This window comes from Salmo trutta, chromosome 35 (assembly GCF_901001165.1).
Source record: "Salmo trutta chromosome 35, fSalTru1.1, whole genome shotgun sequence".
Classification (NCBI taxonomy): domain Eukaryota; kingdom Metazoa; phylum Chordata; class Actinopteri; order Salmoniformes; family Salmonidae; genus Salmo; species Salmo trutta.
Window position 1 is genome coordinate 10,047,043 of NC_042991.1, and position 71,138 is coordinate 10,118,180.

A 71,138-nucleotide genomic window follows, 5' to 3' on the forward strand; every position below is an offset into this window, starting at 1 on the left:
ACATAAAGCAGAGGACATCCGAAACACCATTATATCAAAGAGGCTCTGTTCCAGCATGCAAACTAGCACACTAGCATGATGCATACTGAGAATAAAGGAATATATTGGGCATGCTTTTTAATTCTGCTGTAGTAGGCATGATGGTGAGGGATAATGTGAAGGTCCCGCACTACTATGGACATTGGAATGTTGCCCCTGTCTTGCATAGATCTCATTTAGTTATCATGCCTGAGTGTTCACTGTGCTTTATTGTTGTGAGGTGAGGGTTTACACTGTACAAATAAAACAATTAAATACAATTTCACATGGAATCGAACGTGTACAGTAGGAGAGAGAGGGGTAAATTGAGCCAAAGGGGTAGTTCAGCCACCCCTTGTTTCCAGGAAACCATACACAAAATGTATAATTTGACCAAATATTTAGGAAGAGGTCATCATTGCATGGAGTCTGTGAAGGAAGAAACCACCAAAAAGTTTCCCAAAAAACACATTTCACAAAATCAAATAAATGTATTGTGTTATATAGGTTTCATGATTCTTGTATCTAAACCAAAGTAGATCGTTTTAAGATTATTTTACGCAACAGTTCTGTAAGCTACAATATGAGGTCCTAAACTTAGCATCAAAGTGCATCCTTGTAGCTGTGTGGGCTAAAATAGTCAAAATGTTTGCCTTGTGGTAAGTTGAGCCAATGGCCACCACACCCCATACAAATGACAATTACAGTTAGTCAATTTTATGCATATTTTTGCTATGTGTCGTGTATATGAACTCAAGACGGTGCATTTGTATTGTTACAGAGCAGACATCATCATGCCCCGTGTAAAACAAACAGGGGTCTAGCCCACCTTGAGGTTCTAGAGAGAGCAGCCAAGGAAGAGAGTGAAGGGAGGAAGTCCATTTGAGCAGCAGCAAGGGATGAACAAATACACTGAATGAGCTAAGGAGCCTCAAAATGCAGAGAAATTGCCAACGGATTGGCACATCGAAACGACATCCCCGTCACAGACAACTGGTCAAGAAATGGAAGGATAAGTGATATTGAACAGAGAGATCTAGATCTTTATGGAGGCATACATTTAAGATATACTGTACGATATAGCACACACACCTCCATTCCACAAATTAAACTTTGACCTACCAGCAGCATCACCCACTTACCCCGTGGGGGCTCAACTTACCCTGTCTCTATGATCTATTTACCCCATACCCGGGGTAAGTTGTGCTAATAGACCACTTTTTTTGAACAAGCTATCTTTTCAAAACTGTTATGTTCACATGAATTCGGATTATTTCCCTAGAAACACAACATCCTAAAATCTATGTAGATATCTTTGTTAGAAAGATCACTAGATTTCCCTTGACGTAGTGATGCTAAATGTAAAAAACTAAAAATGGCCACACTCTCCCCCCCACACACCGAACACCCCACCTTTAAACCTAAAGCGTATAATGGTGTTTATCTGGACCATGGCCATCCCATAGAATTAGGAATTAAAATGATTTGTTAGGATCTCTATGGTCCATCCCTTATCCCGTCTCTGGCTGTGCAGGGTCAGTAGAGGGGCTTTATTCCTTCCCCTCCGCCCCTCCTATTCCCATCCGGTGTCAACGCTCCACGTAAAACCCAACATCTGTGGGCACCGACAGAAAAAAAACTGCACATCCCACGTGCGTATCGTCTTACCGACGAGGCGCAGTATTGCGCGGGCCATGGATCCGCATGCGATTCAGTGAAATGTAAGCTGTGTTGATTGAGCACATTGTAGCCTGTACTCATCCTTCTGGCGGTAACATTTCTGATCCCGCAGGTGGTGCATTAAACTGATAGACAATGTCCCCATCTGCCCAACGCCAGCTTTGGTACTACAGGCTGATTGATACCTGATCTCCTATACAGCTTCCTCATTCCTAACACAAGGCTATAATGTTGGACATGGACCAAGACAGTCAAAGACTCTCTGAGGGGTCTAGTTCTCTATAGTATCGGAATACACTCTGATACTATATAACTATAGTGCGCACACAATTGCCCTTATTATCAATGGATAATCTCTATTGAAAATGTATTTTTTTTAGTCCAGGACTAGGCTTAACCTGTGTCCAGGAAACTGCCCCTACGATGATTATTGCTCATCACAATTCACGTCGTCAACGCTTGGCTGTGGTTGACCATTCACCAGACTATCATGGAGGGAAGTCTGCCTGGGGCCTATTCATTATTCAATGAGCAGACTGGGGTATGTATGTGCGTTAGAGAGAAAGAGAGAGAGAAAGACAGAGAGAGAGAGAGAGAGAGAGAAAAAGAGAGAGTGAGAGAAAGTGAGAAAGTGAGAAAGAGAGAGAAAGAGAAAAAGAGAAAGAGAGAAAAAGTGAAAGAGATAGAGAGAGAAAGGGAGAAAAGTGAGAAAGTGAAAGAGAAAAAGTGAGAAAGTGAAAGAGAGAGAAAGAGAGCGATAGAGAGAGAAAAAGAGAAGTGAGAAAGTGAAAGAGAGAGAGAGATGGAGAGAAAGAGAGAAATAGAGAGAAAGTGACAGAAAGAGAGAAACCGAGAGAGAGAGAGATGGAGAGAAAGAAAGAAAGAAAAGGAGAGAAAGAGAAAAATAGAGAAATAGAGAGAAAGTGAGAGAAAGAGAGAAAGCGAGAGAGAGAGAGACCGGTAAACGAGGAAAATTATGACCACTAGCCAATACAAATCCTCCAGGGGTTTGATCAGATCAGAAACAGATCAGTTTTAGCCACAGTTCTACAGAGGAGCAGACACGGGATCCTTTCTTCCACTCAAATAACCTGTCTGATTCCCACTATAGGGTCAAATCGAATCGAGCTGGGTTGTACTGGGCTGACCATAAAGTAGCTGCTGGAAGGTTTGGGTCGGCCCTATAGTGTGAATCAGCCTCTACACTATCTACAGCAGAGGCTACTGTACCATATGCGTGTTGACTAGAACCTCAGATATGCCTTACAAAATCCCTCCATACAGTGGTTCCGCCAGCTATATTACATAAGTGGAATCAACACTAAGACTGTATCCTCATAAAGACATTACTAAGCCACTCTGGTTATTGTCATCTACGGTCACCTGGTTGATGGCCATTCCAAACAGATGTGAGTCACGTGACAAGAGGTCAGTGCCTATAATCACTTGGGCTGAGTCCCGAATGGCATCCAACTCCCTATGTAGAGAATAGGGTGACAATCGGGCCACAATCTTGGTCTACACAACAGCAGTCAACAGAGTGCTGTGGGCGTGGGTGGGTTGTCTGTAGTAGGCTATATAACAGATAACATGGCATGAGATTTAGAGTAACAACTACTGGATTATGACAGCTATAAATAGACTAGGAGGAAGCACAATGCATTATGACTACTGAACACATTCATACCGCATAGAACATTTTCTTGCTATATACAGCGGAATGCATGGAGGCGGGAAAAAAAACCATTCACTATCTCACAAATACATTCTTAAAAGGTACAATCACACTGAAACATACGGTCCAAGAAAATCTCTCTCTAACACGCGCACACGCACACGGAGCAATATACAAGGAGGACATGTAAGGTCAAAGCCATTATGCACAGAACAGAAAAGTCAACTGGTGCATTCTTGCTTAGTTATTATTAGTCCAGGTATTATTTGGGTAGAATAGGTCGGACAGAGGTATTTCACCTCAGAGCTTCTCTGTCTCCAGCCGGATTTATCCTCTGTAATCTGAACCCCTAACTGACCTCCAGTCATCCAATCACAGGGCACATAACCAGGAAATGATTCAAATATCCAATAACGCTGACCAATGGATCCGAGAGAGAGCGAGACGGAGCTTGGTGCCACTGTGTCAAATACAGGACTGCATTTGATATTTCTTTGGGTCATGGAGGCACTGTGCACGTGTACAAATGTAAGGACCTGTATTGGCACGTTGAAAGTACACATAGTACTGGCCAACGTGTGGATTAATCATGAATCAGCCAATCAGATTACAGTTTTAAACCCACCCAGTGGCTGTGGTCCAGGCTGGGCAGTCAGAGCAGGGAGGGGTGGAGAGTGGTGGTACTGGTGGTGGGTACTGATGGTGACTGGACCATGAAGCCCCATTGCGCTGCACGTGATTCGGACACAGCCAGAGGAGTTAGCCCTATCACTGTGTGGTGGTGGTGGGTAAGGCAGGGCAGGGCAGAGAGCCAGAGGCTGGTCCCTACTGCCCCTGCTCCCCCAGGAATGGCAAGCTCTACCGGGACTCTCTCTGGCGCTCCCCCAGGGGCCAACATAGATCACATATCCACAGGATCTCCATTTAAACTGCATTGCAATTAAAAATGTGTCAGCTAGCTATGGGCATCTGGCTTTCATATGAGGCAAAGGGGTGTTGAGGGATTTGTCGTTTCAGGGTGTGATATGCAACACGCTGCATATCAATGAGTGTGCGGTGAGCCTTGATGCTGGCACTTTCAAAGCTTTCTCTCGACCCCCATCTCTTCCCCTTCACCATCCCCCATCTCTCTCCTTCTCTCACTCTCTCTGAAGTAAAAATGCTCCTCTGCTTGACGCTCAGGTTTTTCTTTGGTGCAGCGTTGGAGTGGGGAAAAGTCGATCATGACAACACCAGCTTAAATTCTGTGATGTTACCAAACATCTGCTCAAAGCGGAGCGCCAAGCCTGACCCACGCCTGCCCAGCTCCAGTGTTGGGGGAGATGAGAGAGCTGGATTGTGTTCACTGCGGCGCACTGTAGCAAAATGTTTTGCAACGGAAAACAAAAACGAGCGTTTCCTATTGGACCAGTTCAGGTAGTCCCTCCCTGTTTCAGTAAAAAAAAATCCCCATTTGGTGCCTAATGAATACGACCTGGCTTGGTTGATGGAACTAGATTCAAGCTGTTTTTGGGTTGTAGATCCCCTGTTAGTCGCTTCCATAGCCAGGACTGTGGCTTTTTATAGCATTGGGTGACAGAGAGGTCACGTAAAACTCCTACTGTAGATTGAATGAAAGTCACTCTAAAAGGCTTTGAGGTGGTATTTAGTTATTAGAGCAGTCCATATTCTCACAAGGACCCGGGTCCTGCCCATGACTCTCACACACACACACATGCAAACACAAACAGATACGTGCGCGCAAAAACACACAAGGTCACGCACGCACGTACACATACATGCACCGTCATACTACTGCTTCGCAAATCAACGGCTCGTAGATTAAGGATGTTCTCTTTAAAGCGGCTTAACACTTGATATCATTGACCCGAGCTGTCCTGCTGCCCGACACCTGGACACAATGGAGGAAGGCTGGGATGTTTTTACCTAGAGAGAGAAGGAAGGACAGACTGGCTCAGGAACTAGAGGAAACTACGGAAAAGAGAGAGAGAAAGACAGAGAGAGCAAGAAAAGGAGAGTGAGAGAAAGAAAAAAGATGGAAGGAGAGAGAGAGAGAGAAATAGAAAAAAAGGAGACAGAAAGAGAGAGGGGGGGATAGAGAAAGGTTGCGTGAGATGGAGAGAGAAATATCGAGAAAGACGGAGAGAGAAAGGTTGGGAGTAAAGGATAGAGAGAGGTGTACAAGGAGAACAGGAGAGATGAGTAACCCAGACAGTGACCTCTCTGGGAGTGCAGGCTGCCAGGGCTCAGAGGGAGGGCCGGGGGAGGAGGCTGAAGGTGACCAGAGGTGCGGTTGCCTGGCTGGATGGGAAATGGAGAAGGCCATATGGCCCCACTGTGAGAGGCCTGAAGCAGCCAGGGCTGCTGCTGCAGGATAAAACACACCCATACTACCGCAGTACAGCACCGCCGCATTCTCTTAAAGTCACATATCCATTACAGGAGGTGGACCAACCGTATGGTTTTAGCTTACTGTAGTCTGTATGACCCACTACGTGTCCTCTGTGACGGTATTGGGAGATGTCACCCCATTCATCACCTCATGGTGTGATCAATGTGATAATCACAGGCACAATGTTTACAGTAATGTGTTCTAATGGATAGATTTAAGCCCAGCTTAAACTCTAGCTAACGTTAGCAACTCTAGCTAACGTTAGCAATCATGGCTACTTAGCTTCTTTGTTTCCACATACAGAATGGTTTTTAAATGACAAATCAAAATTGTTGTTCGAGGACAGCCCTTGTTAATTCTCAACAGTTTCAAATGAAATGTGCTTTCGAGGACAATTCTATAACAACGATTGTAAGTACCAATCAATCAAACCCCTTTCCCACCAATCCTATGATAGTCAGACAAGGTAAACCTTTAGAGCACGGGTCACCTGTTTAATCAAGACTTATCAACAACCTGCTAATCCTTAACATGGGCATGACCCCTCCATGTCGTCGCTATATCACCTGTGTCTTCAACATGTCCATGTCAACAAGGCTGTTTAGGTAATCATACATTTGACGAGGCACAATATAATATGAATAATAATAACATGCCATTTAGCAGACGCTTTTATCCAGAGCGACTTACTAAACAATGCGTGCATATATTTTGCATGCGGGTGGTCCGGTCACAGGAATCAAACCCACTAACCTGGCATTGCAAGCGCCATGCCCTGGAACTGACCCACAGAGGACCTTGTTTGGGATGTTACATGACGGTGCATATAGTCAGTTGTGAGGAACGACAGGGGTGGGTAAGCCTGGGTCGATGTGCCCTTGAGCAAGGCACTTAATGCTAACTGCTCCCGTAAGTCACTCTGGATAAGACCCTCTGCTAAATAACTAAACATGATATATAGATATATAAGATGTGAATACGGCATCCTGTACAGGGGTACTGTGCTGCTGAGACAGGATAAAGAACCCCAGACACAGATGGATAAACACACAGCTACACGCACGCACACACCTGTCCCACTTTGCTGTGTGCTCCCTGTGTGTGTGGCCCAGCAGCTGTCCATAATCCCATCCCCAGACGACAGTGCCACTAGGACAAGGGCCTGGACTTGTGTTTTCTCTTCACAACAAATTGGATCCCCACTCCCCCCCACCTCCCACCCAGGTCCTCTAATCTCTCTTTCTAGGTTAAGTTTTTCTGCTTTGATGTCACAAAGGATAACATCAGAAATCTTTGGAGTAAATCTGAGAAAAGTCTAACTGTTAAACTATTGGATTTTGTGACGCAGAGATTATCTACAGATTTCGACCTGTAAACCATGGCATCATTGGAAATCAAAAAATGCTTGGAGCCCAAAATCAGATTGAGGGCATTGATGTATGTGAGAGATTAAGAGTTTGTTACCTATTTCAACCAACACAGAGAGACTTCTTCAAATGTTGTTTAGCCAGACGGCCTTCATAGAAAGCAGGTGGATGGACCATCTCAGCCAAAAGAGATTATAAGGATTCAACTTCAATTCTCTGGTGCTGGGATTAAGTCTCCAGTAAGGAAAATGCTCTGCTATTAAGATTTTTACTTTGGCTTCAGGAGACAATTGAGTTGACGTTCTTCTGCCCGGAAGGGACAAGTCCAGGGCGAGTTTGGCAAACTACCTACGGAGGTGGTGTAGGAGATGTGAGAAATGTGCGGCTTTACACTACACTAATATGTGGAACTGAAGGTGTTTTATTTTACTTTGAACGTTTCGTAGTGTAAACACCGTTAAAACATCGACTACACCTTCACCACGGCAACTGCACCATCGGCAAGGAGTTGGTGCGGTCATCCCAACGCATCACCGGGAGCACACTGCCTGCCCTCCAGGACATCTACAGCAGCCGGTGTCACAGGAAGGCCAAGAAGATCATCAAGGACCTCAGCCTCCCGAGCAACAGCCTGTTCATCCCGCTATCATCCAGAGGGCGAGGTCAGTACAGGTGCATCAAAGCTGGGACCGAGAGATTGAAAAACAGCTTTTATCTCAAGGCCATCAGACTGTTAAATAGCCATCGCTAGCCGGCCTCCACCCAGCGCTGAGCTTAGTCACTAGCCGGTTACTCATCCCTGCACCGTAGCGGCTTCTGCCCTATGTACATATTCATGGAACATTGTAAACATTATTAAAGTGGCCATACTGTTTTACCCACTTCATATGTATATACTGTATTATAGTCAAGGCCATCCAATTCAACTACTGCTGTACATATCCTATTCTTTCCACGTATTCTTCAGATATACAGTGCATTCCGAAAGTATTCAGACCCCTTAACTTTTTGATACGTTACAGCCTTATTCTAAAATGGATTAAATTGTTTTATCTTCCTCAATCTACACACAATACCCCATAATGACAAAGCAAAAACAATTTTTGCGAATGTATAATAATTATTTTTTTAAATGAAATATCACATTTACGTAAGTATACAGACCCTTCACTCAGTACTTTGTTGAAGCACCTTTGGCAGCAATTACAGCCTCAAATCTTCTTGGGTACGACGCAACAAGCTTGGCACACCTGTATTTGGGGAGTTTCTCACATTCTTCTCTGCAGATCCTCTCAAGCTCTGTCAGGTTGGATGGGAAGCGTCGCTGCAGAGCTATTTCCAGATCTCTCCGGAGATGTTTGATTGGGTTCAAGTCCGGGCTCTGGCTGGGCCACTCAAGGACATTCAGAGACTTGTCTCGAAGCCACTCCTGCATTGTCTTGGCTGTGTGCTTAGGGTCATTGTCCTGTTGGAAGGTGAACCTTCGCCCCAGTCTGAGGTCCTGAGCAGGTTATCAAGGATCTCTCTGTACTTTGCTCCGTTCATCTTCCCCTGAATCCTGACTAGTCTCCCAGTCCCTGCCGCTGAAAAATATCCCCACAGCATGATGCTGCCACCACCATGCTTTATGTAGGGATGGTGCCAGGTTTCCTCCAGACGTGACGCTTGGCATTCAGGCCAAAGACTTCGATCTTGGTTTCATCAGACCAAATAATCTTGTTTCTCATGGTCTGAGAGTCTTTAGATGCCTTTTGGCAAACTCCAAGCGGGCTGTCATGTGCCTTTTACTGAGGAGTGGCTTCCATCTGGTCACTCTACCGTAAAGGACTGATTGGTGGAATCCTGCAGAGACGGTTGACCTTCTGGAAGGTTCTCCCTTCTCCACAGAGGAATCATCGGGTTCTTGGTTACCTCCCTGACCAACGCCCTTCTCCCTCGATTCCTCAGTTTGGCTGAGTCTTGGTTGTTCAACAATTCTTCCATTTAAGAACGATGGAGACCACTGTGTTAATGGGGGCCTTCACTCCTGCAGAAATGATTTGGTACTCTTCCCCAAATCTGTGCCTCGACACAATCCTATCTCTAAGCTCTATGGACAATTCCTTTGACCTCATGGCTTGGTTTTTACTCTGTCATGCACTGTCAATTGTGGGACCTTTTATAGACAGGTGTGTGCCTTTCCAAATCATGTCCATTCAATTGAATTAAACACAGTTGGACTCCAATCAAGTTGTAGAAACACCTCAAGGATAATCAATGGAAACAGGATGCACCTGAGCTCAATTTTGAGTCTCATAGCAAAGGGTCTGAATACTTATGTAAATAAGGTTTTTCTCTTTTGGAATTGTTATACATTTGCAAACATTTCTAAAAACCTTTATGCTTTGTCATAGATTCCAGATTTTAATTTAATCAATTTTATAATAAGGCTGTAACGTAACAAAATGTGGAAAACGTCGAGGGGTCTGAATACTTACGAATACACTTTACTATATATTCTATCCACATGCTGTCCATAGTGTCTGTACAACACATACATTATATACACACAAACTCCAGACTGACATTGCTCATCCTAATATTTATTTATTAATTCCATTTACTTTTAGATGTGTTTGTTAGATATTACTGCACTGTTGGAGCTAGGAACACAAGCATTTCACTATATCCGCAATAACACCTGCTATACATGTGTATGCAACCAATACAATTTGATTGTGCACAGTAGCGCCCCACTGTGGTACACTGGATAAGGACATCCAGTTCTTCTGACTAACAATATATGATTATTAATGTAATAAATTAATTACTGTAGCAGTCGAATAGTGATGACTATATCCCCAAAAGCTATTAACTTAATTGGTCTCCCAGGTCGGCTTTATTAAGCATCCAACGGAAGAAAGACAGAAACAGGGACTACCAAAACGTATTCGATTAGAGCTGCTTATTTTGGCTTTCCATTGAAAAACATTTTGCCACAGCTTACCCAAATGAATATAACCCCTGTGTGCCTGGCCAATAGTCATGAGTCATGACAGCGGTCTGAGTCAGAGTTAAGGCACACTTAAGTCAGACTTAAACTGAGGGTCAGTGCCATGTTAACATCCAAGGAGGAAAAGACAAGTAGGATCAATATGAGATTGACACGTCACTGCGGCGCCAAGGCCACGACCGGCCCTTCTTGCTGATACATCTACTTTAGGCATCAGGAAATATATATTTGTCGATACGACACACTACTGACACTTCCTGTTGTGACCATGAATGTTAAACATATTAGCCACAATGTAATACTGACGTGTACATCAGAATATACCTAATGGTACTAAATGAGTCAATTATAAATGACATCTGGTACTTAATATTGCAACTATGGTAATGGTACTAAATGAGTAAATCGTAAAATACATCTATGGTACAAAAGTGGGAGCTAAGTAGTTCATTTAAATTTTGTAAATACAGTACCACAAACACAAGTCCTATCACACCACATACAATGAATTAAATTATTTTCAATTTTATATCCCAGTCATCTCAGTGTCTGTTTTGCCCTGCATGACCGTAGGTGACAAAAGCAATGTTGGCATTTATAAAACCACTTAAAAGAAAAAAAACAAAGTAAACCTTGTCGTCATGCATTATATTTTAGTTGCATCGTAACAGTTGCGTCAATGTTAAGTACTGTATTCTCCAGACAGACCAGAGATGGTTTTCCTCAGATCCATAGATGCACACCAAGCTGACTGGATATACAATATATCAAAACACAGACATATTGCATAAGCAATATTTTCCAAATGATTAGAGAATAGTTTTTATTGGTTTGGAGAGTGGTTTGACACAGAGTTATGACTGGATTGAACACGTGGGCAGTAAAGCTTATGATCCCAAAACAATGATCCAAGTTCTTTTAAGCTTAATTTCCTTCTACTGAACAATCATTGGTGACTGAAATTTGACAGATCTAAAATATTCCTAACAATCCTAACCATAGGTTATCACCTACATTATGTTAGAACATTCAAATGTGTTGTCTACGCAAAAATAATTACATGTTCAAAGAATACCTTTAAGTAATGACATAATTTGTGATGGCCGGTGGATCAGATTTGACTGCTGTTTGAGCACCCTCTACTGTCGGGAAAAAGGGCAAACAGAAGTAACGTCCTACACCTCTGTCCAGGGACACACGAGACACTATCACAATGAAAACAGAGATCAGATGGGTCCCATTTCATTTATTGGGTCAAAAAAGGAGTGTTAAGGTCATTGCTCTTCTTCTCATTAAAAGGCAGTACAAGAAATCTCATTTACACTTAGAACAGTACTTGAAGCTCTGTAGTATAAGTATAAGGCAATGTTAAATACTCTGCATTTCTAGGAACAATAAAACAGATGTCAGTACAGGGTTTAACTCCACGATCAGGCTATAAAAAAAAATTAAAAGTAGTGAGGTGCTCTTCTTGGGCAATTAATTTAGATTCTAACCCATCTTTTGCCACAGCAGTAATACAGCAACAGAAAACATGCAGTCAGGACAAGCGCCCTCTTTGGATTCCACTCCTGACAGTTCGGTGCCACAGAACAAGCTTCCTTCTAATACGAGTACTCTGAAGGCAGAGGTAAGACTACGCTCTCACTTTCTATGAGACGCTCAACATAAAAAGGGACACACTGCCCCAGCTGCTAAAGCATATCAATTAAAGGAAAACTCCACCCCAAAACTGTGTGATTCATTGGTCCATCGTTGACAGTCTCAAAATGTTTTGCTTGTCAGCAATCAAGTTCAAGATATGTAACTTTCAAAATGCATCATAGGGGGATGATTCCTGTATCATGTTGCTGCATCTTGCATCATATGACACAAAAAGCATCATTCAGGGATGATTTCTGCATTTTGAAAGTTACATATCTTGAAAACTTGATTGCTGACAAGCATTGAAACCATGTCAACAATGGACTAATGAAAAAAATACCGAAAGATAAGAGTTTAAAGGAAAACGCCATCCCAAAACTGTCTGTACTGTGTAGAATAAAAAAAACATTATCACTGGGCATCAAAACAGCATTGAGCTAGACCTTCAGCAAATACACCTTCATTCTAACCAACCCTCATCACTAACCATCTCATCTCTACCAGTCTCCTCATCACTAACCATCTCATCTCTACCAGTCTCCTCATCACTATCCAACTGAACCATCTCATCATCACTATCCAACTCCCCGGTATCATCTATACAGTGTTAATCAGAAACTTCACACCAACGTCGTCCCCAGGATCAATTTGCTACCACATAGAGCCGGATGGGTGGACGCCAACATTAAATACCTTCCTTATGACCTCACCTAGAAGAGCACTGGTCTACATACATGAACCCACCATTCCAACTGCTACACTCAACTTTTTTCACATGGAACTAGCATTTGAAGGACATGCATACATGTAGATATGGCACAAGAGACAAACAGACAAGACAGGGACAATTCAGGGGATCAATTAATCAAAACACGATTAGACAAAGACAAGAGACAGAATCAAATAGGAACATATTAACTTGAATTTGGAACAGTGATTGGTGACTAATCAATGGTTTTGATACAAGCAGGGAAAGGGCACTGGAGGAATTGAGCATGGAAAAACAGTGAAAGCAAATGAGTGCATATTCCACTTTAGAAAGAGCAAAGAAATCAAGACTATTACACAATCACGAAAAGAAAAAAAATGATTTCACCAGGTGTTCCTTGTTCCCCTGCACCTGCTCTGACAACCATGAAGGCAATAACCTTAAGAGCCACACTTATGCATTCAATGCCATTCAAACAGTCAATGAATGTGCAATTTGTAAAAAAAAAAAAAAAATCTAATCTATAAAATGGGTTTGTCACAGTCTACACCTGTTGTTAACGAACTAACAGTGAAATGCTTACTTATGGGCACTTCCCAACAATGCAAAGAGGAAAATAACTCCAGGAATTAATTTACAATCCGAGTTGCATCGGTTCGTGCCAATATTCACAAGCTGCTCTTTGTGTGTGGCTATTCAATCATAAATGATCAATGATTTATGCAATGAGCAAAATAAAAAAAATATAAAAAAAAAAAAACTGAAATAATATATTCATGGTGGCGACACGTAGGTTCTCAACTTCACTTGTCAGCTGTTCACTGTGTGAATTCATGAATCCATATTAACATATCTAAAACCGAACAAAACAAAAGTTCATCAATAAAATCTAAAATCCTCGTTATCAGAGAAGAGGCTACCGAAGCAGGGAAGACATGTACACTCAAACAGTTGGAGCATTGTGACATTACATTGCCATCCAGTATACCAGCTATCTATCCCATGAAAGGACACCATGTAATCCACAGGACCCGTTCTAGAGGTGAAAGGTCATTCTTTAATGCTGGGGGTCCATAACTGGGCCGTCCTCCCCACTGCCCATCTGTAAACATTTTAATGTCCTTCTGACAAGTGACAGTTGCTTGTCCACAGTCTAAGTCCTAATAGCAAGCGCAATAACCCAGTACTAGACAGGATTCTTCACAGAGGATTTGCAGTGTGACCACTGGGTTTCAACTCAGTCCAAACATTAGTCCATTAGTTTCAACTCAGTCCAAGATGAGTATAAATGTTATTACATAGAATTAACAAGTAAATTAGGGCCAACGACTCCAGGAGCGCTTCCACAGGAAGATATGCCTCTAGTTTGAATGCTTCAGAGCCAGCTAGAGGAGAAAGAAAATCAGAATTTACACATTCTAGATCATTTCCTATGAAATAAAAACGTTTTTTTCCCCCCTCACTTCAATGGGCCACTTGGGAGGGCATTCCAGGGCCTGATAAATGTTTGTTTAGATGAGGCCAACTGTAGCTCTCCTGGCTTTCTCAGTGGGTAAACGTTCTGAACAAAGTCAATGTACACAGCAGGATATCCCGTAGTGTGGAATGATGCACACTTCATAATAAAAGTGGGACCAAAGTGGACCAAACTCAGGGGGTGAAGTCAAACTTTCACCCACATGCTGAATCTGTGTGTGTGTGTGAGCGTGTATACTATTTACATTCAACAATGCTATGTCACACCTTGTGAGCAGTGTCTGCAAACTGCTGGGCTTTGTGCATTAGGTCTACCGTCTTGTCCTCGGCCCGGCCCAGTCTCTCCCCACGCTCCTGCAGGGCCTGGCTGGCCCTCTGGACTACACTACCCATACTGCCCCCTGGAGGGCGCTGCCCACTGGGACCTGCTCTAGGACCTGCTGCACAACACAGAGACAGAGCAGTGCATCAGAGATGGGATACTCAGAAGACTGCAAACAAATCCTGTTCATTGATAATTACCAATTATAAAACAGCCTAGGCATGAGTTCAGTATGTTCATGGGTGAATGTATCACAGAGAAGATGTGCTGATCTAGGATCTGCCCATATAATAATATTCATTATGATCCAAAAGGCACTCCTACACTGAGACGCTTTGTGGATACAAGCCCTGGACTGGTCAGCTTAGGACAAAGACTCTGCAACATTTGCTGTTGCTCTGTGTCTCTAGGCCCTGCAACTGCCTGGCACCTCTCCCAGTGCTACACATGACAACCCCCCTGTCAGCGGGTTCAATGGGGAGCCGCGTTCCTTCTCAGTCTCCCTGCCCCGGAGACTCAAGGCCAGCCTTTGTTTTTTAGCAGGAGGTTTGGACACAAAGTCACCACTCATCTAGGCACAACCTCATAGAAGAGGCATTCTCTACTGCAGTGGAGAGGTGTAACAGAAGACAATAGACCAAACCCATCCATCTCCTTAGAGAGGATTAGGAATCCATGAGAATAGAACAGATACAGGCCTACTAAGGTCATCACCACGCGCCTTTTGTCATCTCTGCAGAGATCGTGTTGCTACTCAGTGAGTATTAGAGGTTATTTGGGCTTTTTTTTTACTCACTTACCTCCAGCCTGAGAACGGCTTTGGTTTGAAACGATCACCTTCTTCATGCGGTTGAAAAATACCTTGCAACGGTACACGACCAGATTCATTTTGCAGGCATCTGTTAGAATGACAACAATGACACAAATAGTGGAATCTGATAATAGCCGTATTATAACCGTGATCAAAATAGGCAAGTAGAAACTACAGAACCAAACATGAATTGGAGTCCCTGCCATATTATATGAGATAAGACAAGCCACTCCTAGGGTTGACCCAGTGGTCCCAGAAAAATTCACACATGACCCAAATTCGCTCCCTAACCCTTCCCCTAGCACTTTGATTTGAAAACATGGAAGGGTTAGGACCAAGGAGAAGGGAGTGAATTGGGACCGACTGTTGATAGACTGCTTTTCCTTCAACACTCCCTTACCTCCCGTGAGTTTGGACTGACAGTTGACAAACTCAGTATGACGGGGCCTGGGACCCACGGTGCTCTTCCGTCTAGCCTGGGGCCCTGGTCCTCCCATCTGGCCCCCTTGGGCCCCTGGGCTACTCTGGCCCCCTGGGGCCTTCTGCTGATCCCCAGCTGGGCTACCAGGGACCGCCTCCTTGCCATCCCAATAGGTCTGACAGGCATGGTACATGATCTGGATGAAGATGCACTTCTCTGGCGCTGAGCTGGCCACCCATTGGTCAAAGGCGTTGTCGAACACCAGGTCAAACTCTGGGCAGTCCTGAGGGAGACACACAGGAGGGATACAGTATAGGTCACAGGACAGTAGGGGGAATAGTGGTCTAAACAAACAGACATGGGTCAGAAGGTCCTCCAATCCCAGCCAATAGGCATGTATACTGGTGGTGATGTCACCTTGTTGGGGTTGATGCCGTTGACCTGGCGGAGCTGCTCCACGGCCCACTGTGACCTTCTGGTGAAGGGGGCGGAGCCTCCAAACCGCTTGACTTTGGTGATGAGGAGCTGAGCTGGCTTCTTATTGGTCACTGGGGGATTGGGAGGGGTTAAGGGCTTACAAATATGCCAATACTGAAAGGTAAGCAAGCACACTTCATAACATCCACAATAGAGGAAGGAAATGTAAATGTACTCCCTACTGGAGTCAAGATAGAAGATTAAAAGACACTTGATAAAAGACTGGCTATCCAGTAATGATATGTTTCATTGTGAACAAATTAACCCAACACAGAAGCCATTAGCGATCAGTCACCATCACTGATCAAACAGACCGCCAATGCCTATTCTAAATATGTGAATGATCCTTCCTGTTCAATTTTAGGATCCATGTCCTCTGACAGTGTCAGACGCAAAGATCTTTGATTAACAGCAGCACAATGTCGTTATTGCAACACGATGAATACCTCTGCATCCTTCTGCTCAGACAATGCCACTATGAGACGGTTAAACAACGCAGATTTTCAATAACCTACTGAAGAGAGTTGTACGTAGCAGGACTACAGAGCAGCAACAGGATAGTGAATTGTATAAGTCACACTGATCTATCTACTGGTCATCTCAGTATACCTGGGCCCGTATTCACAGCGAGTCTCAATGTAGGAATGCTCATCTGGATCAGGTCTCTCCCCTCTTATTCATTATGATTTAAAGTTGCAATATGTAACTTTTTGGGATACCTGACCAAATTCACATAGAAAGGTGAGTTATAGATCTGTCATTCTTACTGAAAGCCAGTCTAAGAAGCTGTAGATCTGTTCTATGTGCATCATTTCTATGCTTCCTGTTCTTAAGTTGAATTTGAGAGACTTTTACTTTGGTACACCAGTTTCAAAACAGCAGAAAATACTGTTTTTGGCTATGGAAAATATATTTCACAGCCGTTTAGACGGTAGCGATTCTCTACACTTGCTTGTTGTCATATCAACTGAAATTAGGCAAACTATTAGAATTTTTGCAACCAGGAAATGTTGGAGTGATTTCTGCATAGTGCATCCTTAAAAATGCAAAACTGATCCTAGATCACCACCTACTCCGAGACACTTTTTTAGGTTGAAAAAAAAAAAAATGTAGAATGTAGATGTAGTCATGATGTTGGATGCATAAAAAAATATATAGGTGTTACCTGACAAACAGATGTATGTCATGTATTCTCCCTTGCCTCCAGTGGGCAGAAAGGGGACCCTTTTCCTTTTTCTCCTCTTCACCTCCACAGCCACTAGCATCCTCTCATCCCGGGGAGCAAACACCTCCCTGTTGATAGCTGACTGGATATTCATGGTGGAACTGGGTGTAGGATATTTGATGAGTGATCTATGAAGATAGTAGACAGAGAGACTGATGATTAGATGAGTTTATTAGTCACACGCACAGGGTCACAGATGTAGTCGCAGGGTACAGTGAAATTCTTATGCTCCAAGCTCCAACTGTGCAGGTCAAAAAAAGAGAAGTGAATGAGACCACACACACACACACACACACACACACACACACACACACACACACACACACACAGCATTGATAAAGCTCCATTGGTGGGTGGGGGCAGGGTAAGTGTCCGTGTCCGTTGGGGGTGGAATGTCCATAGGGTGAGTAAGTGAGAAGTGAATGAAACATTAATATATACATATTCATTAATGTAATCTTGATTTCCTGTGTGTCATATATAGACCATCATTAAACATCAAGGACCCTTAGAGGGTTATTTCTAACTAGTAAAGTGGTGAACGTTACACCTCTAAAAGTGGCAGATCATTTAAATCAGTTGTGGATCTAACTTATTTAACCGGAGTGAATTAAATGAATCGTCGCAAAAGTATTTGCAATAAAAATTCTCCATGGTGGCCTTCAGAACAATTTGCAAGGGAGCAGAAATAATCGTTTACAATACCTGTTTTGTTGTTTTACCCCCTCACTCCTTCGAGACGCAGAAACAGAGAAGCTGCAGTAATGCTCACCAAACTATTCCAACGCCTTATAATGGTGTTGTTTTGTCACACAACAACAGCACGCCTTGCGGAGAAGGCGAATCTGTCTGGGACGCCGTCCCATTTGAGCAAGTTAGAAGTCACGTGGGAAATTGTACTGTTGAGTTGAATCTCATTAGAATACATTTTAATAAATACAAATATTATTCTTGGTTTAACATAATTATCTTTATTATTTGCAGGTTGCAAATATCTGGAACATATTGATTTAAAAAATGTATGTACTCTTTCAGTACTGTAAAAACTTCCTTGGACATGAAACTACTTTCAAAGCGTAGATATTGGGATTGATCCACGAAATGAGAGCCTTTTGCATCACTTTAATATTTTAAGTAGAAATTGTGCACATTTATTTGATTTTAAAATCCTGTTATATTACATTGAGCGACCACATGGAAAATACAATAAATCCGATTTTTTTACATGAATAAAGACTAACGTGACAAAATGTCCCTCTGTGCATCCTCCAAAATGTCTCCGAAGTTTTCAGCATCATTACAAAGCTCTAGTTATTTTGTTGTTTTGACAAAGTAATTTCTGAAGATAATTATGTATTTCATGTGACTGTGATTAGTTTTAAGGTAAAAATTAAATAAAAAATCAACTGTCCCTCATTTTAAGGTCAATCCTGTCATGTGACCTGAACTCTCGTTTTAATATGGTGAAACTACTCCTTAAAAAAAGATCTGAAGACACATTGAACATCTAATAGTCAAATCATAGTGAGCTGGTTCTATTCTTTTTGCCCATTTTCTGGTGTTTTGTGGTTGAAAACTTAAAAGGGGCGAGCATAACACGTCAACCCTGTTACCCATAGACAAGCTAGAAATGTTTTCACAATAAATATAAAAATTGTCAAGCTTGCATTCAATTCCCCTCCCTGTTGCACACAACAAGCTTCCATTCCCCGTCACAGGAGATTTATGGCTGATTTAAGATGAAGTCGTCAACACTGTTACGGTCAACCTTGTTACTTTATTTGGCACTTACTGAAGTATTTTTTTAATGAACCTCTTCAGATGGGAAAGCCATCTGTTTTTTGTTAGGTTTGAACATGTGCTCTTTTTGACAGAATGTTAAAATTAGGTGACGTTACACTACTCAAAAGGCACCTAATTGGTGGAATGACGGATGGGCTGTCTTGTCCTTGTTCATGAGTACATTTCAATAAACAGACTACAGACAGATAGCTGTAGAGATACATTTTAATGTATAACAAAAGGTTTACCAAGGTTAAGCATTACGTCATTAATTTGAACAAAACACAGGTTTAAAAAGAGTGAGCAATGAGCATGACAGTGGATTGGGCAGTAAGAGGAAACATGACAGAAAAGCAGTGTCCTCTGGTGCAAGGCAAATGGGAGTATAGCTGAAGAATGGACTACCCACAACACAACCAATCACAATTCAATGCCCTTAGGGTACAGTACATTTTGTCTCGAACGACAACTCTATGCACAATTAAGAGAAGACATCTATGTCAGTTACACATTATGGCACATGAATGGGTAAGTTGTATCATAAGGAAGAAGGAGGTATCAGCTTGCTATGTCTGAGTGTAACAGTGACAGTGTGACATGTAAACCGGGATATGCCAAACCAAGGAGAGAAGCACGAACAAAATTATCTAAATACTCTTTTCTCGCTACCGAGCCAAACTTAATCAAGCTGTATTGGACTGGCCTGGTTACGTATACACCTTAGTCGCTGGAACGATGCTAGAAAGGACAAAGTGAAAAGAAAATATCTGTGCCAGCACAGCAGTTGGGCTCGGCCACATAGTGTGAATCAGGCATTTGTAAGCGCAGATGCAATGGGATGACACAGTAGCATACCTAGGAATCTGACAGTATGACTTAACAAGGGATGCACTCAAACACATCCGAGGAGAACTTAAAACAGCAAACATTCACAAGAAAGTAAAAAGTCATACTTTGTACAAAATACATGACACCAAACATATATATAAAAAAAACTTCCTGATGGCAAGCTTGATTGATCCTTGATTATGGCAGAGATCCAATTTGAGTGATGTCATTGGGTGTTAGTGTAATACATATTATTCTTTTTTACTTAAAAAAAAAATCATGGAGGAACCCTCCAGGTGGCTTTCAATGAGCCTGCATGCTACAATCCCTCACTGCTAGCAAGACAATCTTAAGCAGGGCATATTCCTCCCTGTCTATGTACATACTCCATATCATGCTTCGTTTTCATTTTGGCCCGAATAGTTACTGATTTAAATAGAGTGTTAGAATAACGAGGAGTGAACTCTGTTTAGTTCCGTGGATGCGCATGAAACATTTTGGGTCCTTCGCGTGTGTGTGTGTGTTCCTCTTGTTTCACTGATATGTCGTATCTCTGTTTGTTGCCTGACTAGAAAGTGCAGAAAAATGTAAAGCTACCGTATATGTGCAACATGTCAGTGTTAGTTTTACAAACGGAGTGCTCTTTTCCATCAAGACGATTCACAATAGAACAAAGCGATTCGGTGGCCTTCCTAATGGACCGGCAGAACCGACCGAACCTGCCACTGTTATAAGAGAGAGCTAAACAAAAACTGTATTTGGCAACTTTGCTAAAGTTGTGTATCCAACATTAGTATCTTTCAGCTAGTCTTGCAGTTAGTCAGTTAGTGTAAACATCATTTGGCGACTCCACGCATCGTCGTAGCAGTACAGTTAGTATATAGGGCTGCACTTCATTTTGTCTTAAGTATGCTCCATCCAATGTCATCATCATTCATTTGGCTTTAACCCTAGCCAGGTTAAACCGGACTGAGCGGATAAAACAATGGTGAGTGCAGCGTTCCGTCTGGCTACTTCAACCCTTCCATAACAATCCACTTTGATCGACCAGACGGGTTGAAATCAAACGATGCAATTGAATGGGTTTCGGTGTGCTTCTCGGAGGCATTCAGACCATGAAAGGGTGGATTTGAATGTAACTCTCCCAACAGGCTAAACATCTGAATGAGTGTTGATGCTCAGAGTTGGGAGAGGTTAGGCTTGAGCCATGGCTACAGTTTCAGGAGTCACACAGGTCGAGTCAAAGCTGTGTCTGACACCAACACAGTCCAAGAGACACAGTCATCATTTACGGTCACAGGAAAGAGGAACAGTCTTAATTGGTGTTGGTGGGTGCTTTGGAGGGGAGACCGTATTCAATAAACCCACAGTGTGGATGAATTGACAGCATTGGGAATATTAGAGGAACAGTCACTATTAGAACCATAGGGTAAAGGGAACGGTCTCTGACGAGATGACCACCAGCTGAACACAGGCTGTGGAGTGGTCTCTGACACACAGATATGTCTCCTCGGTCTGGTTGCAAGATCAAGTGGGTGTGTTTGTGTGTGTTTGTGTGTGTGTTGGCTGTGGGTTACGATAACTCTGGGTTATCCTCAGAGAGCTGAGTGGGATACTCCTGTCTGTACATGAAAGTGAGAAGAAATAGTGCCACGTCGTGGGAACACCAATAGGCAGTGTGAGAGGTCACCGCCGACCAATAGCGGCTCTCCACCATGCCCTCTCGCAGCTCAAAGTCAATACGCCTCTCCAACTCCACTGTAACACACAGAAAGACAAAGAGTTTTAGAACAAACACACACACACACACACACACAAAACATGCACTTTAAATTCTAGCCATAGATACTGGGACAAAGCCGTTACAAAATGCAACAGGGAAACCTCTGTCAAAATGGCATAGTGCGTAGTAAAGTTCACTGCTGGTTTCCAAAAACAATGAGGGAGTAGGGTCCAATACATTTTTCATATACTTAAAAATAATTACGATGTGCTTGATTTAGCCTGCCTAGCATGAGTTTGCACATTTGGTTATGACACTGGTTTGGTTCTTTGGCTGTCCCCATAGGGTTCTTTGGCTGTCCCCCCCATAGGATAACCCTTTGAATAACCTATTTTGGTTCCAGGTAGAACCCCTTCCACAGAGGGTTCTACATGGAACCCAAAAGAGTTCCCCTATGGGGACAGCCAAAGAATACATGTTGGAACTGTACTACAGGGCAGAGTTTATAGATTTCTTCCTTCCAATTAGTTTTTCCTGGCCACTGTGCTCTTGCTTCTGCCTTTGCTTGGGTCTAGAGCCGGGTTACTGTAAAAGCACGTGACAACTGCGGATGTAAAAAGGGCTTTACAGACACATTTGACTGACTGATTGATTGTGCCTGACAAGCTAAATCAAGCACACCTCAACTGTTTAGTATAAAATATTTGCAATACACCATTGATCCAGGTCTGTGGGGAGGACTAAGGTAGATGCTTCGGTTGAATAGATCTGGTATAGGGATACGTACGTGTTGTGTTGTCCAGGATAGCCGAGTTGGAACGAGACATGGAGTGCTCTACTTCTCTCGTCTCCTCGACTACCGCTAACTTCTCCACTAACTCCGCAGCCACGCCCTCCTCCCCTGATACGGCATTATCCCCCTCCAAGACCCCGCCCTCTGAGTCGGAAGGCTCCTCCTCCACGCCGCCCACGTGACCACTTGAGCGCGAGAAGCGGGAGAAGAAGATCCCGCCGATGCCTTTGCCGAGACTTGCCGCGCCTGCCGAGGCGGAGAGCACACAGCGAAACTCAAAGACAGAGAAGCACACACACTCACGATCACATGGCACAGCACAGGACAACACATAAGTCTAACTTCTCACAGATGTAGGCAGGAAAACAAGGGAACATTTATACTGTACCTATCACACCCATTGATTTACATAATAATTGCATTAGACTTGGTCCTATAATGCAAAGTGTTCGGTAGAAATAATATCTAATCATGAATTAAGGAAATCCTTTATTCATAGGTTCTATAATGTCAATCCCTGTGACAAGACTTAATGGCTTTCCATTGATTTGTTGAGGCTGGGTTTTCTGGACAGTGGTTCTGTGCTTGGCTTGCTGCTACATCAGCTATGCAATCTACTTCTGTTTCAGCGAGCTAAAAGGAGGTATTTCCACAGAATTAAACGATTATTACACGCACACACACATATACACATATATATATATATATATATATATATATGCATGGGTCTGTCCTTGACTAAAGCCTAAAAGCCCACTCTCTCTCCTATAAAATAACAAAATAAGCCAATTTCAGGAAAGACCAAAGTAAAAAACAACAACAAGATAAACAAAGAGCAAAGTCTAAAAAGCAAGGAGATAAAAATGAAGAATCCATCACTGAAAGTCCCTATGTCTCTCCCTCCTCCCTCCCTCCCTCCCTCCCTCCCTCCCTCCCTCCCTCCCTCCCTCCCCCCGTCTCTCATTCTCTCTCTCACCCATAATGCTGGCTTTCCCCAGGTTCGTAATGGACTCTCCGTAGTGTCTTCGGGCCTGAGGGGGGGAGGTACAGGGGCTAGGGAGGCTCTCCGTGTCCGAGACGGATGCACTTTCCTTCAGTGCAGGGTTGAGAAGTGTGGGACGGATCTGGTCATACGGAGTCGGACTACTTGTGTTATACCTGTAGATCCCGGTCACAATACAATACATGTCATTCACAAACACTGATTCGTACAAAACTGCTCCAAGGGTGTTGCTCTTCTGCCGATTCTGTGCTGTCCCAATATGTGTGTGTGTGTGTGTGTGTGTGTGTACTGACTGTGATCTATTCTATTCTAAATAATATACTAAATCCACTACTCACCAGTGTATTTGGACAGGTGAAATGTTACTGTAGTTCTTTAAGATTAGGGGCTCCAATCGGTACGCCTGAAAATACAGCCATAGGCATCATTAAGCACTTCCATCATGCCATCAGCAATCTCGGGACCGGAACCCAAAACCAAATCTTACGCACACTATCTAGCTAGCCACTTGATTTGATTCTGGAAGCACAAACGGAAACAGCAGGTATGTTTCCACCCCTACCAAAGCCCTTCCTGAGTCCCTTTCCCTTCCAATCCTTTACGGATCTGCTACAGTATTACCATCAGTGACTGACTGCACGACTGAATGACTCTACTGTCTGGTTCAGTTGGTTGGCTCACCACGGGGTCGGTAGGATGAAAGACGTTGAAGAGACGTTGGCAGATGGATTTGGGTAAGATGTGATCCTGGGTCACGTTGTTCCCCGGTCGGATCCCTCGTAACGCCAAGAACACGGCCAGGGGAGAACCCATGCAAAAGAAGTTCTCCACCTATAACAAAATAAAAGGCACAGAGAAAATCAGAGGGGAACCGCGGTTAAATCCATGGCTCAATCTATCTGTCGTAACAATTAGAAGGAATGAAATATGGAATTTGTCACCTTAAATTTCAAGGCTGAAGAAGAACCTTCAGATGATGGGGATTGCAAACCAGCAAACTGATTTTCCAAATCCCGTAACCTTTAGACATGAATGCAACACCAATATTATCACACAACTGTAAATGAAACATAAACATTCAACACTGGGGACAAATGAGGGTGGGATCTGGGTCGTATTCAATAGGGCACACCGTAGCAAAAGAAAAATCCATCAGAAAATGAGTTGTAAAGTTTAAGTAATCCTTCCCTGTTTGAGTCAGTTTTTTTTCCCTGTTTGGTGCCTAATGAATTTGACCCTGGCCAGGGCCGTGAAGAGACGTTTCAGGGAGATAAAAAAATAAATAATACTTTAATAATTCATACACTACATGGCTAAAAGTATATGGATACCTGCTCGTCGAACATCTTAGTCCAAAATCATGGGCATTAATGTGGAGTTGGTCGCCCCTTTGCTGCTATAACAGCCTCCACTCTTCTGGGAAGACTTTCCACTAGATGTTGGTACATTGCTACGGGGACTAGCTTCCATTCAGCCGCAAGAGCATTAGTGTGGTCGGATACTGATGTTGGGCGTGGGTCGCAGTTAGTGTTCCAATTCATCCCAAAGTTCTTCCACACTGATCTCAACAAACCATTTCTGTATGGACCTCACTTTGTACACGGGGGCATTGTCATGCTGAAACAGGAAAAGGCCTTCCCCAAACTGTTGCCACAAAGTTGGAAGCACAGAATTGTCTAGAATGTCATTGTATGCTGTTGCGTTAAGATTTCCATTCACTGGAACTAAAGGGCCAAGCCCAAAACATGAAAAACAACCCCAGATCATTATTCCTCCTCCACCAAACTTTGGCATTGCGCATGGTGATCTTAGGCTTGTGTGCGACTGCTCGGCCATGGAAACCTATTTCATGAAGCTCCAGACGAAGAGTTCTTGGTTCTGACGTTGCTTCTAGAGGCAGTTTGGAACTCAGTAGTGAGTGTTGCAACGCTACGCACTTCCCGTTCTGTGAGCTTGTGTGGCCTACCTCTTCACGGCTGAGCCGTTGTTGCTCCTAGACTTCACAATAACAGCACTTACAGTTGACCGGGGCAGCTCTAGCAGGGCAGAAATTTGCCGAACTGACTTGTTGGAAAGGTGGCATCCTATGTAGGTGCCACGTTGAAAGCCACTGAGCTCGTCAGTAAGGCCATTCTACTGCCAAAGTATGTCTATGGAGATTGCATGGCTGTGTGCTCGATCTTATACACCTGTCAGCGACGGGTGTGGCTGAAATAGCCTAATCCACTCATTTGAATGGGTGTCCACATTCTTTTTTTAAAATATAGTGGCCTATTTATTTCTGCAACAACACTCTCTCATCATCACAAATTGTAAGCAAGCTAGTTACATTCCCTCTTACAGACATGAATGCCATCGGGAAAATCGGGTGATCATTGATGTTGATGATTGATGTAAATCTACAAGTTAGCTAGCTCAATTTCTTTTACTGATTGCGATTTACCTCTATATGTCTTTCTGCCTCTATCTGCTGCGGATATCATCCAACCAGACCAAATATTGATGATGATTTAGGCTAAATCAAGTGTTAACAAGTGTTAATACAATTTTATGCTGCTGTTTATTTTTTTTTAACAAAGACAACAAACGCGTTAACAACACCATAGAGCACAACAGTATGAGTCATAATACCCATAAAACCCAGCGGTCAAACAGAGAAATGGGTCCAATCGTTTCCCCACCATACATTTTTCCCATAGGGGATGTTGGAAACACAAAATAAGGGGCTGGGTTTCGCGTAGGCTTACTATGGCGTGACGTTTTAATAACCGTGTAAATCTGTCTCGGACAACGTGATGTTTATCAATATTTTGGCTTGTATTTACACCCAACAAATGAAATGCTAATTAGCTGCTAATGTGCCTATCATAAAGAACGAAAAATGCCATGATGATCTGGACGAGACTGCTGAATCGAGGCAAAGGTAAGAATCTCTAGATTAACTATCTAATGTTAGCTAAATGTAGTAATGAATAAATTGTCTAAATTCCTTTACATTTACGCGTTAGCAAAGGTGCCAGCTAAAGATGACGTGCTTGCAGGGATTTGCAGTCTTGCATGATGTCTACTTTGATGCTAATTAGCATTTTTTGAATCTGAGAGTAAATAGAGACGAATATATTGATAAAAGTCACCTTGTCCTAGAGAGATTTACACGGTTATCAAAACGGCACGCCAGGGTACGCCTACATGAAGCACAGCCCTTATTTTAAGTGTTTCTAAAATCCCCTATGGGTAAAATGAATGGTGGAAAAACGATTGGAACCACTTGCGTTTGACGGTTAGGTTTTATGGGTATTATGACACCTCTGTGGGGCTCTATAAAGAGGAGGGGGTATGGCCTGGGTCCTATCAGGACACACAGGGCACCCAACGGGTCCTGCCAATGCACGCCCGGCATCCCGTGTGCAACGAGTCAAGCCTGGGGGGGGGGGGTGATGATACTGTTGTCAGTACTGTTGAGATATGAACTAGGTAGCTAGCTACCAACACTTGACCTGTGATCGCATCTCTCAAGCCATGCATGTTTGGAGACCGGGAGCGCACAAGCTCGTACACGGCAGCTCAACACAACCAACGGACGGGTTGGGGGGTGGCAAACTTAACGACAACTTGCGGGCAGCGGGTTCCAAACAACAATGACGAAACAAAATCATATTTTGGGGGGAGGAGAAATTAGAGCCTGACCCTGGCTATTGAGTGTCTACCTACCTGAGTCGTGTGAGTCTCAGCTCCTCTTGTAGGTGACGCTCCTGATACCTTGGCCAGCACTCTTGCATCTCTTTTGGGTCCGGCGATAGTTCTTCATGACGGAAGCGTACGGGGTCCCAGCCTGTCATGATGTCGAAGGTTATGACACAACCCAGGGAGTGGGACACGATGGACACCTTGCCACTCTCCTCAAACTCGGGGTTCCGCATGCAGAAGAGTGTGTATAGCCGATTCAGCTCCTGAGTTAGACCCCTAGTGATCTACAGACACACGAAGCATGATGAATTACATTTGTGTATTAGGCTGCAACTGCAAATTGGTAGATATTAGAGTTTGAGACTGTACTTGTATGTGGTAAAATATGCATGGGACATGCTGACAAGTGTGTGTGTGTCTAGACACATGGCATGCGAAAGTGGACACTATCATATGTCTACTGTATGTTTATTTGACTCACAGTGACCAGTGGGCCCCTATAGTTGTCTACTCTACAACCAACAGACATACAGACCAGCGGTGGCTGGTGGCACCAAACATGGGGAGGACGGGCTCATAGGATTTATGGTCATTCATTTGGAATGTTAATGAATGGGTGGTGTCATTAATGAAGAGTCTCACCTCGTCTCTGTACAGAGGGCTGGTGTAGTACATGATGTCCATAGCACTGCTGTTGAGCATGTCTCTGAGTCCTCGAACTTTGTCTGGAGTGATGGAGTCCACAGTGTCTGCAACCATCACACAACCACACACACACACACACACACACACACACACACACACACACACACACACACACACACACACACACACACACACACACACCAAGTCACCTACAAAGACATTTCAGTCCCTCCGGTATGTCAAACAGTGGGACTACAAGCAAAATGACCTATCTATACACACTAATAGCTGACGTTACTACTTAAAGGGATATTTTATTTCACCTTTATGTATACAGGGTTGTCTCATTGCAAGAGAGACAAGACAAGAAAAAGATACACATACATATCCACTGTCTTTGAGCAGGTGCCGGAGCAAACGATAAAAACCCGACTCTGCACCCTGCCATCTATGCTACCATGCGGTTTATTGGCGACAACGTTTCCCGACCACTCAGGTCTTCAGTAGGTCACAAAGTAGGTGTGGCCAAACTGGCCATTACATACCTCCATCCAGGCACAGTTTGGACCTCCACTCCACAGGAAGGAACTCCACATGCTCTGTGGAACGATCGGAGAAATGCTTCTCCTCCATCTTCCGAGCAGCGTCCCTCATCCTTGTAGACGAGTAAAGGCACAGACACAGATGTGCATAAACAAACGTTACGCTACCAAGGATGCTTGGCCATATTTCCTAGGAATACCCTTTTCATGAAGCTTTATGAGCGCATTACTATTGCACAACATAGCTGTGAATAAGTGATCATAAACAATGGTGCCCGAGACAGCTTTAGATTGAATCCTCCAGGTCCCAATCGTTGCTATCCTTTCTCCCACTCTGGCTCACTTTCCCTACAATAATACTAGATTATAAACATATGAGATTGTATGAAACTCTATGGCAGGTTCTGATAGGGTTTTATACAGCTCATTGTTCCCGTAACTCACATGCTTGTGTTCCTGATGATGCGGCCCTCATCCATCTTCTGGCCAATCCCGTGCACCACAAAGACAATGTGTGTTGTTTCGGGCGGTGTGTCTTCGGGCGCTGCCTCCTCCACATAGCCCCGATGGAGACGCGTCCCACTACTGCCAGCTGAGGCGGACACAGGGGAATTATACCAGTTATTATACAGGACACTGTAAATGTAGTTTTATACAGTATAGAAACACAATATTTGAGCAAATCCCACAAAAGGCTGCTAGTTCGTTCTGTCAAAATTGATGTTTTTAGTCAGGATCATTATGAGATGGAGAAAAAATACATTATAAGGGTGTCATACATGCTTATGACAAGGCTTATAATGCATTATAACCATAGGTGCACAATTGTACCTGCAGGTTTTAAGTTAGGTGTTATACACCATGTTGTAGGCAGTGAAACACAGAGGATTCTTATTTCACCTCAGTGGGGACACAAACCTTTGGAGAAGCCCAGTCTCTGGGTGACAGTGCGTGCGATCTTGGAGGTGGTGGCATCACTGTAGAGATACACCTCGTCCACACTGTGCCAGTCCACATGGCTTCGGCTCAGTTTCAAACTGTGGATCGCTGTGAGAATCAAGAGGAAAATTAATTAACATAGACCTAATAACTTCCTTCCGTTAATGTGAATTAAGTCTCCAGTGACTTTTGTAGAAATCCCACTTCCATACACCACTTGCATGCACTCAATCAAGGGTCGTGTTCAGTAGGTACTAAACGGAAGAAAATTGTCCAGAACGGATATGAAATCGTCCAATAAGAATCGCTTGTTTTTGTGTTCTGCGGTAGCCATGTGCGACGTTCTAGCCATGTTATTTTCTTCCCTCATTCAAAGTGTTTGTTTTTGGGCCCAGAACCGGTGTGTGTTGTTCATCTATATCATTCACATAGAATGTGACACACACACCCTTCATCAACACCATCACGCCAGACGCCCCACCTGGCACGCCCCCGTCCCACTTGCCATTGAGTCCATCCACTTTACCGTCCTTGCAGTCCACCGTGGTGGTCACCACTTCGGTGGCAGTCTCGTAGATCTCCCTCATCTGGTGGCCACGAAAACGGGCCAGGTGCTCCAGCTCGATGAGGTCACTCTCGTCCTCCTCCAGAGGAAGCCACGTGCCGTCGATGAACCACTGGCCCCTCATCACAGGAATACGGTCCTGCTCTGTGGACAAAGGGGTTGCGACTACGGTCATGTCGCTCCAACTGTATTGAATGAGCAGTAGGCTAATAACTTTGCTCTGTGCTCGGACAGATGTGGGACTGTTATGACATGCTTATTGAATAGGAATGGTATCAGTGTGATAAAACCAGGATTAACAAGACAAATAGCACGAGAGGGAGAGAAACATCTGTAGTGATAGGCTACTCACGGTTCCAGTAGACGGGGTAACATTCTTTCTCTTTGACATCCACTTCGTAGAGACCCCCTCTGACGCAAACAGCCTCAACGTTGACACTTATGGAATCCAAGTCGATGTCATCCGTCTCGTATCCTCCCTCCCCTCCACCTTCCCCTTCCCCTGTCGCCGGATCCGCTTGAACAGCTCCCCCCTCCGCCACCTCCTCCGGTTGGGCCTCGGACCCCGTCGCTGACCCACTTGCGTTCTCTGGTTCGATGGCGGGATTGCGACATTTCACCTTGCAGGGGTTTAGTTCACATAATTTGCGGTAAATGACTTCAATTTTCAAAGAGTCGTGTCCAACAAATGGCTTCCAGGTTCTCTTGTCCTCTTTGTAGAACCATCGCACTTCCTCGGGTCCCAGCTCGGTGACGACCTCCCCGCGGTGTCTGGAACTGTTGGAGCGGTTCCGCTTCTTTGTAGTCACATTCCCATCACTTTCGGTGTACTTCAGGTCGTTTGTGATGTCCAAATAGCCTGTCCCTGGGTCGGGGAGAGAGTGATAGCCCGAGTAAGTTTCCTCCACTAGGCCCAATATCATGCCGTCTTGAGATAAACGGTGATCGCCTAGCAGCAGCGGAGGCAAGTGCATTTCCAAGCCGGACTGGACCGAGTCCATCTCCCCGTGTATAGTCTCTCCCATCGGTTCCTCGTAGCACGACACAAACACATCATTGGCCATATCCCAGTCATTGCTGCTCACGGAATTATTATCCGAGCTCAGTCGACGGGTAGTCGACTTAATGTCCTTAAAATTGCTCATGACTTGACAAAAAAAATTCAACAGCTTGTTCCCTAAAAGACAATACGGCCTACGTTCTCAAACTTATTGATTTCTTCGCCTCTTGTTGACCTTTGATTGACAGTCATAGGTCCAGGACTAACGGTTTCCAAACCTTCTCCTTGATTACTGCAAATGCCACCATCTTTGAGCTGGTTCATCCACTCAGTATCCAGATATAAGCTACCAAATGTGAGACTTTTTGAAATTACTGATAGATATCCTACTACTCAGAGACCCATTTTGTCACTGCCAGTAGGTTTACCGGTTCACTTATTCTATTCGCATGCCTATCTGCGATTTGCTTACAACATCATTACAATGGTAGGCTACGTGTTCCTCCTCCCAAATGCGCGAAAAGATTGCGCATGACGGGCAGATGGTGCACTGGCCACCGTAGTTGAAAGACGGAAGTAGCTGCTTTGAAGAAAACGAATATTGTTTTCTCCACCGGTTTAATCATAAATTGGTTTATTTATCTTTAGCCAAGATTTTTTTTTTAAATGGCAGCTGTGTTTCTTATTACGTTGTATGAATATTCTCCATTATTTTACATTACTGTCATATCGTTATGTTTCGTTGTTACCGCCGCCATGGTCCTCGGCTGGTAGGTTCCTGTCAAAATGCCTTGTTATGACAACAACATTAGGCTGTTATTATTGAATGGAATTATTATTTTAGCCTACAAATAAAGTTGCTAGCTATCTGTGCCTACATTAAGCAATCGGCCCTGTTTATATTTTGTTCAGTAAATCTCAACTTCTGTGTTTTTTTGCGGTAATGAAGATTGCAAACGGCGATGCAACGTCGATACTTCACGTGACAGCGTACAGAGTGATACAATTTTGCAATGTTAGGTATTTTATTTATTAGGATCCCCATTAGCCGACGGCAATGGCGACAGCTAGTCTTGTTAGGGTGCGACCCATAACGAAATATACATGACAGACAAAATACTTTGCAATGTACATACATTTAAAAATATTCACATGTTGTGGGTGTGTGTGTGTGTGTGTATCTACCAGTTACACATGCATGTCAGTACATACACACAACCGGTAAAATGAAACTTTGTAGCGTTGGACCTTGGATAAACCTGGCATTCGGGAAAGTTAATCAAAGTGTCATTGCCTCAGAAAAAAATACAGTATCTGGTATTGTATTTACTGAAACATGCACTGTTCTGCACAGTCGTCTACTAGTTTTATTATAACATGTATTTTTAGTAAAAATTGCAATTTACAATGTTCTACACACATTTCTTTACATCAAAAGATAGGCTATTAGAGAGCTTTATTTAAAATCAGAAATTGTTTTATAAACTTTTATCAATTTGGTATGCACGCAATATCAAGTTGTTATACTGAAGGCTACTTCACTCATCTTGTCTGATCTCTTATACACACAACATCATGAAATATTCAGATTTTCTGTCCTATGTTCCACATCTGCCATAGGTTTGGTTTCGATGTCCCAGTGATTCTCCGCAGCTCTGATGAGACTGAGTCAGTCTTGCCTGCCCCAGAGAAGAGGATGGTTCAGGTGACCAACCCCTTTGCCCTAGAGATGGGGTCCTCTGGGGTGGCCTCTGTGACTGGTGAGAGAGCATGCAAAGACAGTTATTATGCAACAAACCACACATAGAGCCAGTTTCCGGGACCCAGATTAAGCCTCCAGGGCCTAAAGCTATTTCAATGGTGATTTTGGAAAAATGACCTGTATAGTATAGTGTGTTGTATTAGGCCTTTGCCCATACTATGTTATAGGTGTGCCGTCATGAATGATGCGTGAATCTAGATTGTAAACTGTGTGGTTCAAGCCCTGAATGCTGATTGGCTGACAGCCATGGTATATCAGACTATACCATGGGTATGACAAAACATATGTTTTTCCTTCTCTAATTAAGTTGGTAACCAGTTTATAATAGCCATAAGGCACCTCAGAGGTTTGTGATATATGGCCAATATACCACGGCTAAGGGCTGTGTCCAGGCACTCCACATTGTGTCGTGCGAAAGAACAGCCCTTGGCTGTGGTATATTTGCCATAAACCACACCTCCTCGGACGTTATTGCTTAAAAATACCACATTTTCTTATTGAGTGGTTAACCAGGGAATTATACAACTAGTACTGCATCCATGCCAATTTTCCCCAACACCCATCTGACTGCCACTTTGAATCATTCATTGTTTTCCTCTTTCAAGAGGGTATGTCCCTGCTTCCATGCTGCCTGGAGCCTTGTGTGCTGAGTTGTTACTGGGGTTGTGGTGTCCATGCCCTACAGGGGGCGCTACAGACCCACCAACACGGCCCCAGTAAGCTCGCCACGCCACATCTGTTCCAGGAAGCTCTGCACTTCCAGTACCACCACTGCCAAAGCTTCCAGTATCCTTCTCACAGGCGATAATCTGATAATCGTATAATCTGTATCGTTGTTGTTAGTATAAGTACATGTTTTGTATATGTGATGGTCCTATGATGTGTTCTTCATTTTTACTCTTATTATTATCTATCCTGTTGTCTAGTCACTTTACCCTGCCTCTATGTACATACAGTGTCCAACTCAAATACCTCATACTCCTTCCTGCACATTGATCTGGTACTGGTACTCCCTGTATATAGCTCCACATTGATCTGGTACTGGTACTTCCTGTATATAGCTCCACATTGATCTGGTACTGGTACTTCCTGTATATAGCTCCACATTGATCTGGTACTGGTAATTCCTGTATATAGCTCCACATTGATCTGGTACTGGTACTTCCTGTATATAGCTCCACATTGATCTGGTACTGGTACTCCCTGTATATAGCTCTACATTGATCTGGTACTGGTACTCCCTGTATATAGCTCCACATTGATCTGGTACTCCTTGTATATAGCTCCACATTGATCTGGTACTCCCTGTATATAGCTCCACATTGATCTGGTACTGGTACTCCCTGCATATAGCTCCACATTGATCTGGTACTGGTACTCCCTGTATATAGCTCCACATTGATCTGGTACTGGTACTCCCTGTATATAGCTCTACATTGATCTGGTACTGGTACTCCCTGTATATAGCTCCACATTGATCTGGTACTCCTTGTATATAGCTCCACATTGATCTGGTACTCCCTGTATATAGCTCCACATTGATCTGGTACTGGTACTCCCTGTATATAGCTTCACGTTGATCTGGTACTGGTACTCTCTGTATATAGCTCCACGTTGATCTGGTACTGGTACTCCCTGTATATAGCTCCACGTTGATCTGGTACTGGTATTGCCTGTATATACAGTGGGGGGAAAAAGTATTTGATCCCCTGCTGATTTTGTACGTTTGCCCACTTACAAAGAAATGATCAGTCTATAATTTTAATGGTAGGTTTATTTGAACAGTGAGAGACAGAATAACAACAACAAAAAATCCAGAAAAACACATGTCAAAAATGTTATAAAATTATTTGCATTTTAATGAGGGAAATAAGTATTTGACCCCTCTGCAAAACATGACTTAGTACTTGGTGACAAAAACCCTTGTTGGCAATCACAGAGGTCAGACGTTTCTTGTAGTTGACCACCAGGTTTGCACACATCTCAGGAGGGATTTTGTCCCACTCCTCTTTGCAGATCTTCTCCAAGTCATGAAGGTTTCGAGGCTGACGTTTGGCAACTCGAACCTTCAGCTCCCTCCACAGATTTTCTATGGGATTAAGGTCTGGAGACTGGCTAGGCCACTCCAGGACCTTAATGTGCTTCTTCTTGAGCCACTCCTTTGTTGCCTTGGCCGTGTGTTTTGGGTCATTGTCATGCTGGAATACCCATCCACGACCCATTTTCAATGCCCTGGCTGAGGGAAGGAGGTTCTCACCCAAGATTTGACGGTACATGGCCCCGTCCATTGTCCCTTTGTTGCGGTGAAGTTGTCCTGTCCCCTTAGCAGAAAAACACCCCCAAAGCATAATGTTTCCACCTCCATGTTTGACGGTGGAGATGGTGTTCTTGGGGTCATAGGCAGCATTCCTCCTCCAAACACGGCGAGTTGAGTTGATGCCAAAGAGCTCCATTTTGGTCTCATCTGACCACAACACTTTCACCAGTTGTCCTCTGAATCATTCAGATGTTTATTGGCAAACTTCAGACGGGCATGTATATGTGCTTTCTTGAGCAGGGGGACCTTGCGGGCGCTGCAGGATTTCAGTCCTTCACGGCGTAGTGTGTTACCAGTTGTTTTCTTGGTGACTATGGTCCCAGCTGCCTTGAGATCATTGACAAGATCCTCCCGTGTAGTTCTGGGCTGATTCCTGACCGTTCTCATGATCATTGCAACCCCACGAGGTGAGATCTTGCATAGAGCCCCAGGCCGAGGGATATTGACAGTTCTTTTGTGTTTCTTCCATTTGCGAATAATCGCACCAAATGTTGTCACCTTCTCACCAAGCTGCTTGGCGATGATCTTGTAGCCCATTCCAGCCTTGTGTAGGTCTACAATCTTGTCGCTGACATCCCTGGAGAGCTCTTTGGCCTTGGCCATGGTGGAGAGTTTGGAATCTGATTGATTGATTGCTTCTGTGGACAGGTGTCTTTTATACAGGTAACGAGCTGAGATTAGGAGCATACAGGTAACAAGCTGCGGTTAGGAGCACTCCCTTTAAGAGTGTGCTCCTAATCTCAGCTCGTTACCTGTATAAAAGACACCTGGGAGCCAGAAATCTTTCTGATTGAGACGGGGTCAAATACTTATTTCCCTCATTAAAATGCAAATCAATTCATAACATTTTTGACATGCGTTTTTCTGGATATTTTTGTTGTTTTTCTGTCTCTCACTGTTCAAATAAACCTACCATTAAAATTATAGACTGATCCTTTCTTTATCAGTGGGCAAACGTACAAAATCAGCAGGGAATCAAATACTTTTTTCCCCCACTGTAGCTTCATTCGTATGTATTTTATTCCTCTTGTGTTACTTTTTTAAATTAATTGTTTTACTCTGCATCGTTGGGAAAGGCTTGTGACAAATAACATTTGATTTCCAATATTCAGGTTCTAGAAGATATTATTTGCTCATGCTTGTCTTTTATGAAATATTGCACATTAATGCATGTTTCAATGATGTATGATATGTCATATTTCATCATCATGATATTTAGTTGTAACACTAAGGTTGAGGATAGACGGATGGAGTGCGTGCAAGGCTAAAATTGCATGTCTTTCAGTTCAGTTTCATCCTGCATGTATTTTACCCCTTAACCAAAGCCTCAGTATCAGTGGAGAGGACAGAGAGGAGCATTATACCAAGATGCCAGCCGATCTGGGGATCACTGATTTTGGGCTTTTGCCACGGGAACGCTACCCCGTAGTGGCTGTCCTCACACTGGCCGAATCTGAAGCAAGGGACACGTACAACATTGTTAGTATGACAGTCTTGGTAATACTTGGAACATCGTCACATGAAGCCAGTTTCGTGGGCACAAATTAAGCCTAGTCCTTGAACATGCTCAATCTGTGTCCGGGAAACCAGCCCATGAAGTCCAATCACTTCAATGTGTATTATCCTAGGGGTAATGATGCAATCCACACCCCGATATAAGGTGTGCTCATTAGGTTTAAAGTTACCATCTTGGCATGAGGGCGCAGTCCTGGGATGTGACACTCATTATCCCTCATTGTTCCTCTCGCTCAGGTCGCCAGCGTCACAGTGGTTCACGTTCCAGATGACAAATACAGCCTGTCGGCACGGATCCTGTTTCAATATCTCCTCACGGCACAAGGGAACATGTATGAGTTGAAGGTACGGCTGTATTTTTTGTTAATTCATCATTTATTTCTCCAGTTCCATTGACGTAGCAGGAATGTCTTGTTCAAGGTAATGGACAAGGGCTCAGTGAGATTACAGTAGCCAATCATTACTTTTTTCAGATCTTTGGTTGCGTTCCGATATCCATACTAGCGTACCGTTTAGAATGCAGGCCAAATTGCCAATACATTGCTTCTTACGTGGTGTGCTATTGTAGTTATTAGAACAGAGTGTTCACTGTTAAGAGCAAGTCTGATGCTGGCAGTTGACATCCTTACAAATGTAATGTTATCTGTTGTGTCCTCCAGCCACTATTTATGTCAGCCGAGAGCATGGGGTTGTCGGAGGCGACTGACCCCGACCGTAGCACAGAGGCACCACCAGAAACACAGAAAAGAGAACCCAGAAAGGAGGAAAAGGAGAAGATGCCAGGAATGGAAAATGAAGAGGAGGACTGGTCAGAGGAGGGAAAAGGCAAAGACTGTGTGGTGTGTCAGAATGCACCTGTTAACCGCGTCCTGCTGCCCTGCAGGCACGCCTGTGTGTGTGACGGCTGTGTCCATCGCTTCCAACACTGCCCCATATGCAGAGCTTTCGTATTAGAGTCCTTTGCCCTGTTCCAGCGGCCCCATATGGAGGAAGAATGAACTGTAATGTAGCAGGTCAATATTATCAGTATTTATAATATGAACGTAGTAATGTTACTCATTGGAGTAGTTCTACAGGCTACTGATAGGAAGGAATGGTGTCCAAAAAGTGCATGCCGATTGTCACGATGGGTGCTGTTCCAACACAGATACATTAGTACAATTTCAACGGAATCAAAGTGTTTATAGAATGGATGATATGGTTTCACATTGAGGTGTGTTTTATTGGACATTTCCAACTGTTTTATGGCTATGTGAGCATATGAACCACATTTTATCTAGTTGAGTTTATCGAGGTACAAACTGCTCCTTGTACTATTTGTAAATGTAGATATGGAATGCACACGCACCCTCACACATAAGGATGGCTCTGTTGCGGATAGACTGCTACATGTTTGATAGTGTCTTGATGCTGTATTGTTTGTCCTTCATGTTCTAATACTTTAATGTTACCCCTTCCTTGTGTTTTTTGTAATAATTTTTAAAAAATTCAAAATGTAGATATGGAAAACCTAATATTTTTTATGTGCAATGTGTAGAGAATGTATTGTATTTGTCAATATATCATACAGTGAGGTGTTTTTTCTTTAGAGCCTTAATCGTGGACAGAAGTTATGAATTGCAGCTTTATGAAAATCACAAAGAAATCAAACCTGGCATCACAGCTTCCCCAAGGTTTAAAAGGCAGCAAAAAAATAAAATACTTTTTTTTGACAATCAGTGTGATATATCAATGTTTTTAATGTGACATATTCATTTTACAGATACAGGTGCTCCAATGGCAAGAATATTTGTTTTTGTTAATATAACCCTAAATACTGGGCCAGTGGGCATAAATTTCACACTACGGAGTGGAGACAGGGACATTAATGTATCCATTTCCAATATCTAACTGTTTTGAGGTCACTTCTTGGCAACTCTGTATATAAATGGTACACTAATAAGCTTTTCTGCATCATACAAAAAGTTAAGCCGCAACAGCAAACCCCATCCCAGCCTCCCTTTCTCATCTACTTTCCATTTTCACATATAGGAATACAGATATAAGCATTTATATGGGCTTGTAGTCCAGTTTGGATTCAAGCTTCTTTGAGTCGGCCACCTTGCGAACCGCCTTCATGAAATCCTCTTGAGTGACGTACTCGTGATCGGTACGGATCGCAAACATACCTGGAAGATGGAAAGGGACGAGACTTAGAGCATGAACAACAGTGTCATGAAGTTGGCCTGTGGGTGAGGTTTATGACCCCCCCCATAAATACCTTTCTCCCGTTCCTCTCTCTGACTCTACAGAAGGACTCTTGAAAAGCCTTTGTTAAACATAGAGAGTCTGGGAACATAAAAAGGTGGGGGGAAAGGAACCATATTTCGGTAATCCAACCAGTTGAAAATATGCCTTGATATATGATGCTAGATCAGTTGGCGTCTGAGACATTATTACTGATGATAGGACGACATAAACTGTATCTTGGAACTACACATTATAGTTATCAGATTCACATGGAATTGTTGTGCAATTTAAATGTTTAAATATGAAACTATTTGTGAAAAGATTAAATGTAATTTAGCTTCTTAATGAGAGAACTGTTTGTCATAGAGTAAACTATGCTCAACTCATTGGCCCTTCCCATATGAACAGACATTGGTTATAAACTATGAAACACGCCCTTCTCTCCCCTCCTATATAAAGCCCTTGACGAAAATGTAACTTTCTGTTCCGAGGACGACGGTCCCCACGTTGAAAAGGCTCAGGTAATAACCTAACGAAATTAGCATCGAATTTCAACGCGAAGATGACGATCAACACGCCGAAAGGATGAATTTCGACTCTACCAGCCAGAATATAGCATGAGCTAAAAGTATGGCAACTTGGTATGAACTTTGAACTCTTATTCACCCCAGAAGTGATACCTCCTAGCCGGTGAGTTAGCAGCGGCCGCTGTAAATGTGGGCTAAGAAAGGACAGACGACGTACCCAGTCTACCACACAACGACGATACTACAACGTATCCAGTTTACCACCGGAGACACTCTTCAAAGGACAAGGAAAATCTCTGATGGGCAACACGGCCTTCCATCTACACCCAACCTATTGAAGCACAGCTCAGAGTAAATATTTATTGCATTTTCCTTTTCCAAATGGGCGGTTATTTAGAATGCATAAGATTCGTGTGAGCTTATGGCAGTATAATTGTTTGAAACTGAACGTTCCTTCTTTACTTCAAATAATGAGGCATGTCTTACTTTGCTTCAACGTAGTCTAACCATTATTCAACCATAGAAACAGAGGCAATTGTTTTATAAAAACTTCCTCATGCCATTAAGCAGCATTTCTCTCCTGCTCTATTGCTTTTCAAATCAACTTTCTTTCGTTGTCCAGAAGCCAAAGGCACAATCCTAGTCATATTAGCAACCCATCCTAGTTGTTGCTAATAGATGCCCCGTCTTTCTAAGTTTCTAACAGAGATTTTCATCTCTGTCACATATGGAATCTCTCTCATTGGGTGTGCTGTTTTGTGTAACCAGCCATCATACAGGTTCCGTCCCCCAGGGACGTTTTGTTGTAGGACATAATTAGTAATCAATGTATGATCCATTCTGTGTTTATGTAATTCTGTGTGATTATTTAGGTATTTAGTAAATAAATAATTAAACCAAAGTTTGTATTGCTGATTCCACTTGTTAGCCAGGGTTCGTGAAGATAACCAAGAATTCTACGATGTTTCAGATGAGACTGAATAAAGTGACGATTAAATATTGACTGCTATTGATGCAAAAGATTACTAAGTCTTTAAGAGTTTATTCGGAAGATAAAAGCTCTATAAACATTCTTTCGTGGTGCCCCGACTTTCTAGTTAATTACATTCATCTGATTAGCTTAATCAGGTAATATTAATTACAGATAAATTATTTTATAGAATAGCATGTCATATCACAATCCGGCATAGCCAAAAACATGACAACAGGTTGGGTTCAGGACAATAACAGCTATGTTCAGATAGGTTTCCCGGACACAGATTAAGACTAGTCGTAGACTAAAAAGCATACTCAATGGAAAATCTTCATTAAAATGGCTTTTCAGTCCAGGACTAGGCTTTATTTGTAGCCGGGAAAGCCGCCCATAATGTTGGTCAGTTACCTGCTTCAGTGCACACGTTTCTCAAATCGGCTCCGTTGAAGCCGTCTGAAAGCTTCACGATCGCTTCGTAATCTAAAAATATAAAGCGACAACACCTGTTACAAGAAGCAGTGTAACAAAATCTAAAACATGATTACACCCAAACGTGTCCCAGTCCCAGCTGTGCTAAAAATCAAGACCACAGTGTCTCCATAGTGAGTTCGCACGCACGCACGCACACACCACACACACACACACCTATTTCTCCATGTTTGGTGATGGGGCCAGAGTGGATCTTCAGGATGTCCAAGCGGGCCTGTTCATTGGGCAGCTCAATGTCTGTTGGAACAGTAGAAATAACCATGGGTCACTCATCGTTTCATTCCATAGACAATCACATTTCTTTCTACTTGGTTATGATTTAGAAAGAAATGGAAGGAGATCATTGTGGCCTTATAGCCCAAAAGGGATAAGGTCCTGCATGGCTCAGTTGGTAGAGCACGGCACTTGCAACATCAGGTTTGTGGGTTCGATTCCCGGGACCATCCATAGGCAAAGAATGTATGCACACATAACTAAGTCCATTAGGATAGAAGCGTCTGCTAAATGGCATATATCATTATATTACATTAAGAGGATTAAGTATGAAGGATGATGATGATGAGAGGAGGAAGAACGTACGGATCTTGCGGTCCAGTCTGCCGGGACGCAGCAGCGCGGGGTCCAGGGTGTCAGGCCGGTTGGTGGCCATGATCATCTTGACTCTGTGCAGGGTGTCAAAGCCGTCCATTTGGTTCAGCAGCTGTGCGGCGCACAAACACACAAAAGATAAGTCGGCGAGGAGCCAACTCACAGAGGATTATCTGCCGTGGATCCGGATAACTTTAGACATCTTTCAGTAAGACCCTTCAGTACGTATTGAAATGCCAGTCAAGCTGGCTGCAAACTACACGTCACCGAGTTCTATTCCCATCTTCAACATCACCCACAAGATATACGGTACTGACCAAGCCACAGAACAGTCTTTCCCCAAATAAATATATTTTACAGAACCATCATTCTCATAGAAAGCAACATCTGTTAAACATTATCTATTCTATGTAACATATAGCTAAGAGTTATGGCCGCCCATTTTACCTCCATCAGGGTCCTCTGGATCTCTCTGTCAGCTGACGTGCCCTCTGAGAACCTTCGGCCACCTTGTAGAGAAAAAAGTATTTCACTTACAACACATTCAACATTCCCAGACACTGCGCTCAATGCTAAGCAAAGGGAGAAGGAATAGATGTGTCATCAGGGCTCAGGATGCTTAACCTGTTAGGGTATAGGGGGCAGTATTTTCACGGCTGGATAAAAAAATGTACCCGATTTAATCTGGTTACTAATCCTACCCAGTAACTAGAATATGCATATACTTATTATATATGGATAGAAAACACCCTAAAGTTTCTAAAACTGTTTGAATGGTGTCTGTGAGTATAACAGAACTCATTTGGCAGGCAAAACCCTGAGACAGATTCTGACAGGAAGTGGATACCTGATGTGTTGAATTGACTTTAAGCCTATGCCATTGAAAAACAAAGGGGCTGAGGAATGTTTTGGCACTTCCTATGGCTTCCACTAGATGTCACCAGCCTTTACAAAGTGTTTTGAGTCTTATACTGTGAGATCTGACCGAATAAGAGACTTGGAACGGTGATGGCCGATTAGACCCCTGGCGCGCGAGTTGATGGTTGGTACTCTAGTTCCGAAACGTTTTAAAAGAGATCCCAATCGTCCGCCTTGAATTTTATTCATGTTCTGGTTAAAAAAGGCACTAATGATTTAAGCTATACAACGTTTGACATGTTTGAACAAACGTAAATATATTTTTTCCGTTCGTGAAGTGAAGTCCGGCTGGCTTAGATCATGTGCTAACAACACGGAGCTTATTGGACATAAATGAGCTTTTTTGAACAAAACTACATTCGTTATGGACCTGGGATTCTTTGGAAGTGACATCTGATGAAGAGAATCAAAGGTAATGGATTATTTACATAGTATTTTCGATCTCTCCAACATGGCGGTTAGTCTGTATCGCAATGCGTATTTTTCTGGGCGCAGTGCTCAGATTATTGCAAAGTGTGATTTCCCAGTAAGGTTAATTTTAAATCTGGCAAGTCGATTGCGTTCAAGAGATGTAAATCTATAATTCTTTGAATGACATAATATTTTACCAATGTTTTCTAATATTAATTAATTATTTTGTTGTCATGACTTGACTGCCGGTTATTGGAGGGAAACGATTTCCTGAACATCAACGCCATAGTAAAACGCTGTTTTTAGATATAAATATGAACTTGATAGAACTAAAAATGCATGCATTGTCTAACATAATGTCCTAGGAGTGTCATCTGATGGAGATTGTAAAAGGTTAGTGCATAATTTTAGCTGATTCTATGGTTTTGGTGACGCCTGTCTTTGAATCGACAATACATTACACACAGCTATTGTCAATGTACTCTCCTAACATAACCTAACTTTATGCTTTCACCGTAAAACCTTTTTGAAATCGGACAACGTGGTTAGATTAAGGAGATGTTTATCTTTCAAAGGGTGTAAGTTAGTTGTATGTTTGAGAAATTTGAATTTTGACATTTATTTGGTTTCAAATTTGCCGCTCTTGAAATGCACCTGCTGTTGATAGGGTGCGCCACGGGTGGCACGCTAACGTCCCACATAGCCCCAAGAAGTTAACCTGGTCTCAGATCTGGTTTTGCTGTATATCCAACTCATTTTGGCTGACAACGACCACAGCAGTTAGCTTTACAGCTCAAACTGATCTGGGACCAGGCTACAGGTGAGGAAGCTCACCAATGGCGTCGATCTCGTCCATGAAGATGATGCAGGGCTGGTGGTCCCTGGCATAGTTGAACATCTCCCTGATGAGCCTGGCGCTCTCTCCAATGTACTTATCCACAATGGAGCTGGACACAACCTGCCGCATCCGGTGCAAAGAAGACAGGACATGTCAGCCATGTTGTTCAAAGAATACTGAATACAGCCCGAAGGGCCAGTGGAGGAAAACAAAGTGTAGCCCATTACTCACCTTGAGGAAGTTACAGTCCATCTGACTGGCTACAGCTCTTGCCAGAAGGGTCTTTCCGGTGCCTAATGAAAAGATAGGTGCATAAAGGAAATGGATGAATAAACCCTCAGGACCTCAGTGACATAACCTAAACCGCATTACTCTGGGTGAATCTCAAAAGTCTTTCCTTGGTTCGCCGCATCCTTTATTCCTAGACCTCCTTCTCAAGACGCATTGGAGGAGAAGGTCTGAGGGGAGGGACCTCAGATCTTTTGATCCAACGTGTTTTGAGATGTAGGTCAAGGAATCCAGGACATGAGGAAACAAGGAACATTTCAAAGAGTCTACATCAAAATCCTGCTAGTGACTCACCTGGAGGTCCGTAGAGCAGGCAGCCCTTTGGAGGGATAATCCCCACCCTCAGGAAAAGCTCAGGGTTGGTCAGGGGCAGCTCAATCACCTGACAGGGAACACGGGGGAGTGTCATATAGAACACCTGACTGCTTCAGGGGAAAACGTCATAACTGTACTGTAGGATGTGACGTGTACCTCTCTCAGTTCACGGATCTGCTCGGCCAAGCCACCGATCTCTGAGTAGGAGATACTGCCAGGGTCTTCATGGGACATGTTGTACACCAGGGGGTCGACTTCTCTGGGCAGATACCTGTAGGGTGGGTGAGCGTACATGTCATCTGCCATCAGGGAAAACATTTAGGGCTGTGTCAGTAGACTGAATTGACATTTGCTCAACTGGTGTGTGTGTTAGGGCTGAACAATAATGAAATTCACATTGAAATTGCTATATTGACTTGTGCAATATCCATATCGCAAGAGGTCCATATCACATGCAATATTTTGGAACGCCAATAAGCCGCGTGTAATGTCAGTTACGGTTTACTCCGTTTGTCGTCTCTCTCCCTCTCATCGCTTGTGGCTGCTTCCCACACACACCAAGCCCCGCCCCCTGTCACTCAAGCAGCACAGTTCCTCCTCCTTGCTGTTAGATTCACTATAAGTTTGCATGCTGTTCTGTTAGGTCAAATGCAGTCAACACAATGCTGCTTTCCACTTCGCCTCTTAATATAAATCATTCCATTTCAATAGTTCCAACAGTTCACCCAAGTGTTTTGATCTATATCGCAAGTGAAATCGCAATATATAATGTTTTTTTGGTTGTTAAATCGCAATAATAAAAAAAAGCCCATATATTGCAGCCCTATTGCGTGCAGTACCAATTACGGATGTTAACGGTTAGCCGTTAAATCTGTTAGCCGCCGAAAATACATTTTACCGGTCATGCTTATCGGTCTATAGGTTAATTTGCAGAATTTTGTGGAATGAAATTGCTGCGTGTATTTTTGTTAGTCATCATGCATCTTATTAAAATCACACACTGATAAGGGAATGATATGTTTAAAAGGTAATGATTAAAGAATCCCACCCTGAAACCTAACTAATTAGTAATTAGTAGTTTATGTAGCATGTATAATGAATAATTAAAGTACTAAACGTAAGTCCCATAAGGTTTAGTAGAGACCTGTGAGGAAGAGAAATGTATGTGTGTGCCTAAGAGAATACCGAGAACAATGAAGACTGTGTTTGACTCGAACTGGCTAGATGATAGGACAGGGAGTACTTCTCAAGGTTTCTCTAATCTCGGGGGAATGGAACGGACAGCACTGGGTAGTGATAAACAGTGGTGAGAACTCTGGGGAGGGATACAACCCACCTACTGTTTGTGTGTATGCATGTGTGTAGGACATCTACTGTTTGTGTGTAGGACATCTACTGTTTGTGTGTATGCATGTGTGTAGGACATCTACTGTTTGTGTGTAGGATATCTACTGTTTGTGTGTCTGTATGCGTGTAGGATATCTACTGTTTGTGTGTAGGATATCTACTGTTTGTGTGTAGGACATCTACTGTTTGTGTGTATGAATGTGTGTAGGACATCTACTGTTTGTGTGTATGCATGTGTGTAGGACATCTACTGTTTGTGTGTAGGACATCTACTGTTTGTGTGTATGCATGTGTGTAGGACATCTACTGTTTGTGTGTATGCATGTGTGTAGGACATCTACTGTTTGTGTGTATGCATGTGTGTAGGACATCTACTGTTTGTGTGTATGCATGTGTGTAGGACATCTACGGTTTGTGTGTATGAATTTGTGTAGGACATCTACTGTTTGTGTGTATGCATGTGTGTAGGACATCTACTGTTTGTGTGTATGCATGTGTGTAGGACATCTACTGTTTGTGTGTATGCATGTGTGTAGGACATCTACTGTTTGTGTGTATGCATGTGTGTAGGACATCTACTGTTTGTGTGTATGCATGTGTGTAGGACATCTACTGTTTGTGTGTATGCATGTGTGTAGGACATTTACTGTTTGTGTGTATGTATGTGTGTAGGATATCTACTGTTTGTGTGTATGTATGTGTGTAGGATATCTACTGTTTGTGTGTATGTATGTGTGTAGGATATCTACTGTTTGTGTGTATGCATGTGTGTAGGACATCTACTGTTTGTGTGTATGCATGTGTGTAGGACATCTACTGTTTGTGTGTATGCATGTGTGTAGGACATCTACTGTTTGTGTGTATGTATGTGTGTAGGATATCTACTGTTTGTGTGTATGTATGTGTGTAGGATATCTACTGTTTGTGTGTAAGTAAGAAGCAAGTTATAAAATGAATGTCTCTGTATTATGGACTTCAGAACGTTCTCGTGAATTAACTGTACGAACCTTTTGCATAAGCTGAGTCTTTGCCTAATTATTATTAACCCAGTGCCTTACAAACCTTGGGGATTAGTCAAAGCTTATTAATTGTTAGGTATTATCATTGGGATTGAAAATTCTCTTAACAGACCCGCACAGCATACAGAGCCTGGTTTGAGGAGAGGAATAGCTTACCACCTGTCAGACAACGCAAGAGCAGCTCCTCAAAAAGCTGGTAATAGAGTGAAACGTGCTTTTTTAAGCCCAGTCATTGCGCAACAAATATCAATTCTAAATGCAATCACGTGTTAAACTGTTTTGATGGCCACGATTAAAGAGCTATTACTTGTATTTTTCAATCTCAACTCGTAATCAAAGCGCGCCTCCCATTCTTCATTCGAGAGCATAGGCTATAGTCGATGGTAGGCAGGCTATCAGCGAGTCACCCACCACATTGCAATGTGAGCTTGTGTCAGTATAATTGTTTGAAACTGAACGTTTTACTTCACTTCAAATAATGAGGCATGTCTTACTTTGCTTCAACGTAGTCTAACCATTATTCAACCATAGAAACAGAGGCAATTGTTTTATAAAAACTTCCTCATGCCATTAAGCAGCATTTCTCTCCTGCTCTATTGCTTTTCAAATCAACTTTCTTTCGTTGTCCAGAAGCCAAAGGCACAATCCTAGTCATATTAGCAACCCATCCTAGTTGTTGCTAATAGATGCCCCGTCTTTCTAAGTTTCTAACAGAAATTTTCATCTCTGTCACATATGTTTGAATCGCTCTCATTGAGTTTGCTGTTTAGAATAATGGTTCCCCACAAATTGTACTTTGGCAAGTGTTTAAAAATTACATTTGATTAGCTGCTTCATTACAGGAGTTGCATGTTCAATAATACAGCCTTTTGACTAAGACGATAGGCTTGCTATTGTTGCATGTTTCCACTAAGCTCTTAATGAAAAATTGCCATTCCTTTTATGCATGCATGGTATTTTCTGTTGGTCACTTCATTTTACTGTTTGGGAAGAATTTAACCATTTATTGACCGGTTAATGAGGGTCGGTTAGTGGCAGTAAAATTGACCGAAATTTGCATCCCTAGTGCCTACCTCATAATGGTGAGGGTGGTCATGTCCAGGGCCACTCTAGTGCCTGGTTTGAGCTGTGATTTATCCAGCTGTGTGAAAATGACAGAGAGATGAGCTCAATTACAATCATAGAGAGATGACACAGAATGTAAATAATCACTGATGAAGCGTTGGTACCATCATGGTTTAAGACCTACTTGTCTGCGGCAGCCAACAACATAACGAGGTCCATTGGTTGCCTTGACAATGACTGTGAAGAGAAGTAGATAATGAACATGACATGGAGTGTGTTCGTAAATTCCCTCTGGCTATCTACTCCGATTCAGAGCACTCCCGTCTGGGTGTGCCAGAGCGTAGAATAACTGATGAATATACGAACGCTGAACACTCATTGAATATGGCCGGTGTCATTAAACGTTGGCAAGAAAGTGTAATTAAATTGTTGCCAGCAGCCCAGTCAGTCATCAACGCTCTGGATAATAAACAACCTAACCAGCTCTGCTAGGGGGAGTAAAATGGTCAGAGTGAGGTGTTCTCTCATTATGTGTCTGGAAGTAGCTAGCTAGCTAGCCAGTTGGCTTGGGTTGACTGCCGTTGTGAGGTCAGAACTCTCGGATCAACCCTACTCCTCCGCCAGAGCGTCCAGTGTGCACTCTGAACGCTCTGAGAGCAAACGGACAATCTGACAACACTCTGAATTTACGAACGCCCAAAGTAAACTCCGGCACTCCGGAGTGAATTTACGAACGCACCCATGGCATGGTGTGTTCTTCAATGCACTCTGGAGTGCCAGAGTGAGCTCTGGGCGTTTGTACATTCAGAGCGCACACTGTACGCTCTGGCCGAGGAGTAGGGTTGACCCAAGAGTTCTGATCTCACAACTGTAGGCAACTGGCTAAAGTTGGCTAACTTGCTAGCTACTTCCAGACACAAATGAGAGAACACCTCACTCTTACCATTTTACTTGCCTTAGCAGAGGTGCGTAGGATGTTTTCATGTTGTCTAGAGCGTTGGTGACTAACTTAACTGCTGGGAACAATTTTATGAATTGTTTTGGCCGACACAGGTTATATTCAACGGGTGTTACTCTGCTCATCAGTTATTCTGCTCTCTGGCACACACTGTCGAGTGCTTTGAAATCGGAAGTAGCTAACCAGTGAATGTACGAACGCACCATAATACGTGATGTAGCTAGGCATATCAATAGGACGATTGCAGTGACACTAGCTACAACTTACATTTCTCCTCCGTCAGCTGTTTGAGCACTTCACCCACAATCTACATAAAGTATGAACATAATTAGCAGTTCAAATCCATTCATTACGACACATTTTTTTGTACACTATATTGCCGGTCAATAATCATGTGTAAATACACAATCTTACCTGACCAACACTTTGTAAGGCCTTCAGGTCATTTTCGGATTTTTCATATTGTTTTGTCTGTTCCTTGAGCTGTTCCCTCACTGAAAACAGAGTCAGACAGAGGATACGAATGGAATCAAGATGTGTAACTAACGTTAGCTAGCTACAGTTATTAACGTTAGCTGATTATGTCTGTTATTGTTCTTCCATGACTTCAAGCTAAACTCGAACTAATATGGTTAACTAGTGGTCTTGGCAAATAACGTCAGCTGGTTAAACAGTTTTGCCATGGCTTAGTACAGCAAATACACTTCAATATACGGCTAGATGCAGCTGTTTTTGTAGCTAGCATTTTGCTAACGCGTTAGCCGGTTGTGAAGACCATTCATTTCTATGGACGAGTCTACTGCCACTGCATGACAAAGCGAGTTACAAAAAGGCAAAAACCGCGTACCTAACTGGCTGTTGCTCATTTTAGTTAGATAACCAATTTTATGTGCATTATTCCGATCTATTGACAAAGACACGGTAATGCATTACTCACACTCTTTTAAACGTCCGTCAATCTCTTTATGTTCAAGTAATCTTTTCCTGTAATCTTGAAGCCCCTTTTCTCTGGTGTCAGCCATGTTGCCTCTATGAATTATGGGAACTGTACGACGTCGGAAGATGTGTTTTGTTTCTGTGTCATCATGCAATTTGTCACATCTGCCACATGGGGGCAGTGTCCCCTCATACTTCTCACTGGGTGACACTATGACCAAGACCAAAGGACGCTCCAAAGGATGCCCCTTGACACTGAAAACAAAATCCCCTCGATCCAAAAGAGGGATTTTGTTGGGAAATCAAATATTCCCCCTCACTTTCAAATCACAAAAACAAATCCTTCTAACTAAAAATGAATCGGGTTATGTTTAGCTTGGGTGACTTTCCCAGTGATGCTGGGTCACAGATTAATAATAAGCGACTGTACGTTATTTATAATGAGGGATACCTGGAGAAAATCGGATCTCCTGAAATTAAAAGCCGACTCCCTGAACGCTTGAAAAAAATACAAGTGACCCTCCCCTATACCAAAATGAATAATTAAAACATAAAGTAGATAGCAGAGAACATGCCTACCGTTTACCCTTACTCCTAGGACAGATCAGAGCCTTATGTTCTTTGTTTTGTACGCATTACAAGGAAAAGTACTCAGAAGGTTGTGGATTCGCAGACCACCGCAGACAAGGGTGAAAATATATCCATTATAATAAAAGCACTGCGTGAATCATTTTATTTACGGTCCGAGAAAAAAAATGCATTTTATAAACGCATTTCATTCCAATCTACATAATTTTACATGACTGGGGATGAGGATAATCTTTTTTAATACTGCAACAGAGCATGCAAAAGAATGAGCGCATGCTGCAGCACCTGTGCACCTGAGGAGTTTTGATTTATATACAGGCCACAGTAAAAAACAAATATAAAAACAAAATAAAAGATAGTCTAAGTTTGGAACAGTGCTTAAGATGTCTATCAACTGTAAAAATGGAGCTCAACAAAACCAGTTACAACTGAAGTATCTGATCATCAATGATTTAGAGAAAAAGCCAATAATTGTTTAACACAGCAGTCACATATCAGGTATGCACTTGTAATATTTTTTCATTTGGGAACCTATAATTTTCTCATTTATTATATTTTATTCCATGATATTGTCGTTACAAAAAATATTTGTGTTGACTGTGATTAGGGAATTGTAATATATGAGCATCTGCCAGGCTAAATGAACAAACTAGGCATGCATAGCTCACCACATGATCCTCAAACCAAAGACTGGCCAAACCTCTGTTTTCTAAAAGTGAATTCAAAGACACTGTAGAATGACTGTATAGCCTAATAAGGCATTTTTAGATACATCACTATTTCATTCAAAGTTCAATTTCATTTTATACAGTGTAAATATTACATTCATAGGCATGTTGTTGAAGTGCTGTTGAACGTCAATTGAAAGTGACAGAATCATTACTTCTCAAGCAAAGTCCATTTTTTTTATCTCCTTGTCCTCGGCTATAGAAGGTTGTAGTTCAGCCTCTGAATGTTATAGAGACAAACCGAAAATATCTCATATGCATCGGCGTCACGTCTGTCCCCTGCATTTTACAGCTTGTTTCTAGCATAAAGCATTGCGGACTAAAGCGTTGTTATAGATCGCTTTATAATCCCATAATCATGTCCATAAGAATGCTGTGAAATGCTGTGAGATATTCCGTGTTCTGAACGAGTACATAACTGGGCGCCTGGAGACACGGAGTGAGTGGATAGAGGCATTTGCGATTTGTTCCCGCTATACTCTCAACTCCGGCGGTCGTGGGTGACGTTGGACGTAGATATGGATCACATGCGTAAATTGATGGTGTCACATCCGACTACTCAAATTTGAGGATTACTTCTCCCCACAATCTGATCCACGCCCGGGAAAGCAGTGGATGAGTAATCCGTTCACCAGCACTGAAGAGATTTGTCACCGGTTCTTGAGGATTGGAGATGTCCTGTGACCAAGGCCTGCGCGCTCGTTTTAATGAGATGCGCCTGTCCACATTCTGGCTGTTCAGCAACTCTGCAAGATGGGAGAAACTCCCCAAATACAGGTGTGCCAAGTTTGTAGCATCATACATAAGAAGACTCAAGGCTGTAATCTCACCCAAAGGTGTTTCAACAAAGTACTGAGTAAAGGGTCTGAATACTTATTCGGTTTTTTATTTTCAATCAATTTACAAAAAAAATCTAAAAACCTGTTTTTGCTTTGTCATTATGTGGTATTGTGTGTAGTTTGATGAGGGGGAAAACAATGTTATACATTTTAGAATAAGGCTGTAACGTAACAACATGTGGAAAAAGTCAAGAGGTCTGAATGCTTTCCAAAGGCACTATATATGATTCATTTCTTTGACGCAAAGAGTTGCCTCGGGACTGCAGGTGAAGTGTTCCGTGTTCTGAACGAGTAGGACTACATAACGGAACATGGATTACGGTGGGACCGTTTGTATCGATTTCAAGAAAAAGCTGTCCATATAATATGTTACGAATTATAATTTGTATATGTTACGCATTTGCAAAACGTACACTATGTTACAAATTTGCAAAACAAATGATATGTTCCAATTTCGCAAAATGTACAATATGTTACAAATTTGCTAAACTTCTGATGTTACAAATTCTAGCTAGGTGGCCAATGTTAATTAGCTGGCTAACATTAGATAGGCTAGGTGTTAGGGTTAAGTTTATGAGTTGAGTTGAAGGGTTAGAGTTAGGGCAAGGGTTAGCTAACAGGGTTAGGGATAGGGTAAGGGTTAGCTAAAAGGGATAAGGTTAGGGTTAGGAGAAGGGTTAGCTAACATGCTAAGTAGTTGCAAAGTAGCTAAAAAGTAGTAAGTAGTTGAAAAGTTGCTAATTATCTAAAATGCTAAAGTTGCCCATGATGAGATTCAAACTCACAACATTTAGGTTGCTAGATGGTCGCGTTATACACCCACCCATCCACCCCGACTAACCACCCTACTTTTGTTTTTGTCCTAAGAAGCCATCTGTCTTATGTAACCATGCCAAAATTAACATATCATACTAATTTGAGTGTCCCGGATTTACAATTCCTATGTTATGTCTAGTCTATGAGAACAGGCTGGTTTGGTGTACTGTAACTATACTTAGACATGGTAATACAATTTCTTTACTGCAGCATGCATAGTTCAGCGCATTGCGCAAGTAGGGCCATGGCAAGTATTTATCTGAGTCAAGTATATACAGTATTCCAGTCAAATATGCAGCAGACCACGAAAAACCTCCCAATCATATTCAAGACTCTCAGGTTTCAGGTATGACACAGATGCAAACAGTGTCAAAGTAACAAAAGTTTATTTCTAGTACAGGGGCAGGCAAACGACAGGTCAAGGGCAGGCAGAGGTCAGTAATCCAGAAAGGGTGCAACAGGTCCAGAACGGCAGGCAGTCTCAGGGTCAGGGCAGGCAGGGGTCAATAATCCAGAGAGGTGTGGCACAATATAGAACGGCAGTCAGGCAGAAAGGTAAAAACCGGGAAAGACTAGAAAACAGGAACAAGAACATACAGGAGCAAGGGGACAAAGGCTGGTAGGTTTCACGTAACAAAACGAACTGGCAACAGACAAACAGAGAACACAGGTATAAATACACTGGGGATAATGGGGAAGATGGGCGACACCTGGAGGGGGGTGGAGACAAGCACAAAGACAGGTGAAACAGATCAGGTTGTGACACAAGACAAATATGCTGCAGACAGGCAAGCATTCCTCCACAGACCGGCTCCGATCCATGGACCTGGACCGGGGTTTGAGAAAGGCTGGTACAGGCTATGGATATTTTTACTGAGACCACACTAGGCACATTTGATATTGCGTGCCCAGCAGAGAATCAGGGATGAGGGGCATCATCGGGCACACAATAAATTAATTCTCAAACCCTGAGCAATATGACATTTCATTGATTACAAATGACATGACCCTCGCCTGGAATACATTTCAAAAGTACTAAACCCTCCCACTGACTGAAATGGAAATATGATGAGCCTCACCCATATTCCTCTGGGTAACTATTGTGTACATTTCGACCTCTCCCGAAGAATGTTTAATGACACTCTTCTAGTCTGGATATCAGCTGATTTTGTGTTCTTTGAGAGGAGAGGAAGCAAAGTTATAAGAGGCTTGCAGGAAACCCAAATATGTGACCTTCATCTGCTACAGAGTTATAAACATCAGCTGTGTACAGAGTAATAAAACAGTAGTAAAGCAATCACAACAGTCAAAGTACTTAATCACATCCAACAGTAGTCATAAACGAATAAACTCCTTGTACCTGGACCTTTAGTAACTTCTCTGGCATCAAACACTATCAACAAAAATAAGAACACGTACCACACAGTTTGGGAACCACTGCCCAAACTAAATCTTAACTTCAGCAATCTTACATTTTCCCATTACAGTCATTCATTCCATTTCAATCTCAATTCAAAGGTTATTGTATGAAATAACTATTACTTTGAAGTTGTACCACAGACTTGACTTAGTGATAGAGATTCTACAGTTTGTGGTGTAGCTGTCCAGTGTCCCAAGGCAGTACTGTGTAACACAGTATGGTATGATATTTATGTTCTGAAACATGTCAAACGGACACTAATGGCAGCTAGAGGGTGAAATAAATGTTGGACATGTTCAAGCACGTTAGAGGAAGGAGACCAACCAACCTGTGAATATCAGGTGATTTGCCCCTAAGACATTTCACAGGATGAACACATTAGAAGTATAGACAAACTCTTATTAAAAAGAGTGTTTTTCTTGACTTGTTTTTCCTTACATAGTAAGGTACAAAGTCTTCAGCGTATGAGCATTGCTATCTGATCAAATGAATATGCTGTAGATTAGATATCATATCTCTATGATGTGGTATAGGCCTACTGATAAATGGGACCTGGCTATGTCGTGATCCTGTGGATTTAGTTGACCACAAGCTCTGGTATTCCCCCCTAGTTTTTCAAACAACCTCTGTGCTGTCATATTGCATTAGCTATAGTACAGTGCTCTGCATGGAAAGTTTCAATGGAAAACACGGCAAGCAGCACTTCATGAGATGTCTTTGTCTAATAAACCACAGACATAGATGATAATGTGTAGTTGTACCCCAGAGTCATCTGGTCTCCAAATGTAGAGAAGGAGTAAACAACACTAGCAGCGCCCCTCTGGCGGCACCCCATCATTCAGTGCAATTTGAATGAGGATAGACAGTGAAGCAACAACCACAGAAACTTCAACTCAACAACCCCCTGATGGTCTTTGGATGCTGCTAATATTCTCAACGCGGAAGCATTAAAAAAAACATTCCTGTGGGAAATTATGGGTTACACTACAGACATCAAAAGGAAAATAAAAGGAATTGGGCCACCCCATGCCACCACCATAAACACTGAAGGGAAACAAGCTGCTTAAATAGCTGGGGAAGGGAGCAGAATTGTGATTAGGGAAGATGGATCACCAGGTGGGTGGTGAGTTGAAAGCGGAGGGGTCAGAAACAACAAAGCGATTAATTACAATTTGAAAAGCTTCTTTGAAAACGAATATAAATCAGGATTAAACAACAGTGGGACAGATCCTTCAGCTTTCTTAGACTCAACAACCCTGAAGCAATTATCAGCAAATAAAAAATAACTTAAAAAACAGATCACCCAAAAATAAATATTAGATACTGTTAAAACATTCACGTGGAGAAAAGCAACAGGAATTAATGATTTCCCATAGAATTCTATTTAACATTTTGAGACAAAATAGCACCCCTTTTACACAAATGACAACACACATCACTCAATTTACAGTACATGGGGTACAGGTACAGAGTCAATGTGCGGGAGCACCGGTTAGTCGAGGTAATTGAGGTAATATGTACATGTAGGTAGAGTTAAAGTGACTATACATAGATAATAAACAGAGAATAGCAGCAGCGTAAAAGAGGGGGGGGGGCAATGCAAATAGTCTGGGTAGCCATTTGATTAGCTATTCCTGAGTCTTATGGCTTGGGAGTAGAAGCTGTTGAGAAATCTTTTGGACCTAGACTTGACCTAGATACCGCTTGCTGTGCGGTAGCGGAGTGAACAGTCTATGACTAGGGTGGCTGGAGTCTGACAGTTTTTAGGGTCTACCTCTGACACTACCTGGTATAGAGGTCCTGGATGGCAGGAAGCTTGGCCCCAGTGATGTACTGGGCCGTATGCACTACCCTCTGTAGTGCCTTGCGGTTGGACGCTTAACAGTTGCCATACCAGGCAGTGATGCAACCAGTCAGGACCCATGCCAAATCTTTTCAGTCTCCTGAATAGGTTTTGCCGTGCCCTCTTCACGACTGTCTTGGTGTGCTTGGACCATGATAGTTTGTTGGTGATGTGGACACCAAGGAACTTGAAGCTTTCAAACTGCTCCACTACAACCCTGTCGATGAAAATGGGGGCGTACTCGGCCCTCCTTTTCCTGTAGTCCACAATCATCTGCTTTGTCTGTATCGCATTGAGGGAGATGTTGTTGTCCTGGCTCCACATGGCCAGGTCTCTGACTTCCTCCCTATAGGTTGTCTCATCGTTGTCGGTGATCAGCAAACTTGTGTCATCAGCAAACTTAATGATGGTGTTGGGGTCGTGCCTGGCCGTGCAGTCATGAGTGAACTGGGAGTACATGAGGGGACTGAGCACGCATCCCTGAGGGGCCCCGTGTTTAGGATCAGCATGGCGGATGTGTCGTTACCCACCGTTACCACCTGGGGGCAGCCCGTCAGGAAGTCCAGGATCCAGTTGCAGATGGAGGTGTTTAGTCCCAGGGTCCTTAGCTTATTGATGAGCTTTGAGGGCACTTGAACGCTGAGCTGTAGTCAATGAATAGCATTCTCACATAGGTGTTCCTTTTGTCCAGGTGGGAAAGGGCATTGTGGAGTGCAATAGAGACTGCATCATCTGTGAATCTGTTGGGGCGGTATGCAAATGAGGGTGGGTCTAGGTTTTCTGGGATAATGGTGCTGATGTGGGCCATGACAGGCATTTCAAAGCACTTCATGGCTGCAGACGTGAGTGCTACGGGTTGGTAGTCATTAAGGCAGGTTACCTTAGTGTTCTTGGGCACAGGGACTACAGTGGTCTGCTTGAAACATATTGGTATTACAGACTCACACAGAGAGAGTTTGAAAATGTCAGTGAAAACACTTGCCAGTTGGTCAGCGCATGCTCAGAGTACACATCCTGGTAATTCGTCTGGCCGTGCGGCCTTGTGAATGTTGACCTGTTTAAAGGTCTTACTCACATCGGCTATGGAGAGCGTGATCACACAGTCGTCCGGAACAGATGATGCTCTCGTGGATGTTTTAATGTTACTTGCCTCGAAGCGAGCATAGAAGTAATTTAGCTAGTCTGGTAGGCTCGTGCCACTGGGCAGCTCACGGCTGTGCTTCTCTTTTTAGTCTGTAATAGTTTGCAAGCCCTGCCACATCCGACGAGCGTCGGAGCCGGTGTAGTACGATTCGATCTTAGTCTTGTATTGACTGTTTGCTGTTTGATGGTTCGTTGTAGGGCATAGCAGGATTTCTTGTATGCTTCCAGGTTAGAGTCTCGCTCCTTGAAAGCGGCAGCTCTACCATTTAGCTCAGTGCGGATGTTGCCTGTAATCCATGGCTTCTGGTTGGGGTATGTATTTGTATTTGTATTTATTATGGATCCCCATTATCTGTTGCTTTAGCAGCAGCTACTCTTCCTGGGGTCCAGCAAAATTAAGGCAGCTTATACCATTTTAAAAACATTACAATACATTCACAGATTTCCCAACACACTGTGTGCCCTCAGGCCCCTACCCCACCACTACCACATATCTACAGTACTAAATCCATGTGTATGTATAATGTGTATGTGTGTGTGTGTGTGTGTGTGTGTTTTAAATCTAATTTTACTGCTTGCGTCAGTTACTTGATGTGGAATAGATTTCCATGTAGTCATGGCTCTATGTCGTAATGTGTGCCTCGCATAGTCTGTTCCGGACTTGGGGACTGTGAAGAGACCTCTTGTAGCATGTCTTGTGGGGTATGCATGGGTGTCCGGCTGTGTGCCAGTAGTCTAGACAGACAGCTCGGTGCATTCAACATGTCAATACCTCTCATAAATAAAAGTAGTGATGAAGTCAATCTCTCCTCCACTTTCAGCCAGGAGAGATTGACATGCATATTATTAATATTAGCTCTCTGTGTTCATCCAAGGGCCAGCTGTGCTGCCCTGTTCTGAGCCAATTGCAATTTTCCTAAGTCCTTTTTTGTGGCACCTGACCACACGACTGAACAGTAGTCAAGGTGCGACAAAACTAGGGCCTGTAGGACCTGCCTTGTTGATAGTGTTAAAAAGGCAGAGCATCGCTTTATTATAGACAGACTTCTCCCCTTCTTAGCTACTACTGCATCAATATGTTTTGACCATGACAGTTTACAATCTAGGATTACTCCAAGTTTAGTCATCTCAACTTGCTCAATTTCCACGTGATTTATTACAAGATTTAGTTGAGGTTTAGGGTTTAGTGAGTGTTTTATTCCAAATACAATGCTTTTAGTTGTATAAATATTTAGGGCTAATTTATTCCTTGTCACCCACTCTGAAACTAACTGCAGCTCTTTGTTGAGTGTTGCAGTCATTTCAGTCGCTGTAGTAGCTGACGTTTATAGTTTTGAGTCATCCGCATACATAGACACTCTGGCTTTACTCAGTGGCATGTCGTTAGTAAAAATTGAAAAAAGCAAGGGGCCTAAACAGCTGCCCTGAGGAATTCTTGATTCTAACTAGATTATATTTGAGAGGCTTCCGTTAAAGAACACCCTCTGTGTTCTGTTAGACAAGTAACTCTTTATCCACATTGTAGCACGGAGTGTAAAGCCATAACGCATACATTTTTCCAGCAGCAGACTATGATCGATAATGTCAAAAGCTGCATTGAAATCTAACAAGACACTCCCCGCAATCATTTTATCATCAATTTCTCTCAGCCAATCATGTACTTACAGTCACTGTGGGGATGACGTCATCGATGCACTTCTTGATGAAGCCGGTGACTGATGTGGTGTACTCCTCAATGCCATCGGAGGAATCCCGGAACATATTGCAGTCTGTGCTAACAAAACAGTCCTGTAGCTTAGCATCTACTTCATCTGACCACTTTCTTATTGACCGAGTCACTGGTGCTTCCTGCATTAGTTTTTGCTTGTAAGCAGGAATCAGGAGGATAGAATTATGGTCAGATTTGCCAAATGGAGGGTGAGGGAGAGCTTTGTATGTGTATCTGTGTGAGGAGTAAAGGTGGTCTAGAGTTTTTTCCCCCTCTGTTTGCACATTTAACATGCTGGTAGAAATGAGGTAAAACGGATTTAGGTTTCCCTGCATTAATGTCCATGGCCACTAGGAGCGCCGCCTCTGGATGAGCGTTTTCCTGTTTGCTTATGGCCGTATAAAGCTCATTGAGTGCGGTCTTAGTGCCAGCATCGGTTTGTGGTGGTAAATAGACAGCTACGAAGAATATAGATGAAAACTCTCTTGGTAAATAGTGTGGTCTACAGCTTATCATGAGATCCTCTACCTTGGGTGGGCAAAACCTCGAGACTTTATTAGATATCGTGCACCAGATGTTGTTTACAAATATACATAGACCCTTGTCTTACCAGATGCTACTGTTCTATCCTGCTGATACAGTGTATAACCCGCAAGCTGTATGTTATTTATGTCGTTGTTCAGCCACGACTCTGTGAAACATAAGATGTCCCGTTGGTAGGATATACAGTTGAAGTCGGAAGTTTACATATACCTTATCCAAATACATTTAAACTCAGTTTTTCACAATTCCTGACATTTAATCCTAGTAACAATTCCCTGTCTTAGGTTAGTTAGGATCAACAGTTTATTTTAAGAATGTGAAATGTCAGAATAATAGTAGAGAGAATGATTTATTTCAGCTTTTATTTATTTCATCACATTCCCAGTGGGTCAGAAGTTTACATACACTCAATTAGTATTTGGTAGCATTCCCTTTCAATTGTTTAACTTGGGTCAAACGTTTCAGGTAGCCTTCCACAAGCTTCCCACAATAAGTTGGGTGAATTTTGGCCCATTCCTCCTGACAGAGCTGGTGTAACAGAATCAGGTTTGTAGGCCTCCTTGCTCACACACTTTTTCAGTTCAGCCCACAAATTCTCTATGGGATTGGGGTCAGGTCTTTGTGATGGCCACTCCATTACCTTGACTTTGTTGTCCTTAAGCCATTTTGCCACAACTTTGGAAGTATGCTTGGGGTCATTGTCCATTTGGAAGACCCATTTGTGACCAAGTTTTAACTTCCTGACTGATGTCTTGAGATGTTGCTTCAATATATCCACATAATTTTCCTTGCTAATGATGCCATCTATTTTGTGAAGTGCACCAGTCCCTCCTGCAGCAAAGCACCCCCACAACATGATGCTGCCACCCCCATGCTTCACAGTTGGGATGGTGTTCTTCGGCTTGCAAGCCTCCCCCTTTTTCCTCCAAACATAACGGTGGTCATTATGGCCAAACAGTTCTATATTTGTTTCATCAGACCAGAGGACCTTTCTCCAAAAAGTAAGATCTTTGTCCCCATGTTCAGTTGCAAACCGTAGTCTGGCTTTTTTATGGCGATTTTCTTCTTCCTTGCTGAGTGGCCTTTCAGGTTATTTTGATATAGGACTCATTTTACTGTGGATATAGATACTTTTGTACTTGGTTCCTCCAGCAGCTTCACAAGGTCCTCACAAGCACTGAGTTTGAAGGTAGGACTTGAAATACATCCACAGTTACACCTCCAATTGACTCAAATGATGTCAATTAACCTATCAGAAGCTTCGAAAGCCATGACATTTTTTGGAATTTTCCAAGCTGTTTAAAGGCACAGTCAACGTAGTGTATGTAAACTTCTGACCCACTGGAATTGTGATACAGTGAGTTATAAGTGAAATAATCTGTCTGTAAACAATTGTTGGAAAAATGACTTGTGTCACACACAAAGTAGATGTCCTAACCGATTTGCCAAAACTATAGTTTGTTAAAACCTCTCTAGGGTATGTGGGACGGTAGCGTCCCACCTCGCCAACAGCCAGTGAAATAGCAGAGCGCCAAATTCAAAACAACAAAAATCTCATAATTCAAATTTCTCACACATACAAGTATTATACACAATTTTAAAGATAATCTTCTCATTAATCCACCCACAGTGTCCGATTTCAAAAAGGCTTTACGGCGAAAGCATAGCATTAGATTATGTTAGGACAGCAACTAGACAAGAAAAACCACACAGCCATTTTCCAAGCAAGGAGAGGCGTCACAAAAACCAGAAATACAGCTAAAATGAATCACTAACCTTTGATGATCTTCATCAGATGGCACTCATAGGACTTCATGTTACACAATACATATATGTTTTGCTCGATACATTTCAGATTTATATCCAAAAACCCCATTTTACATTGGCGTGTAATGTTCAGAAATGTTTTGCCTCCAAAACCACCGGTGAATGAGCACATCAATTTACAGAAATACTCATCATAAACTTTGATAAAAGATACAAAAGTTATGCACAGAATTATAGATAAACTTCTCCTTAATCTGTGTCAGATTTCAAAAAAGCTTTACGGCGAAAGCAAACTTTGCAATAATCTGAGTACAGCGCTCAGACATCAAAACAAGCCATCCAGATACCCGCCATTTTGGAGTCAACAGAAGTCACAAATAGCATTATAAATATTCACTTACCTTTGATGATCTTCATCGGAATGCACTCCCAGGAATCCCAGTTCCACAATAAATGTTTGTTTTGTTTCGATTAAGTCCATATTTATGTCCAAATACCTCCTTTTGTTCGCGCGTTCAGTCGAGTAATCCAAATGCACTGTGCTCGCGCAGTAAATTCAGACGAAAACTCAAAAAAGTTATATTACAGTTCGTAGAAACATGTCAAATGATGTATAGAATCAATCTTTAGGATGTTTTTATCATAAATCTTCCATAATATTCCAACCGGACGATTCCTTTGTCTTCAGAAATGAAAAGGAACACACCTAACTCTCACGGGAGCGAGCGTGATTGAGCTCATGTTATTTTCTCAGTCATCTGATTCCAAGCGCTCTTATTCTCACCCCATTCACAGTAGAAGCATGAAACAACGTTCTAAAGACTGTTGACATCTAGTGGAAGCCTTAGGAAGTGCAAAATGACCCCACAGACACTGTATATTAGATAGGCAATCACTTCAAAACTACAAACCTCAGATTTCCACACTTCCTGGTTGGATTTTTTTCTCAGGTTTTTGCCTGCCATATGAGTTCTGTTATACTCACAGACATCATTCAAACAGTTTTAGAAACTTCAGAGTGTTTTCTATCCAAATCTACTAATAATATGCATATCTTAGCTTCCAGGCCGGAGTAGCAGGCAGTTTACTACGGGCACGCTTTTCATCCGGACGTCAAAATACTGCCCCCTACCCAAGAGAGGTTTAACAAGAAATTTGTGGAGTGGTTGAAAAACGAGTTTTAATGACTCCAACCTAAGTGTATGCAAACTTCCGACTTCAACTGTGTATATCTTGTGTAAATTAATCCGGTGTATATACGTATAGATTGCATTGGGATTACTGTTACAGTGCTATTTGGTATTCGTTCCAACATTTCTTGATACATTTTTTTTTGTTGTTGTATTATTTGTGTACTTGTTTGACATTTTACTGCATTGTTGGGAGCTAGTAACATAAGGATTTTGTTGCACCCGCTATAACATCTGCTAAACTGTGTATGATTTGTCTATGGACAAAGAAAGATAGCAATCCACACTTTGGTTTTGATAAGCTAACCTCTAACTATTATCAACATTAGCATTGTGCCAACAATTCCTGAAATCGGTAAACTATCACTTATAGTTATGTCGGCTCAGGAATTATGTTTTTACTAGTGGTTGTCTGTTCCTTGTTATTATCATAAGACGTGCAACATTCTGTGAGCTGTCCAATTAAATTGATATGAACATGGATAGTCCCTGTCAATATCACTGCAAGGAAATCTTAGATCCCTTTGAAAATAAAGTTCTGAGTTATGTGTTTCAAAATCCTATGTCCTTGTTTATAAAAGTGATACATTTTTAGGGGCTGTACACGTAATGTTTGTTAGTGTAAGTGGGCTCCGTGTCCAAATCTGTTTATCAGTGCAACCAGACTGGTTATGAGATGACTGTGCATCCTTTCCTGGAAGTGTACTGTTGAGATGCAGTTTGATATCCTGTTGCACTTGGAGCCATAATTGACTTGTTTTCTTCATTCTGTAGATCAATAAAGGACCATTTGGAGAGATTCAGTACATATGGAGCATTAGAGCTAAACCTACAGTAAATATGATAAACCTCTCCCTAACTTCAATGGTCCAGTGAAATTCACAAACAAACATTTTTCATAATTTTGTTTTAAGCCTTCCCCAAACCATTGACCTAACCTTAACCTCTAAATGTCTAAGTCATTCGGGGAGCGGTGTTCTACTAAGCTAACATATACATTTTGTTTAAAGATCGTCATACCATGAATTTGATTTGGAATTTTAGGACCCCATTAGGTATCAAAAGCAATTATTTATAGCTCATAGAAAGGCATTGAATAATTAATTTGTAAATAGCAAAATCTCACAAGGAATAAGTGTCTGTCCTATAAGTGTCTGTCCTATATCTAGGATATATAAGAAAGCTCAGGAAATATATATATATATATTTGTACACATATTTAACCCTTTATTTTTGTTGGGACAAAACTACCTTCGTACTTCCATTAATTTGTATGGGTTACCTTCAGGGTTACCTCCAGAGGACACTTGTGGTAGAGCAACTAACTAACTAATACCATCGTGTTCATGAGAGTCTCATCTTTCCATTGAGTGGTCATGTTAGTTTCTAGGCCAAACCGTTCGGCCGCTACAGTGGTTTTCGTGAGAAGATATTCAGGATGTCTCACAGTGGGACAAACACCGCTGTAGCTTGCCCACCTTCCACCGCAGATGCAGAAGGCCTTATGGCGGCTACACGGTTTACGTGTGTATATTTACCCGCCTGCATGTTCGTGGGTGTTTTGTTTTTGTTGCAGGCAGCGGAGTCTTTCCGTTGCGTTACACCCAGAGAGGAAGTCTGCCTTGGAGGGAAGATGGCGGAAGTGGTTGATGAGTTAGAATTAAGCAGCGCATCCAGTAAACTTGGTGAAGACCAATGTTCTGAATCTGTCGTACGAGGGCAAAAACCAAAATGTGCACCCCTTGGGGTCCTGAGGACCGAGTTTGGGAAACCCTGGGCTACACAGTTGTTACAGTACACATTTGATAGACTTTATGTTCCTGTTCAATACTAATGGAAATGCTGATTTTATACAAAGGTTCTTCTGGCCTTGATGACACCAAGAGGTTGGCGCCAAACTAAAGAACAGGGCTACCGCACACAAAGCTATCGTAGACAACCCTGATGCTATGCTCGAAGACAGGAATAAGTACAAAAAGGCCTGCTATAACCTCCACAGTGTAATCAAATGAGCAAAAGGACAATATAGGAATAATATTACACAGGCTCCGACGCCCGCTGCATGTGGCAGGGGCCACAGTCCATTACGGATTACAAGGGAAGACCCAACCGTGATCTGCCCAATGACGCCTCTACCAGACGACCACAACGCATTTTATACACACTTTGACAACAACAACATCGAGCCGGGTGTGAGGGCCGTCACCCACCCAGAGGTTTGGGTGATCTCGCTCTCACAACATGGTATTCCAGGGCACGTTCTCAGAGCATGCGCAGAACAGCTGACAGGCATATTCACAGTCATTTTCAACCTCTCATGGTGGTTGATGGTTGATGGAGTTGCAAGGCATAGAGCAAGAGTGTGCCTGGACGGTGCGTTGGGTGTCATTTGCAGGTAGAAATGTGTTCAACATCCACTGAAGTAGCTAGCAAGTTTACTAGATATCTACATTAGTTGCCTTGGTAACCAAAGAAATAGACTTGCTAGTTAGCTAACCAAACCATCAGTCCTAGCTTGCTATATGAACATTTAATACAACACTGCAATAACGTTTTCAATTGTACTTTTGCTTTCAAAAGCAGCTCAAACATAGAACATGTAAGAATGAACTATAGCCATTGAATTCTACCTTTCAGATATACCATGCGTTATAGGGAAATAATGCACACTCTAGAATTCCCTTCAAGCCAATCAGAAACGAGTATTCAACAATGACATGGTCTAAATTAGATAAGGAAGTGGGTGGTTCGAACCCTGAATGTGGATTTGGCTGACAGCCGTGGTATATCAGACCTTATTCACCTAATCTTCAATGGAAATAACTAACTCGCTATCGCTTCTCACAACTTCCCAAACATGGATTCACGCAAAACGGGCATTTTATGTTTGGTAAGGGGATTCCACAATAACTGGCAGAAACCGAAGCTGTTCATAGAGCAGGAGGGTTTTGACCACCAAACTTTTTTCAGATTGGAGAGCAGTTGTGAGGCACCTTTTGATTTGTACCCACCTCCTAAGGAGAAGGAGTCTCTTCGGCTTTGGCTCAAAGCATTGAACTTGAAGAAACCACTAAACCGTGCTTGTGTTCCTGTCACTTCGTGGACAAGAGGCCGACTGAAGAGCATCCTTTCACTGAGAAGTGGTTGGGCAATTTTGCTCCAGTACAGACCAGATGGCGACGTCTCAACAGGACATCAACAAATACAGGTACTGTAGCTGTTAGTGTGACAGGTTAAAGGAAATACTCATAGCCTGTTATACATTAAAAAGTATTAGTACGTTCATAGTATGTGAGGATCTTAAAACATCTAAGGTTAAAAAGATCATGCATTCTGTATTAGTTGATAGAGATTGATAACATTCATATAATTGTGTTAAAAAGTTCAAATCCATCAAGCGTACAAAGGGTAAGAATTGTAAAAGGAATGTGTAAACGTTATTGATTACTTTATTTTGTGGTGCCTAATTGAAGGGGAAAAGTGTTAATCTGTGTTCTGCTAAATGCTCTTAATCTATGAGCCTGAGATCGATTGCTCTGGTCTCCACCCAAGTTCGCGGGGAAATCGCGGTCTTTTCCTTATTGCAGTAAAAGTTCTCAGTGAGGAAACAATACCGTATCACACTCGTGATTATTTCTCCCCTTTTTCAGGTACGTTATTGATGATAAAACAGATTCATTTAAATGTAATAACTCGCTAACATGTCAAGAGTGTTTAAGGTGTGTCTTAGTAACATCTTGAGGAAGTTAGAGTTAAGTTTGCAGAGAGTAATATGAGCCCTGCTCGGTTGCAGCGAAGGCTAGCTTCGTACTGAGAGTAGCTGCCATTTTATGTCGATCGTGAATGAACATGTGCGTTGTTAATAAGATATTTTGCGGTGTTATTTGTATAATGGTTTTTCAAACACTTTATTGACTGTTGATAAATTGAGTTATGGTTTACTGAGTTAAAGCTTTGTGCTTGACAGTTATATTGAAATTAGTGTATGTTTCAGTGAATTACAGTGTACTGTTGTGACTTGAATAAGCCTTGTACCCTACAACACTAGCTCTTTCCTGTAGATCTGTTGTTTTGTAAAATGTGTTACTTTTGTAAAATGTGTTACTTTGGTAAAATGATTTGCAGTAAAAGTTCTCAGTGAGGAAACAATATCATATCACACTCGTGATTATTTCTCCCCTTTTTCAGGGGCGTAACATTAGCTAGCTGCTGCTCGCTAGCTATCGTCGCAGATGGGGTGTTCTGAATCAGGCAGACATTTGCTAGCTTAGCTAACTATGTTAGTAGTAGGTAGCCACTCCTAAGTCCTAACATATAGAAACTAGATACATACTGTATTCACTTAGCTAGCTGGCTTGGGGGCAGCCCATCTGATACAGTGTGCTAGCTAACTAGCCTAGCTAGTTAGTCCCTACATTGTTAGCTATCCAACAACTTCTGTCTGACAATATCTCCCCAATGCCATGATATCCCCATCATTGCTGGTGATGCTCATGAAATGTCTAACTAGCTAAATTCTTAAATGTTCAATGTTAAATATTAAATGTTCAACCTAACCATGACCAGTAGGCTGTCTGTGTATTTTTGTTTTGTAAAATTTGTGGACTCTCTTATGTTTGCTTGACAGATGAAGACAACTGTGATGATGCAGAGTCTGATCTGAGTGCCAATGCAGCATAAAGATGCTGATACTCAATGGGAGGTCCCAGCACTGACTGATCACAGCTACATGTCAAGAGAACCAGTCAACAAGCCCACCTGCCACAAACAAACCCAATTTTATTTTACTAGGCAAGTCAGTTAAGAACAAATTCTTATTTTCAATGACAGCCTAGGAACAGTGGGTTAACTGCCTTGTTTGGGGGGAGAACAACAGATTTGTACCTTGTCAGCTCAGGGATTCAAACTTGCAACCTTTCAGTTACTAATCCAACACTCTAACCACTAGGCTACCCTGCCGCCCAATGTGGTAGTGCAGAGCCATTGACCCATACCATCCTGAAGAATGACACTAGCTCAGTGTTGTATGCTGGCCTTAGTGTTTTCTTTGACCATGTAGAATTTCTGAAGAAATTCTACTCGGCTAACTTCAAAATGCATATCACTGATCAAATACTGATAACCTTTATGAAGCTGAAGCTGAATCTACTCCAGGTGATCTTGCTGAAGGCTTTGCTGTGTCCCAGGGAGTAGTGAGCAGAATCTGTTCCTACTGGATTGACACAATGGAGGAGCACATGAGGATCTACATTCTAGGACTGCCGAGGGAGACAATCCAGAACACAATGCCTCAGTGCTTTAAAGAGAAGTTCCAAAACACTACATGCATCATCGACTGCTATGAAACCACTCTTCAGAAAGCACACAATATCGATTCCATAGGGAGGTCATACAGCCACTATTATTCCAGCAATACTATCAAGTATTTGGTTGTCATTGCTCCATGTGGACTCATTATGTTAATTTCTCCTGCATATGGAGGCAGATGTATGAGACAAAGGTAAACCTTGCCATACCAGCCTTCACTCAGAAAGGAGGCCAGCTGTCTGACGAGGACGTCACAAGCACGAGAAGGATAGCTAATGGGCGTATACATGTTGAGAGAGTTATCAAACGACACACAAGGTGTTCAAAAATCCTCTCCCAGACTGTTCCCATCAACCTGACACACAAAATGGACAAAGTCCTTAGAATCTGTGCAGCACTTGTTAACATGCAGGTTGAGATCATCCATGAGAATGCAGAGTGAGCAGTGAGAATGTTCATACATCTGAAATGTGACTTTATACACTATAATGTGCGTGCGTGTGTGTGTGTGTATGTATGTGTGTGTGTGTATATATATATATAGTTTCCTGTTTAATCTGAATCATTTTAATGTTCCTACATTTGAAATATACTGTAACTTTGCCTGTTCCTAATAATTACAGGAATCCACTAGGTGCCGCTATCATGCCTTCTTAAATCTATTTTAAATACATTTTCTTCAACATCAAAATGTCTCTAACAGACCAAGAGGGAGTTGTTTATCAAGTGCCACGCTGTTTTGTTCATTTGTGCTCTTGAAAACCAAACCCAGAATCAAACTGAAAACACATTTGAAACCCTTTAGACATGCCTCCCCGTCCTTCATTTCAAAATGTTAAGTATCAAAGAAAATGTCAACAAGTGGAATTTCATCGTGTTTTTCTTCACGTCATAATTTGCCACGAGCAAGAGGAGTTACGGTATGCTTCGATAAGTTCATTGTGCCATATGAGAAGAAAGAGCTATACGAGGTACAATAAAAAATATTCATGAATCGGAAGGAGTTATCCTTAGGCGTTAGATAAACACCAAGAAGAATTATGCAAATGTAATCAGGTGAATGTGCAAAAATGAAGAGAACAAAAAAAACACAGTTATGCTTAGATAAGGTAGAGCAAACAGAGTGAGCTTTAGAAGGCACAAAATAAGAACTATTTAAAAACAAAGTATTAGGCTCTGAGCCTAGATACCACACAAAATAACATATTTGGAGCACAGACTCAGTCTGCATTTACATTTTAGACATTTAGCAGACGCTCTTATCCAGTGCGACTTACATTTCATTTCAGCAGTTTGTCTCTCCAGTCCTGTGCAGAGCATGCCCATTTGCACCTGCATGTAGTACCCACAGGCTCCATTCGGTTGCAGCTGAGGAACCCCATCCACCAGCTTCACATCGATGAGTTTGCTAGAGAACAGTTCAGTCAGAGACTTATACTTCTTACTCAGAACAGGACATTTGATTTCAAGTTCTTCAGAGTTTAACACTATCTGGGCTTACAGAAAGCCATGGCTCCTTGATACTCACTACTGTGCCTCTACTCACTAGACTAAGCCCACAGCTCTCCAGCCATGTGTAGGCCACCTGCTTGTTCTCCTTGCCATATGTGGTTGCTGAGTTCCCATGGAACTTGGGGAAGAGATGCTGCCGCACAAAGTTGTCTGGATTTGTTGAGGTGTACACAGGAACCTTCTTTGCTGAGCTAACAGTGATTCGAGGTTTCCGAGGCGTCCGTCATACCACGCATAGGAGGCACTCTGTGCTTTAGTGACCTCCTCCAAGCTGGCATATTTACACTCCTCCAGCTTAAAACTTGTTAGGGATAGGGGGCAGTATTTTCACGGCCGGATAAAAAACGTACCCGATTTAATCTGGTTATTACTCCTGTCCAGAAACTAGAATATGCATATAATTAGTAGATTTGGATAGAAAACACCCTAAAGTTTCTAAAACTGTTTGAATGGTGTGAGTATAACAGAACTCATATGGCAGGCCAAAACCTGAGAAGATTCTATATGGGAAGTGCCCTGTCTGACCATTTCTTGTCCTTCTATAGCCTCTTTATCGAAAATACAGGATCTGTGCTGTAACGTGACATTTTCTAAGGCTTTCATTGGCTTTCAGAAGGTGCCAGAACGTTGAATAATAGCTCTGCAGTCTCTGGGTGAAAAACAGCAGGGGTTTTGGAGATTGGTCCTTCTGAGAACAATGGCACTGGTGCGCGCGTGCATGTGACGACTCCATGTTTTACTTTCAGTGTTTGAACGGATACAACGTCTCCCGGTTGGAATATTATAGCTATTTTATGAGAAAAATGGCATAAAAATTGATTTTAAACAGCGTTTGACATGCTTTGAAGTACGGTAATGGAATATTTTGACATTTTTTGTCACGAAAGGTGCCGGCGCGTCACCCTTCGGATAATGACTCGAACGCACAAACAAAACGGAGCTATTTGGATATAACTATGGATTATTTGGAACCAAAACAACATTGGTTGTTGAAGTAGAAGTCCTGGGAGTGAATTCTGACGAAGAACAGCAAAGGTAATCCAATTTTTCTTATAGTAAATCTGAGTTTGGTGAGTGCCAAACTTGGTGGGTGTCAAAATAGCTAGCCATGATGGCCGGGCTATCTACTCAGAATATTGCAAAATGTGCTTTCACCGAAAAGCTATTTTAAAATCGGACACCGCGATTGCATAAAGAAGTTCTGTATCTATAATTCCTAAAATAATTTATGTTTTTTGTCAACGTTTATCGTGAGTAATTTAGTAAATTCACCGGAAGTTTTCGGTGGGTATGCTAGTTCTGAACAAAACATGCTAATGTAAAAAGCTGGTTTTTGATATAAATATGAACTTGATTGAACAAAACATGCATGTATTGTATAACATAATGTCCTAGGAGTGTCATCTGATGAAGATCATCAAAGGTTAGTGCTGCATTTAGCTGTGGTTTTGGTTTTTGTGACATATATGCTAGCTTGAAAAATGGGTGTGTGATTATTTCTGGCTGGGTACTCTCCTGACATAATCTAATGTATTTCTTTCGTTGTAAAGCCTTTTTCAAATCGGACAATGTGGTTAGATAAAGGAGAGTCTTGTCTTTAAAATTGTGTAAAATAGTCATATGTTTGAAAAATTGAAGTTTTGGGATTTTTGAGGTGTTTGTAATTCGCGCCACTCTATACCATTGGATATTAGTGAACGTCTGCCCCTAACAGGTTAACATAAATGTCATAAAATGACAAGCATTTCTGACACTGCATGTTGATGCCGTGTTCAGTGCCTTAGACCGCTGCGCCACTCGGGAGCCCTATAACGGACTGCCATTCAAATTGGAGTTAATGACAATGCAATACATAAAAGACTATAAATCACAACTTAAAGCAACCACTAAGATGAACTGTCAACAGACAAACAGAGAACACAGGTATAAATACACAGGGGATAATGGGGCAGATGGGCGACACCTGGAGGGGGGTGGAGACAATCACAAAGACAGGTGAAACAGATCAGGGTGTGAGAGTACCCCCCCTCTATGGGAGCCACCTGGACGCATACCTGGTTGACCAGGGTGCTGGCGGTGGAAGTCGGCGATGAGGATCTGGGTCCAGGATTTCCCTGGCGGGGACCCAGCACCTCTCCCCCAGGCCATAACCCTTCCAGTCAACCAGGTACTGGAAACCCCTGCCTCGTGGTCGAACACTCAGGAAGCGTCTCACCGTGTATGCCGGATGGCCATCGATGACACGGGGAGGAGGGGTGGGCCTGGAAACAGAAGACAAAGGGCTGTAAGACACGGGCTTAATCCTAGACACATGGAAAGTATGGTGAATACGGAGGGTACGAGGTAACAAAAGACAAACAGCAGTGGGGCTCTTGACTCTAGAGATGGGGAACGGACCGATGAAACGGGGGGAAAGTTTACAGGACTCCACCTGGAAGGAAGGGCAGGTCCCGGGGGGAGAGCCATACCCTCTGCCCGAGCCAATAGCGTGTAGCAGGGGTCCGGTGGCAATCTGCTTGTCGT

At 42.5% G+C, this 71,138-nt stretch overlaps 5 protein-coding genes across 10 annotated transcripts in view; 1 reads left to right on the plus strand and 4 right to left on the minus strand.

The window, feature by feature from the left end:
• Positions 1-11,355: 11,355 nt before the first annotated feature.
• Positions 11,356-18,063, minus strand: stxbp6l (syntaxin binding protein 6 (amisyn), like). Of its 2 annotated transcripts, none has more exons than XM_029733256.1 (7): positions 17,915-18,063; positions 17,150-17,337; positions 15,925-16,055; positions 15,487-15,790; positions 15,076-15,174; positions 14,221-14,390; positions 11,356-13,862 (listed from the first exon to the last, which is right to left on the minus strand). In XM_029733256.1, exons 2-7 carry the CDS (start codon positions 17,301-17,303, stop codon positions 13,839-13,841), a joined length of 882 nt encoding a protein of 293 aa, XP_029589116.1. In that variant the 5' UTR covers positions 17,304-17,337; positions 17,915-18,063; the 3' UTR covers positions 11,356-13,838. The 2 variants fall into 2 exon arrangements, with proteins under 2 accessions (XP_029589116.1, XP_029589114.1); XM_029733254.1 differs by having other exon boundaries at positions 14,221-14,393; positions 17,915-18,062.
• Positions 18,064-19,198: 1,135 nt separating this feature from the next.
• On the minus strand, positions 19,199-31,285 carry ddhd1b (DDHD domain containing 1b). Of its 3 annotated transcripts, none has more exons than XM_029733257.1 (13): positions 30,069-31,285; positions 29,633-29,860; positions 29,131-29,259; positions 28,657-28,804; positions 28,216-28,325; positions 27,668-27,774; positions 27,050-27,309; positions 24,280-24,358; positions 24,020-24,169; positions 23,677-23,741; positions 23,312-23,493; positions 22,330-22,581; positions 19,199-21,577 (listed from the first exon to the last, which is right to left on the minus strand). In XM_029733257.1, exons 1-13 carry the CDS (start codon positions 30,859-30,861, stop codon positions 21,393-21,395), a joined length of 2,688 nt encoding a protein of 895 aa, XP_029589117.1. In that variant the 5' UTR covers positions 30,862-31,285; the 3' UTR covers positions 19,199-21,392. The 3 variants fall into 3 exon arrangements, with proteins under 3 accessions (XP_029589117.1, XP_029589119.1, XP_029589118.1); XM_029733259.1 differs by having other exon boundaries at positions 29,678-29,860; positions 30,069-31,284; XM_029733258.1 differs by having other exon boundaries at positions 29,657-29,860; positions 30,069-31,284.
• Positions 31,262-38,025, plus strand: cgrrf1 (cell growth regulator with ring finger domain 1). Of its 2 annotated transcripts, none has more exons than XM_029733261.1 (6): positions 31,262-31,486; positions 32,337-32,476; positions 33,084-33,264; positions 36,127-36,274; positions 36,548-36,655; positions 36,970-38,025. In XM_029733261.1, exons 1-6 carry the CDS (start codon positions 31,383-31,385, stop codon positions 37,306-37,308), a joined length of 1,020 nt encoding a protein of 339 aa, XP_029589121.1. In that variant the 5' UTR covers positions 31,262-31,382; the 3' UTR covers positions 37,309-38,025. The 2 variants fall into 2 exon arrangements, with proteins under 2 accessions (XP_029589121.1, XP_029589122.1); XM_029733262.1 differs by having other exon boundaries at positions 31,395-31,736.
• A 4-nt stretch (positions 38,026-38,029) lies between these two features.
• Positions 38,030-49,338, minus strand: psmc6 (proteasome 26S subunit, ATPase 6). The gene is made up of 14 exons (XM_029733260.1): positions 49,213-49,338; positions 48,690-48,769; positions 48,543-48,582; positions 47,502-47,554; positions 47,326-47,393; positions 44,043-44,157; positions 43,866-43,953; positions 43,515-43,576; positions 43,280-43,403; positions 41,564-41,625; positions 41,108-41,228; positions 40,685-40,765; positions 40,448-40,519; positions 38,030-38,478 (listed from the first exon to the last, which is right to left on the minus strand). The coding sequence occupies exons 1-14, from the start codon at positions 49,295-49,297 to the stop codon at positions 38,360-38,362; spliced, it is 1,170 nt and encodes a 389-aa protein (XP_029589120.1). The 5' UTR covers positions 49,298-49,338; the 3' UTR covers positions 38,030-38,359.
• A 3,184-nt stretch (positions 49,339-52,522) lies between these two features.
• ptger2b (prostaglandin E receptor 2b (subtype EP2)) overlaps positions 52,523-71,138 on the minus strand; it is a 38,941-nt gene continuing 20,325 nt past the window's right edge. The window contains exon 2 of one of the 2 annotated variants that reach the window (XM_029733267.1): positions 52,523-53,357. In XM_029733267.1, coding sequence (XP_029589127.1) covers positions 53,280-53,357 — 78 coding nt within the window. In that variant the 3' untranslated portion in view covers positions 52,523-53,279. Of the gene's footprint in view, positions 53,358-70,576; positions 70,877-71,138 lie in introns of those variants that run through there. The other variant, XM_029733266.1, reaches the window with a different exon arrangement.

What these genes read in the sequence shown, in the direction of transcription:
- psmc6 (XM_029733260.1), bottom strand. Translation starts at nt 49,297, where the DNA reads ATGGCTGACACCAGAGAAAAGGGGCTTCAAGATTACAGGAAAAGATTA. An exon ending in TGACGGACGTTTAAAAGAGT is followed by an intron (nt 48,770 to 49,212) that starts GTGAGTAATGCA and finishes CTCTGTTTTCAG; the next exon opens with TGAGGGAACAGCTCAAGGAA. An exon ending in AAACGTGTGCACTGAAGCAG is followed by an intron (nt 38,479 to 40,447) that starts GTAACTGACCAA and finishes TCCATCTTCCAG; the next exon opens with GTATGTTTGCGATCCGTACC.
- ddhd1b (XM_029733257.1), bottom strand. Translation starts at nt 30,861, where the DNA reads ATGAGCAATTTTAAGGACATTAAGTCGACTACCCGTCGACTGAGCTCG. An exon ending in GTGGGACGGGGGCGTGCCAG is followed by an intron (nt 29,260 to 29,632) that starts GTGGGGCGTCTG and finishes TGATTCTCACAG; the next exon opens with CGATCCACAGTTTGAAACTG. An exon ending in GAGACTGGGCTTCTCCAAAG is followed by an intron (nt 28,805 to 29,130) that starts GTTTGTGTCCCC and finishes TGTCCGCCTCAG; the next exon opens with CTGGCAGTAGTGGGACGCGT.
- stxbp6l (XM_029733254.1), bottom strand. Translation starts at nt 17,303, where the DNA reads ATGAATATCCAGTCAGCTATCAACAGGGAGGTGTTTGCTCCCCGGGAT. An exon ending in TCAGTCCAAACTCACGGGAG is followed by an intron (nt 15,175 to 15,486) that starts GTAAGGGAGTGT and finishes TCATTCTAACAG; the next exon opens with ATGCCTGCAAAATGAATCTG. An exon ending in AAGCCGTTCTCAGGCTGGAG is followed by an intron (nt 14,394 to 15,075) that starts GTAAGTGAGTAA and finishes TGTGTTGTGCAG; the next exon opens with CAGGTCCTAGAGCAGGTCCC.
- cgrrf1 (XM_029733261.1), top strand. Translation starts at nt 31,383, where the DNA reads ATGGCAGCTGTGTTTCTTATTACGTTGTATGAATATTCTCCATTATTT. An exon ending in GCCGCCATGGTCCTCGGCTG is followed by an intron (nt 31,487 to 32,336) that starts GTAGGTTCCTGT and finishes CATCTGCCATAG; the next exon opens with GTTTGGTTTCGATGTCCCAG. An exon ending in GGAACATGTATGAGTTGAAG is followed by an intron (nt 36,656 to 36,969) that starts GTACGGCTGTAT and finishes TGTGTCCTCCAG; the next exon opens with CCACTATTTATGTCAGCCGA.